This window comes from Chrysemys picta, chromosome 15, assembly GCF_011386835.1.
Source record: "Chrysemys picta bellii isolate R12L10 chromosome 15, ASM1138683v2, whole genome shotgun sequence".
NCBI classification, from domain to species: Eukaryota; Metazoa; Chordata; order Testudines; family Emydidae; genus Chrysemys; species Chrysemys picta.
In genome coordinates, this window is record NC_088805.1 from 1047223 (window position 1) to 1113628 (window position 66406).

At 50.8% G+C, this 66406-nt stretch overlaps 1 protein-coding gene across 8 annotated transcripts; it reads left to right on the forward strand.

Annotated features, from left to right (window-relative positions):
• Positions 1-7113: 7113 nt before the first annotated feature.
• On the forward strand, positions 7114-60337 carry CASTOR1 (cytosolic arginine sensor for mTORC1 subunit 1). 8 transcript variants are annotated; one of them, XM_042856053.2, is made up of 10 exons: positions 7318-7734; positions 8569-8588; positions 9705-9775; positions 51588-51781; positions 52231-52363; positions 53727-53850; positions 54696-54809; positions 55121-55203; positions 55796-55890; positions 56761-59147. In XM_042856053.2, exons 1-10 carry the CDS (start codon positions 7333-7335, stop codon positions 56824-56826), a joined length of 1302 nt encoding a protein of 433 aa, XP_042711987.2. In that variant the 5' UTR covers positions 7318-7332; the 3' UTR covers positions 56827-59147. The 8 variants fall into 8 exon arrangements, with proteins under 8 accessions (XP_065424491.1, XP_065424489.1, XP_042711987.2 ...); XM_042856056.2 differs by having other exon boundaries at positions 7617-7734; positions 51542-51781; XM_065568419.1 differs by lacking the exons at positions 7318-7734; positions 8569-8588 and adding an exon at positions 7114-7245.
• Positions 60338-66406: the final 6069 nt, after the last annotated feature.

The following is a 66406-nucleotide window of genomic DNA, read 5'->3' on the forward strand; positions in this document are numbered from 1 at the left end:
TAGCTGACCTATCAGTCCTCATCCTCAAAGAAAATCTGCACAGTACTTTCAAAAGACAAGCCTGGGTGCTTAAATTCATAACTTTGCTAGACACTAAAAATCAGGGACTAAGTAGACAGACTGGATTTATGGCTTATTACAACAATCTGTAACCCACTAACAACCCCTGCAGCTACCTCCCCCTCCTCTTCCCCCCTCTATGACTGGAGGGGTGTTAACAGGCCACTTCACTTGAATGGTCCCTTGAAATACACATTAACTACTTACGCTAAACAATCGGTTTCACCTTGTATTTAGCTGTGTAGGTTTCCTGAGTACCTTTCCCAGGCCCAGCCCTAAAGAAGAGCTGTGTGGAACAGGGATCTCAAACACGCAACCTGGGAGCCGCATGCGGCCCGCGGGGTTGTTTTCTGCGGCCCGCGAGCTCCTCGTGCCCCCCCCGAGCATTTACCTAGAGCGGCTCCAGCCCAACGCGCACCGGGGGAAGGGCAGGCTCCCTGCCTGCCCTGCCCCCTGCTGCTCCAGGAAGCAGCCAGAACGTGGGGAAGGAGGGGCACAGGGCTCTGTGTGTTGCTCTTGCTTCAGGCAGCGCCCCCAGCAGCTCCCATTGGCTGCAGTTCCCCATTCCCGGCCAATGGGAGTTGCTGGGGGTGGTGCCTGAAGCAACAGCAACACACAGACCCCTGTGCCCCTCCTCCCCCAGGTTCTGGCCACTTCCCGGAGTGGTGTGGGGACAGGCAGGCAGGCGGCCTGCCCTGCCCCCGGTGCGTGTCGGGCTGGAGCCCGCCCCCTGAGCCCCTCCTGCAGCCCAACCCCCAACCCCACACTTCTCCTGCACCCCACACCCCAACTCCCTGCCCTAAGCCCCACACCCCACACCCCTCCTGCCCTCCCTGGGGGCAGGAAGGGGGCAGAGTTGGGGTGGGGATTTCAGGGAAGGGGTTGAAATGGGGGCAGGGCCTCATGGAAGGGGTGGAGTGGGGGCGGGGCCAAGGGTGGCAGGGAGAGGTGTCAGTAATGCGGCCCTCGGCCAATGTACTAGTCCTCATGTGGCCCTCATGGTCATTTGAGTTTGAGACCCCTGGTGTGGAAGGTGGAAAGCTTGTCTCTCTCACCAACAGAAGTTGGTTCAATAAAAGATATTACCTCCCACACCTTATCTCTCTATTATTTGGATTGTAAATTCTTTGAAGCCAGAACCAACCTCCTCTGTAGAGTCTATAAAGCACCTAAGGCCCAATTCAGCAAAGAAATTAAACACTTGAAGTATGTAAATAGTCCCATTGAAATTCACTGAGACTAAAGTTGAAGCACATGCCTATGTGCTTTGCTGGATCAGAGCCCTAGTACATGTGTGGATGGTATAAAATAATAATAATCCCTATTATTTCCATGATACATTTTCCAGATCTCAATCCACATATTCTGAGGCTCTGATTACTTACAGACCCCCAAATTCAAATGTGACTGGTGAGGAGCTTCACCCAGGGCCGGTGCAACCATTTAGGCAAACTAGGCGGTCGCCTAGGGCGCCTAGTGGTTGGGGGCACCTAAAAGCCCGCTCAGGCGAGGAGGTGGAGTGGAGGTGAGCTGGGGCGGGCTCCCCAGGCAGGGTTAGCTGCCGCGGCGGGGGTCTCCCCAGGTGGGGTTAGCTGCTGCGGCAGGGGTCTCCCCGGGCGGGGTTAGCTGCCGCAGGGGGGGGGTAGCTGCTGGGGGGGGGGCGCAAGGTGGAAGTTTCGCCTAGGGCTTCTGTGGGGTGGGGGGGAGTTTCCCCAGGCGGGGTTAGCTGCTGTGGAGGTGGGCTCCCCGGGCAGGGTTAGCTTCCGTGGGGGGCGTCTCCCCGGGCGGGGTTAGCTGCCGTGGACGGGGGGTAGCTGCTGCGGGGTTGGGGGCTCCCTGGGCGGGGGGGGGGCGGGGTTAGCTGCCGTGGGGGGGCGGGGTTAGCTGGAGGGGGGGCACAAGGTGGAAGTTTCGCCTAGGGCGCGAAACTTCCTTGCACAAGCCCTGGCTTCACCTTTCTCTAGGCCAGGCAGTGAATTGAGTCTAATTTCCAGCTGGCTTGTCAGGCATGTTCTACATACAACAACTTATAATATTCGTTCGGGGATCAGCACAGACTCAGCAAAAAGACCAAACTCCATTGTCACTGTCCCTTGATTTCCAGCGAACTCGAGCTATGAAACACAGGGAAGTTTTCACTGGCCTGTCACTGAGCTGAAAGCATTCCATCAATAGTAACCTTCAAGGCATTTAGCAGGCATATTAAGTAGGAAGATAAAATCATGAATAGCGAGATTCTGCAAGGATGTTGCACAACTGGCACGGAAACAATGCTTATTAAAGCCCAGCATATCTCTGAACTCACATATTGCAGACCAAGCGCACATTTACTGGGTAATAAATCACACACACAAAGGGAGCTGGGAACAGAATTACAGTGCATAGCTGCAAAAATGTAGGCCTCTGCCACTTGAGCTAAAGGACAGCTCAGCCACTTGGCCCTCTTTGCAACAGCCACTAGCTAGCAACATCTCATACAAAGGGAATTGTTTGTCATGACACCAAGGTGAGATTGCGACTAATGTTCCATTATAAACCCTATTTTGACACATCCCCATCTTTTAACTGAAGAAGCTATTGGTCTGAATGTGTCTCTGACTGATGTGAGTGCATATTATAAAATGTAGGTGTGACGGGTTGGATCACAGAAACCCCTTTGGGTCTGCCACCTGATGTGCCGAGACTACCTCTGAGCCCGTTTTCCCTGCCAGCTTTGGGGTTCAGTGCCCTGCTTGTTTGAGCCAGACCCACTAGCCTGCTATAAACCCAGACCCAGGTCAGAACAACATCCCCCAAAAGCTGCAGGCTTAACTGAAAACAGCTTAAGAAGTGTCCTGATGCCCAGCTCCCAGTGGGATCCAAACCCCAAATCAATCCGTTTTACTCTGTATAAAGCTTATACAGGGTAAACTCATAAATTGTCCGCCCTCTATAACCCTGATAGAGAGATATGCAAGCTGTTTGCCCCCCCCCCCGGTATTAATACATACTCTGGGTTAATTAATAAGTAAAAAGTGATTTTATTAAATACAAAAAGTAGGATTTAAGTGGTTCCAAGTAATTACGGACAGAACAAAGTGAATTACCAAGCAAAATAAAATAAAACACGCAAGTCTAAACCTAATACAGTAAGAAAGTGATTACAGATAAAACCTCACCCTCAGATGTTTCAATAAGCTTCTATCACAGACTGGATGTCTTCCTAATCTGGGCACAATCTTTTCCCCTGGTACAGCCCTTGTTTCAGCTTAGGTGGTAGCTTGGGGATTTCTCATGATTGCCGCCCCCTTTGTTCTGTTCCACCCCCTTATATAGCTTTGGCACAAGGCGGGAATCTTTTGTCTCCCTGGGTCCCCACCCCTCCTTCTAAATGGAAAAGCACCAGGTTTAAGATGAATTTCAGTACCAGGTGACATGGTTACAAGTCCTGTGAGACCCCAAGCTTTCATTCCTCCCAGCCTGACTCACAGGAAGGCCTGCAAGCAAACAGAGCCACCCACAGTCAATTGTCCTGGTTGATGGGATCCATCAAGATTCCAAACCACCATTAATGGCCCACACTTTGCATAACTACAATAGGTCCTCAGAGTTATATTTCATATTCCTAGTTTCAGATACAAGAGTGGTACATTTATACAAATAGGATTACCACACTCAGTAGATTATAAACTTTGTAATGATACCTTACAAGAGACCTTTTGCATGAAGCAAATTCCAGTTATATTATATTCACACTCATTAGCATATTTTCATAAAATCATATAGAGTGCAACATCACAGTAGGATCATAAGGATTTATATGGCAAGGACTCAAACAATCTATTAATTTCACAGTGGAAAAAAACAGATCCTCATGATTTTTTTGGCCCCTGGTAGCCAAAAAGTGGTTTACTGTAGAAGTTTGAAAATTCTTCAACTCAGTGTTGTGAATGTTTGAATTTTTCCTCCATTGCTTTCAACAGTTTGTGAAATATTTGATATATTTTTAGAGTTAAGCAACAGTTTTATGTCGGGGCTGCTGTAATATGATATATCTGTTATCATCTCAAGCTCCATTTATTTCATTGGCAGCAGTCTGGGCATTCTTTTAGAGATCTGGGGGTTTTAAAACTGGAACATGACAGAGTACTAGGAGCTTAGTGCTAACCCAGCTATCCCCTGCCCTGGAATGGACTTAATTGGCAGATGGGTTCTCAGTGGCTTATTAGGCATGGGGTTGATGAGCTAATGAGAGCAATCAACTCATCAGCTGGGAACAGTTAAAGGACAGAAAGGAAGTGCAAGGGAAAAGCTGCAGAGGAAACAGGATCCCAGGATGGGGCAATCTTTTCTTCCTCCTCCCTGGAGAGTGGGCTAAGGCAGGGAAAGTTTACTTCCAATTGTATGTTGCTGTATAAGGCTGAACTGGTGGAAGGCACTCAATAAATACAATGGTGCTACTTGCAAATATGTGGATGTCTAGGTTGTTTGAGGTGGTCCAAAGGGTGGAGAAGACTGCCAAGTCACAGGAACAGAGACTCATTTCTTATGGTGTATGTGTATGCCGGTAACAGCCAGAAATTCCAGCTGAGATCAGTTGTGCTAGGCCTTTTACATACATAAGGGGAGAGGCAGTCTCTGCCCTGAAAAGCTTACACTCTAGCTAGATAAGATGGATAAAAAATGGGAGAAGGGAGTGTGATGGTCCTCATTTTACAGATGGAGTACATAGAGTCTTCCTAGGATCACAAAGGAATTCTAGGGCAGTAGCAAGAACTGAGCCCAGATCTGAGCCACTGCCCAGTGCCTTAACTGCCAGGCCACCTCACAAGAGGAAGGACACATGCCCATGAGGGAGCTTAAAATGATGCATGGTCTGTTAGCTGTAAAAGAAGGCCTTGGACTGCTCTCTTTGAAAGCAAGGGCAAACCCATTGGCTTTATGAAAAAAATTGAGGTTTTGGAATTTGGAATACCCATCAGAATGAAATGGAGACTTTTCAACATAGGAACGGCCTATGGGTCAGACCAATGGTTCATCTAGTCCAGTATCCTGTCTTCAGACAATGGCCAGCTGCTTCAGAGGGAATGAACAGAAAGAGGCAGCTATCGAGTGATCCATCCCATCGTCCAATCCTAGCTTCTGGTAGTCAGAGATTTAGGGACACCTAGAGCATAGGATGGTGTCCCTGACCATCTTGATAATAGCCACTGATGGATAAAGCCTCCACGAACGCAACAAATTCTTTTCTGAACCCAGTTATACTTTTGTCCTTCACAGCATGCCCACACATTTTTTGTAAAAACAACCAACCAACCCCACGAGTGACTATTCAATTATTTAGTGGAACAGTTCCAACAGGAGAGTTGGACTCCACCCATAGTGGTTAGGACACTCACCTGGAATGTAGGACACCCAAATTCTAGTGACTATCCTGAGCAGGCGCAAGGACTGGAACTTGGTTTTTCCCACATTGTAGGTAAGTGGCCTAACCACTGGGCTATTGACTATTCTAACACAGGGAAGCCCTCTACCCTGATACATTTCCACACACAAAGTATTTTTGACAAAATTGTATTTTCCAGCAAAGTCTGATTGAAAAATTTCCCATCAGTTCTATCCTGTAATGAGCTCCATGGCATCAGTCCCATTATCGCCCAGCTGCTTCTGTTTATCATTTGTTAATTAACTTGTATTTCTGTCAATGATGAACTAAAACCTGGATTAACTGGAATTATAACTTTGGTGGGTAGCAGTCATCTAAGATAAATTGCACAATGGTTTTTGCTATGACCTTCTGCCAATAGTTGCTTGTAGCTTTCCACACAATTGTCTTTTGGGTTGAAATTTTCCATGCTTGGGCTCCACGCTAACGTGATGATTGGGTGGGGTTTTATTAGTTTTTTTTTTTTTAATTTATAATTTTGAGCCAGTTGCATTGAGTGGTTTCTGAGGAAGATGAGCTGTCACTCAGCAGTAAACCCAGTTGAGGCCTGTTGGAATAGATACAGAGATTTTTTTCTTGGTTTTCCTTCAAACCCCATTGCCTCCTCCCAAAAATACCTAAGAAATTAAATACAAATAAAACCTTCATTCGTTCAATGTTCCAGCCGCACAGCTGAAATCTAAAGAGATCAGATTCCTGCAACAAGGTCAACTGATGATAGGATCCCTGCACATTTCAGAAGCAGGCCTGGGCTCCACATACCTGCCAACAGTACTAGTTTGACTGAGCCAATCTCAGTGCCTTGGTGTCCTGGCCAATTTCCCAGGACAGTTGACAGCTTGGGAAACCTATTAGTTGTGTTGCATGTCCTGCAAATGAGATACACTGAAGGCCACAATATAGGACAAGGCCCCAATCCTACAATGAGCACTGTGCGGGTGGGCTACACTTACAGTGGTTCTCAACCAGGGGTATGTAAATCCCTGGGGGTACACAGATGTCTTCCAGAGGGTACATCAACTCATCTAAATATTTGCCTAATTTTACAACAGGCTACATAAAAAGCACTAGCGAAGTCAGTACAAACTAAAATTTCATACAGACAATGACTTATTTATACTGCTCTATAGACTATACACTGGAATGTAAGAACAGTCTTTATGTTCCAATTGATTTATTTTATAATGATATGGTTAAATGAGAAAGTAACAATTTTTCAGTAATAGTGTGCTGGGACACTTTTGTATTTTATGTCTGATCAGACTCCTGAAAGGGGTACAATAGTCTGGAAAGGTTGAGAACCACTGGGCATCTGTGTGGAGACCATTGGAGCAGGAGTCTGCCCATGGTGCAGGCATAATAGACTCACTGCACATTTAAACAGGAAAACAAGACTGGTCTCCAGTGCCTAGGAGTCACATGGCTGAGTTAAAGTCACTGCGGCAGCAGGCATTTTTAGCTGCAACCTAAAAGTACAGCCTGCTTGTTAGTTATATCTCACCAGATCAGAGACAGCCTCTGTAGTGTACTGATGTAAAGGACAGGAATGAGGATGGGGCAGTCAGGTGGAGGTGGTTCTGGGATCCTGTTGATTTGGGTCTGGTTCTGGGCTGGAATTAGGAAGTCACCTGGTTTGGTAGTGGGCCTTGTGAGTTCAGTTCTGGGCTGGGCTAGGAATAGGTGTTGGCTTTAGTTTGGGAGCAGCTGGGGGATATGGTTCTTCTGGGGTCCCTGTAGGCTCAGCTCTGGGCTGGAATCAGGTGAGGGCTCGGCCTTGGCTCGGGTTCAGGAGCTGAATCTAATGTTGCGGTCCCTGTGGTTGTGGGCCCGGTTCTTGGCTGAGGCTAATGGGTTGGAGCCAGTTCCCAATTCCCGGGCTCACCCACAGATCCACTGGAGCCGGAGCCGGGCCGGCTCAGAGTCCGGGCCTGGGAGAGGCGCGGCTTAGCGCCGGGTGCCCGCGCCGTGCGCCCGTCCGCCCACCCGAGGCCGGGCTAGGGGAGGATCCGGGTCGCGGGCTCCTCCCCGCGGGGCGGGGCGGGCTGGGGCCGCGGCCCGTTTATAGCCGTGCTCCGGCCCGGTCGCGCGGACAGCGGACCCTGCCTCTTCCCGTGGTTGCTCCGGAGCGGCTCCGCCATGGATCTGCAGATCCTGGAGCATCGCGTGCGGGTGCTGAGCCTCGCCCGCCGCGGCCTCTGGCTCTACACGCACCCGCTCCTCAAGCTGCTGCTCCTGCCCCGCCGCAGCAGGTACCGGGCGGAGGGAGCCTGCCTTGCACTGGCGTGTTGGGGGCTGGAGGGTCAGAGGGCCCCGGCTTGGCACGGGGAGGGGGACCAGTGGGCCTTGGTTTCCTGGGGGCAGTGGGCCGGCCGGGAGCAGATCAGGTGAGTATGGCTGTGGGGCAGCTGATGGAAGCGCTAGTGCCCCAGGTTCAGTCTCTCACTTCCTTTCCAAACTGCAGAGTCCCTGGGGATGTGTATGGGCCTATGGGCTGCCCTTTGTATGTGAGGAGGGGTGATGGAAGGCGGGAGCTGTGAAAGCCCTTGGTCTGTGAAACATGTGGGGTCAGGGAGAGAAGGAGATACTGGAGTCAGGGGAGGGGATGAGAGTGAGGGGGGTTAGGAGGACTGGTTAATTTGGGGTGGGAAGCTGTGTGCCCCCAGTGAGTCAGGGTAGTAGATAATGGATATGGGGGGAGATGGATACCCTGAATCCTCTCTGGGGATCCTGCTCCCTCTTTCTGCTTGTGGTAGGCGCTAATGGGAGTGAACTGTAATTGAAGGATCCCAGGTGGATGAGCTTTAGCTAGATGTTGGGGTCATGATTGAGGGGGGTGGGTGGGTGGGCATGGATAATAGGTTGGATTGGGGCAAATTATGGGAGACTGGTTGCTTTGCTTGCAGGGTGAGGTGGGATGCAGCGCGTAGCAGGCTGTATGTGTGGAGATGGCTTGCTGGAGTACATGTTGCTTTGGTAGGCAGCTTCTATGATAAGATGAAACTGGGCCAGGGTGAAGGGAGTCCTGTCTTCCTTTAATATGGAGACCATGACATTCAGACATTTTCTTTCTCCCACTTTCCCAGGGTAGGCACACGTTAGAAGTGTGAGTATGAAAAGCTTTTTTTGGGTCACATAATACAAGATGCTTTCACAACTATGCACACTCCTGTGCTAGATGCTCTTTGCACATTCTTGTTCATGGGCTGGTGCTCTGGAACTTTAGCCTAACGAGTACTGATGTAAAATAGAACTTTAACCTGTGCAAAAATGCATAGTATATTTGGAAGCTGATAGGCTGTGCGCGCCAGACATGCTTACCTGAGACTTTCACACACACTCATGGATAAGTCTGCTTTGTGCTCACTCCAAGTTGGGTCTTGCTCACTCCTAACACAAGTGAATGTTGGCACTGGGCAGCTGTTTGTTGCCATGCTTGTTGCTTCTCTGGCTTGCATCACATTTCCTTGTGATTCAGCAGCTGGGGGATTTCCCCTGTCCTGATATGCCTACAAAACCCAGGTCCATCTGTTGGGTGTCTGTGAATGAAATTGCCCCAGGCTCAGAGAGCCCTAGCTCCCTTCATGAGAACACTTAACTCTGTTGCTGCATTCTTCTCTCCACTGAGAAGTGTGCTTCTGAATTCAGGTGTGCTCTTTAAAACCATCCGTCTCACCCTGAATCCACTGAAACATCCCAGCTGCCCTTGGATGTGGTGCTGTCTGTGGGCATCACTCTATGCCAGAGAATAGTCATGTTAGCTAGTCTCATGTTTGATGTTGATTCTTGCTAGAACAGTGCTAATGCTTTCAAGTCCTACTGTAGATAATAATGAGGAGGGGTTTATTAAAACATGCTATAGCCTGGGTCTCCCTCCTCAAAGACTGGATGCATCTTTAAAAATCAAAGCCAGTAATCTTGCAGTACTAAACATGATTGGATGGAAGGAAACGGGTCCTGTCTCAGCACTGTTGTGAAACATGAGTGTTTCTAATCCTGTTGGGCCACTGCTGTGTTTCAGAACAGTGCTTAAATGTGGCTGTGTAGTGTAGATGGTTCCTTCCAGTTTGCAGAGGGGAAATGGTGGGTGACGCAAGCATACAGGTCCATGGAAAAGTACCTTAACTATCCTTACCTGAGAGGAATTGCTCTACCTGTGGCAAGTGAACCAGTACTGGAAAATGTTTCAGTGTGCGCATTACATTCAATTATGTGTTGGTAGGTGCAAGTTCTTCAGCTTGACCGAGACTCCCGAGGACTACACCATTATGCTGGATGAAGAAGGCTTTAAAGGTACTGTGTGACAACTCTCTCATGCTGAGGCTGCAATTCCTGGAGACACAATGCTTTCCCCAGTTCTGGCATTAGCATGCTTCCTTTTTCATTGCCATTCAAATGCTGTTCAGACCCATTGTTTCTCTTTGCTGCTTTGAAAACCCTACGTCAGAGGGCAACTGCAGGACATAGGGTAGATTTTTCTGTAGAGCCCCATTGCTGTTACTGGCTTTAGGCTTAATACAGGTCTATCAGTATAATGTGTGCCTCGATCCATGTTATGAATGCTCATGTAGATGTGCATTGGGTGCCCTGTAGCTTTCTGTACATGTTAATACTAGATGAGTACTTGTTATCATGTTGCTTGCTAGATGCACTTTGGTATTTAAAGAGGAAATGCAAATATCAACCAGCTTCAGTGTAATGAGCTTGAATGCCCCTCATAACCTGGATATGTGAGGGTGAGGCTTTTCCACATCTGGTGGGGTTCTCAAAACCAGCCATACTTCTACTTCTGGAGTTGTGGCTCCTGCTCAATGCCTTCCTAGCCTGTGATGTGCTGCTGCTGTCACGTTCACCATAGAACCTTGCCAGCTGGCCTATAGAGGCCAGGGAAGTGTTGGTGGTGTGGTCTTGCCAAGTGTACTTCTAGAGACAAGAAGGTGTGACAACTTAATGCTTTATAGATGGTGCAGTATACAGCAGGAGTGCCAGAAAGGGGGGGACAAGGGGCCATGGCCCCACCGCTTTTGAAAGTGGATGGGCCTGCCCTGTCCACTTTTTGCCATGGGCCCAGCCTCCTGCCCCAACTTTTCCCCCTGAGGCCCCACCCCGCAGTCAGGCTGGAAGCTGAAGCCTGGCTTGCATAAGAGCAGTCCAGGCAGCTGTGGGGAGCCATGGACTCTCCACTTGCCTGCGGTGGGGGTCATGAGAGCAGCCCTTAGCCTGTGTCCCCACTCCCCAGGCGTGCCTCCTCCGGCCAGGGCAGGTGGAGGGTCCATGGCTCCCGGGTGGAGGGCCATGGCCTGCCTGTGGTGTTTTGGCCCCCGAGTCCCTGCCCCCCCGGCCATGCCAGAGCCGGGTTGGAGTAAGAGCCATGTAGGCAGCTGTGGGTGGACACTCACACTCACACTCACACTCTCTCTGGTCGGGGGACCCCTGGGAATGGGGACATGGCCAGGGTCTGCTCCCAGGCCCTCCCACTCCAGGTAGGTGGAGGGGCCAGTGCTTCCTGGCCCAGCTCTGGCTTCCGGCTTGCCTGGGGGACAGGGCGTGGGGGTGGGGGGGAGAGCAGGGCCATGGTGGGAACAGAGCTTCGTTGCTCCTCCACTGTTAGGAAGAATCCATCGCCCTGGCATACAGTAGAACTCAAGTGAAAATAAACTCTGGTTGCTTGAGTTGTTGCTGCTACCACAGCTGCTTGTAGACCTTTGCTAAGACTTACTATTCCAAATTACTACAATGTAATGAAGCAATATCAGTAATATAGATAAACTAAGGCTGGAAGAGGATACATATATTGTTTCTTTAAAACTGTAGCAGTAAGCCAGGCAGGCAGTGTTCCCTCTAATTTTTCCCACCCATGTGCAGAATAAATTATGTGCACCATCACCTCTATTTTGCTGCACATAACAAAATTTCATGTGGTGGGGAGTGGGGCCGAGGGGTTTGGCGTGTGAGAGGGGGGGCTTGGCTGGGGCAGAGGATTGGGGTGTGGGTGGGTGAGGGCTCCAGTTGGGGGTGTGGGCTCTGAGGTGGGGCTGGGGATGAGGGGTTTGGGGTGCAAGCTGCCCCAGGGGCTATGATGGGGAGAGAGGATCCCCCACCTCTCTCCCTGCAGCAGCACCTGGGCGGGGGGGGGAGGGAGGAGGAGAGGCGTCTCTCCCCAGGCCACGGCAGATCAGTGTCAGGGCTGGGTTGGGGCCTGGGGAGGGGCACCCCCTCACTCACCATGGCAAGTCCAGGGCAGGTCCCTATCCAGGCTTAATAGGCAGCTGCGTAGCCATGCCGTTTAGAGGGAATTTAGCAGGCAGGAGGTGAGTTCAGGGAGTCTTCAATGAAGCAGAAAGATGATAGATTTAGTAAGTAAATGTTGGTGGTTCTGTACCTTTGTTGCCAGACAGGCTGCATAAAATAAATGTCCAAGATGCAGTTCGGTCATTTGGTTTAATCATAGACTATCAGGGTTGGAAGAGACTCAGGTGGTCATCTAGTCCAATCCCCTGCTCAAAGCAGGACCAATCCCCAACTAAATCATCCCAGCCAGGGCTTTGTCAAGCCAGGCCTTAAAAACCTCTAAGGAAGGAGATTCTGCCACCTCCTTAAGTAACCCATTCCAGTGCTTCACCACCCTCCTGGTGAAATAGTTTTTCCTAATATTCAGTCTAGACCTCCCCCACTGTAATCAATTCACCATTCAGTACAGGGTTGTCCATACTCTAACCCAGTGATTTCCAAACTGCAGGTTGCGATCAAGTACTGGGTTGGGGACTGTAAGACACTGGGTCATGGCAGCTCTGGTCAGCACCGTCGACGGCACCGTTAAAAGTCCCATTGGCAGTGCTGCCCAGCAGAGGCAGGCTAGTCTCTATCTGTTCTGACACTGCGCTGCACCCCAGAAGCGGCCAGCAGCAGGTCCGGCTCCTAGGTGGGGGGGCCACGGGGCTCTGTGCACTGCCCCCGTCCCAAGCACTGTCTCTGCACTGCCATTGGCCAGTTCCCCTAGGAGCCGGACCTGCTGCTGGCCGCTTCCGGGGCATAGTGCGGCCTGTGTTGCCAGGACAGGCAGGAAGCCTGCCTTAGCACCCCCGCTGACTGGGAGCTGCCCAAGATAAGCCCCATACCCAACCCCACATACCAATCCCCTGCCTCAGCCCTGAGCCCCACCAAACCCAGAGCCCCTTCCTCCACCCAAATCCCTCATCCCTGGCCCCACTCCAGAACCTGCACCCCCAGCCCAGAGCCATGACCCCCCCCCTCCTGCACCCCAACCCACTGTCCCATTCCTGAGCCCCTCAAACCTGGAGCCCCCTCCTGCAGGCCATACCCCTCATCCCTGGTCCCACCCCTATATCCCAACCAGGGCTGGTGCAACCGCTAGGCAGACTAGGCAGCCACCTAGGGCGCCAAGTGGTTGGGGGCACCAAAAAGCGGTGAGATATATATCTATATATCTATATATATATATACATAGAGAGAGAGAGAGAGAGACCGACCGACCCCGCTTCCCGGCTCCAGAGGGGTTGCCTGTGGCGCGATCAGTCCCTCCCACTGGGGGAGCATCCGGCGGTGGAGCAGGGAAGGGGAGGGTCTAGCGCTAGCAGCTGCGCCTTCTTCCCTGCGCCATAGGCCCAGTTGGGCTCCCCGCCACCCCTGGGGCTCTCAGCGGCAGCAGCAGGATTGGGCGCAGGGGTCTGGCTGCCTGTACCGCCGCTGAGAGCCCCAGGGGCGGCGGAGAGCCCGGCTCGGCCTGCGGTGTGGGGAAGAAGGCGCAGCTCCGCTCTGCTCTTCGGGAGGAGAAGCTGGGTGTCGACGACTCCTGCAAGGTACCTAGCCGGGCCGCAGGGAGCTGTACGGGCCCACGGAGCGCCGGGGAGTGGGCAGGTCCAGTCCCTGGCCTGGGGAATGGTGTATGTGGGAGCAACCCAGGCACCTGTCCCCCAGCCAGCGCCACCCCCTCCAACACCCAGCTACCTTCTCCCCTGTGCACCCCACGCCCCAACAACCCATCGTCTCCTGCCACTTTTGCCTCTGGGCAACCTCCACCCAGCAATCCCCCCCTTCTCAGCCACCATGGTCACCTTCACCCCTGCATCAACCTCGGAACCCCCCCCCCCCCCACTCCACTGCCATCTTCCTTCTGCCCACTTCTCCCTTGTGCAAACCCTTCCGTGCCACCTTCACCCCCCTGCAACAACCCAGGGCACAGACACACCCCTGTCTGCCAGCCCCTTGCAGCAACCCCCTCCTGTCCACTTCTCCCTTGTGCCGTTCCCTCCCTGCCACTGCACCCCCTGCAACAAGCCCCTTTAGCCTCTGTGCAATCTCTTCCCTGCCACTACACTCCCGCCCCCTCCACCCCCTGCAACAATCCCATGCACCCCCCCTCTCTGCCACCTTCACCCCCTGGAAGAGCCCCCATATGACCCCCCTCTTTGCAGCCCCCCCCATACTCCCTGCACTTTGTGAACATCCGGGCCCCTGGGGGGAACTTGGCCATAGGAAGGTGGGGGCTGGACATTGGCGGGGGCGCGCAAGGTGGAAGCCTCGCCTAGGGCGGAAAATATCCTTGCACTGGCCCTGATCCCAACCCTCTGTCCCAGCCCTGAGCCCCTCCCACACCCCTCATCCCCAGCTCTGTTGGGTCACGGGCATCAACAATTTTCTTCAACTGGGTCGCCAGAAAAAGTTTGAAAACCACTGCTGTAACCTGATGAGGATGCTCTGCAGCACTGAGCCCCTCACTGGCACTCTGTCTGCGACATACCGGTTCTGTGCTGGTGAAACTAGGACCAGAAAGAGATGCTTTCATTCCTTTTCAGTTAGCATATTATACTAGCAAGCACAAATCCAAGTCCCTTCAGTTTATTTTTGTAGGGTTCCCTTGTCTCCCACACCAAAAAATGGTGGAGGTGGTAGGGAGTTCATTCCTATATATAGATTTCTGCCTCTCACTCAGTGCTTGTTAGAGGAGTTGGAAGGGACCTTATCGCTGGAACTGTGTGTGCTGTATATCTGCACAACTCATGCCAGCTATATGCATGATGCAGCCTAAAGCTAACCCAGGCTAACATAGCCCTCTCCTGCACATGGTGTGCATGTATGCTTGGAGAACGAGGCCTCTGATTTGTGCTTCCCAATCTGGGTGTGTTTTCCAATTTCCCACTCCTGTGTCTTCCTGTTGCAGGACAGCACAGGCTGGCAGAGAATAAAATGAATGTCTTATCTTGTTGGATCTGGCTCAGGAGGTGTCACGGACCTGGAAGCTGAACTCAAGTTCCCTGCTTCCCCCAGCTGCAGCATGGCACTAGATTGGGTCTGGTGGATCTATCCGTGGGCACTGGTCTTTCTATTTTAGCTGAGGATCTGGTGGTCACTTAGCTTCTAATCCATTACAAGCTGCCCTGCCGTGCTCAGGCCAATTTGGAATCTCTGCCTTCAGGGCAGGGGGTGGAAAGTAATTCAATGCAATCGTTTTAGGCTGTGAACACAAAGAGCTTCACAGCTAGGTCCCTATTGTGAGTTGTACTGTAACAACCAGTCACTTAAAAGCTGTTTTTAATGCATTGTTCATTGATGCATATTTATACATAGGACACGCTAACACTGGGGAGGGCAGGAAATGTAGAACAATAGATCTGAGAGCAGCATTCTGGACCCCGCTGAATTGTTCCCTCTTCATCTTGAGCTGTAACTTCAACAGAGAAAAAGCGCCTTGGTGGCAGGGCCGGCTTTAGGAAGTGCGGGGCCCAATTCAAACACTTTCGGCGGGGCCCTGGCAGGGATGACTTAAACTTTTTAAAAAGCCTTTCATTTCTTAGCAACTGGTTCCCTATAAAAAGTTCTGATTTAAGGGATGTGCCACAGTATGTATTTTTTGTACCAATAGGGTTACCATATGTCCAAAAAGAACCAAAAAGCCTGACATGTCTGGGAAAATACGGATGTATTTTAACCCTACCTAAAGCTTTTTTAAAAAAAGATGGGCCTGAACTAGAAATGAACGCCATTTCACATGTGTGGATCCCCACCACTCCCTGGGGGTGTGCTAGGGTGACCAGATGTCCTGATTTTATAGGGACAGTCCCAATTTTGGGGTCTTTTTCTTATATAGGATCCTATTACCCCCACCCCCATCCCGATTTTTCACACTTGCTGTCTGGTCACCCTAGGTGTGCACATGTGTGGGTTCCAGCTGCTCCCTGCCCCCCTCATTGAAGCAGGTGTGCAGGGTTACTGCCCTGGGAACTGCAGGGCACCACTGGACATGGGGCTGGCTGGTGGCAGGGTAGGGGCTGACTGGAGGTAGGGGCTGGCTGCAGGCAGGGCAAGGGGTGCAGGGCTGGCTGGAGATGGGCTGGCTGCGGGCAGGGCAGGGGGTGTGGGGCTGGAGGCAGGGCGGGGCTGGCTGGAGACAGGGTGACCAGATCACCCAGGTCAAATATGGGGACGCGGGGGGCGGGGCAGAGCAAAAAAAATAATAAAATAACCGGCGGCAGAGCAAAAAAACAGGCCTCCCCATTCCTCCTCTCTCCGCAAGTGCTGGAGAGAGGCCCTGGAGATGCAGGGGGAGCGCAGGGCTGGGGTGAGTGAGAGTCCGGCCTGGCCCCGAGCGCAGGCAGGACTCAGTTGGGTGGTACCTGGAGGGAGAGTAGAGGGGTGGCCCACAGGGCCAGGCGGCAGCTGTTCTCCCCACCTGGGCAGCGGGACTCAGGAGCAGCCGCTGCTGCAGCTCCCACTGCCACGGCCAGAGGAAGCGGCCATGGCGCTTGGCGGCTGCGGCTCTGGCGCCCAGGCCCGAACCCCCCAAGCCCAGGCCTGTTGCGGGGACCCAGCAGCGCACACGCTGTGCGCACCCAGCCCCTGGCCAGTCGTATCTGGGCTGGCTGCCCAGCTGGTGCAATCCTGTGGGCGGCCCCAGAGTGGGGGCAGCAGGCCCCAGCTCCCACGTCCCACTCGGGTCCTGCAGGGGAACGAACGGGGCTGGGCTGCTGATGCCTCCGCCCCAGGTACGCTCTTGCCGGTACGCCGTACCAGGGCTTGGGCGCAGGGCCCTCTTAGGGGCAGGGCCTGATTCAGGGGATTTGGTTGAATTGGCCTAAAGCCAGCCTGGCTTGGTGGGGTGATGTAAAGCTAGCACATGCTGACACAGTGAAGAGTGTCAGCAAGAAGCAGAATGCCTATTAAAGGTCAAATGCTGTGCTAGTAGTGTGATACTCTGAAACCTGTGCTCGTAGTGTGAAGGCTGCACAGCTTAAAATCCACCAATAAATGTACAGTTAAAGCTGTCACAGCACTTGGCCCTGTTGATGATTCTGTGAATTTTGTGATATATTTAACCTAGGCCCTGTCTTCATCAAAGAAATTCACACCATTGGAGAACTATGCTGATGTCATCACAGCAGTGGCAATACTCAGTGGAGCTCCTGTGGTGGAGTTTACATGGGTGATGTGCTGGTGTGAAGCACTGAAGTGATTGTGTGACTGGCATACGTTCTCCTGTTGACATAGCTACCACCTCTTGGGGAGATGTATTAACTATGCTGACAGGAAAAGCTCGCCTGTTGGCATAGTAGTGTCTTCACATACCGTGTTACAGCGGCGCAGCTGCACTGCTGAAACTACCGCTGTGGCACTGTACATGAAGACATGTCCGAAGCGTTAATCAGCACCCACAGCCCCACTTCTTATCCAGGATGTCAATTACCCTGCTTATTACCTGGCTCAGGAAAGATTGCATCAAAGATCACTCTGCAATCACACCATCCTACACAGCTAGCATTAAATACGAGGTAATATTATTGCAGAGAAACTATGGTGAGCTTTTAAATGCCAGATGTTGTTACAAAACACATGCCAGTAATTTGTGTATGTAATGAAAGAGGCTAACCAGGAAATCATAACTGAAGAACTGCCTGTCTGCTTTGCCTGGGAACACAGCTGGCTTTTAGCTTGTCTCATGCCATGTATCACGATGCATTCACCTGCTTTCCTTCTCTGGCGCCTTTCAGGATTACCCAGGGTGTCTGGGGTGAATCCCTACTACAGCGGGAGGGAGCCCTGTCTGTGCCCGTGAGAGGAACTCTTCCCTAGCCATTAGCTGCTTGCAACACAGGGCTCTCTGCTCTGGGCTCTTTGAGCCCCGCCCTTTCCCTCTGCAGGCTGGCAATTAGCACACTGTACCTTGTTACTCGAGTGCCTAGTCCCTTCTGGATGCCTGCAGTGTACACTGATCTGCTGCCTTTGTGGAGGCAATGCACCCCAGTTCACTGATTTCACCTCATTCTACGCTCTCCTTAGCATAAGGCACTTAAACTTCACTTTGGTTTTACTATAGACCTGTATATTTAACAGATTCAAATATAAGGGTTCGTGGTTGTCCTTAAGCCTCCTTCTGGGCATGGGGTCATGCCATACCCAGAAGTACTGAATGTCTGGTGTTCCAGAAAGGTGAGAGTGGCCACCCTAATCCTGCATGGTCCGAATGATGAATGTAGGGCAGGCTTAATGGAGGTCTGTGCTCACCTGAGGCAGGGCAGGTCTCAGGGCTAAGTTTCACTTTAACCGTTGTTAAACCAAATCTCCTGTGTGGTACAGAATTCCAATTATTTTCCAATCGCACATCACAGTAACCAAGGCAATCAGCTAGCTGTTGGCTTTCAGCAGAAACCCCCCCCCCCCCCCCAGTGAAATACTGAGGTAGTCACACACAGGGCAACGGGCCTAGGTGTGCCTGGGCATGTCTGTGTTACACGCTCGCCTTGCTCTGTACCATGGATACCAGCCCTCTCCATTGAGATGTCACGCCAAACAGCTGTTTAAACAAGGGACTTATAGGGTTTGACGTGGTTGTCCTTAAGCCTCCTTTGAAGTTGGGTGACTATCTCCCTCAAGGGTTCTCTGTACATGAGGGATTGAGGAGGATGTTGAACATCAGTCTGGGGTTTGCTACAGTGCATCCTATACCAGTGTTGAGTAAAGACCTGTGACAGTTGTGACCATCTCACAACCCATTAGGATTAGGGTTGAATGCTGTGCAATGTTTTTTCTAAACTTGAATCCAATGATTGAGTCTCATTCTCTTTAATAGCTTGTTTTCCCCCATCACTTAAGCTTTGCCATGATTTTAGCAGACTGTCTTTGCTGGAGCTAGAAATCACTGTGGGATAGCTGTCCCATTTAAGAATCAAGTTTCCAGTGGCAGAAAATTCACATCCGATCTGCTGCTTACTGCCATGTTAGAAATGGATGTGGGGGTGGGAGAGCATGATGTTTGGCATTGTGACTTTTAGGGTCTAGTATTGCTCAGCCTGGCATGGCTACAGTGCTCTGGGACAGTACAAAGGTCTTCAAAACCAATAAGTGTTTTTTAAGCAGTGGTCTGGAATCAGTGATCACAGTGCAGATTCCTGATGTTTTTGCCCAAACACTTCCTTGCTTGGGTTTGGTCTATCACAGTGGTTCTCAGACCACTTGAAAATTGCAGAGGGTCTTGGCGGATGACTTAATGATCTTTCCAAATGTTGTTTGCACCGTTAGCTAACTATTGTAAAGCACTTTGGATAAAAGCACTATAGTTTAAAAAAACAACAACCCTTAATAATAATTATTATTAACTATTATTATTATAAACTTTTTTGTTCTACAAATAAAAGTGCACAACCCATATTTTAATATCCGTAGTCTTGCCTTTCTAATGCAATGGATGTGCCTCTCTCTCTCCTGCCACAGCATCCCCCGAGCTGGGGTTGGGAAGGAGGGCCATCTCTCCCCAGCATCCGCAGCCCCGGAGTTGGGGAAAAGTTGTCTTTCTCTGGCCGCCGCAGCGCTGCACATCCCAAATTCCCCTCCACCCCCTCTTCTCACTCCACTGCCCCCTCCCACCTCCCCTTCTCCCTCCCCCCCACACCCCCCAAGGCCACCACCTCACCTTACATGTGCATCTTCTCCAGGGTCCAGGCATCTAATTAGTGGAGCCATGCCAGCGCAGCTCCTCTAATTAGGTGGGTGGCCCTTCATTCTCTTGTGTGCAGCCGCCCAGATGCGCACCTTAGAGGGAACTATCCGTGGACCACAGTTTGAGAATCTCTGGTCTATCACTAACAGTTATTGTCTTGGAGAAACCCCAAGAAGGTCTGGACTGAATTTGATCCACCAAGGCTTTTTATATTGTACTCCTTTAGGTTAGCTGTAGTCAGACAAGCAATCTCTGATCCGTTAGGAGAGCTCAGCTTTGATGTTTCTTTTGCTGCTTAAGGAGCCCTGCATCAAGAGGTAACTAAATTGTTTTCTACCTTCCCATCACCACTTAAGTTGCCATGTCTATTCACTGTCTAACTGCATTGCTGAGATCCATCACACTGCTCCCCTTCCCCTGGTCTGATGCAATATCTTGAGTTCTTAGGCGTGATGTTTCTATTCTCAGCTCAGTTACAATTAGAGCTTCACTGCTAACCCTGATGCTGCTCTTGATGCAAAGTTACAGCTTGACCCCTCCATCACTGAAGGTCTTTATCCCACACTCCTTCTGCATGGTTTGGCCAGACCAGCTCACTTGGTCAAGCTGGAGAACATCTCACCCTTACGAAGCCTGCAGCCATTGCTGACCTTGGCAGTCCCAGCCCCTGGCTGACCCTGCTAGTCACTGCTCTCCCAGATGGTGTGGCTCAGCAGTTCTGTTCCCCCTAGTGAAGGCTTGTAGTTGGCCTTTGGCTCTGACGGAGGAGCTCTGTTAACCGTGGGCAGGTGAGAGCCAGGCTGCAGCAGAATAATTTTCTTGGTCAGGTTCCCATCTCCGTGGGAGCTGCATTTTCAGTCTTTACAGGGAAACCTGTTGTCACTCAAGCCTCCAGGTGTCAGGGAGGAGAGTGTTTTGTAACGTGGGGCCTACATCTGGAATGCTGCTTTGGAAGCAGGGGAACTGTCATAAGGTACCTACCAAAGTAATTTGCAGCTACTTGGCTTTGGCAGCCCTCAGCCTCTCAAGAGAAGCAGATTTTGCAATTAGATTGCTTTTCCTCATGTCAAATGATACAGAGACCAGTTAGCTGGGTCCCCAATGCATTGAAGAAGCTGGGGCCCCAGATGCACAACAGATATTCCCAGAACCTAGCTGGGAGAGAATCACAACCAAGATCTTTGCTCCTTGAGAAGGGGCAGAGGGGGCAGGAAAGAGGCTTAAGCTAAACCAAAAGCCATTCTGATACCAGAATAAGGTCTATATGGGGCACTGTACCCATGTGACACATCCATAGGTGGTGAGTTTTATATGGGCTCATGGTGTTCGGGCTCCAGCAATATTCAGGGCCCGGAGGCCCAGCTCCACCAATGTTCGGGGCCGGGTCTCTCCCCCAGCCCTGCCTGCTGCCCCTGCGCACCTCCCCTGAGTGTCCCCTGGCCCCCATTTGCTGCCCCCATGCACCTCCCCAGGCTCCTGGAGAGAAGTGTCCCTGTCTCCCCTGCAGCTCCATGCTGCCTCCTTGCATCAACTGCAGCCGCAGGGTCCCCCCATCCACTACTGCCAGGGCAGACTGACTCTGAGCCTGCCCTTCCCCTTAGGCCCTTTCATTTTTCAATGGGACCCTTCACCAGCACAGGGGGGGGAGGCCTGCCGGCAGTCATAGCTCCTGCCCCACACTGGACAAGGGGCAGCAGCAGGGGAGGAGGCAGCCCCCCCCCTCCAGCACCCACTGCAGGGGAGGCGAGGGGGCTTCTGGTACCTGAGAGGGGCCCTAGGAGAATGTGCAGTGGAAGTGGTGCGAGGCAAGTGTGGTGCAGTGGGGATGTTGGGGGGGCTCCCCCGGGAGCTTGCTGCTGCACTCCTCTCTGGCTCTTGCCCTAGGGCAGCCTGTCTGCACCCCAAACTCCTTATCCCCAACCCTCTGCCCTAGCCCTGAGCCCCCTCCCACACCCCAAACCCCTCATCACCAGCCCCACCCCAGAGCCATCACATTTTTTACATTTTTAAAAATATACAGTAATAACTACAACATTAAGTGAGGAATGTTCCTGAAAAATGCTACTTTAAGTGAAATGATGTTAAGCGAATCCAATTTCCACATAAGAATTAATGTAAATAGGGGGGTTAGGTTCCAGGGAATTTTTTTTGCCAGACAAGATACTCACACTCTCTCTATATCTCTACACACACACACGCAGTATAAGTTTTAAACAATTTAATACTGTACACAGCAATGATGATTGTGAAGCTTGGTTGAGGTGGTGAAGTCAGGGGGTGGAAGAGGGTGGGATATTTCCCAGGGAATGCCTTACTGCTAAATGATGAACTAGCACTCGGCTGACCCCTCAAGGGTTAACACATTGGTTCCAAGCCCCCACCAGCTAGCTCCAATGGGCTGCTCTTTCTGCAAGCAGTGGAAAAAGCAGGCGGCTGCCAAACAACACTATAAGGGAGCATTGGGCAACTTTAAACAAGCATGTTCTCTAATAATTGGTCAGCAACAGTAAACAACATTAACTGGGATAACTTTAAGTGAGGAGTTACTGTATATTGGCTTACAAGGGGTGTGGGGGGGCACTTGGACCTGTTCTGGGCACCACTGAAACTTATACAAACCTGCTGCCCCCGGACACATCTTCCTGTGTATTCCCCCTAGATTTATAACAAAGCAGTGCTTTTTCCCAGAGCCTGGATAAACAAGCTGGAGTTAGCGAGAGAGCCTGGGGCATAGCTCCAGTTGGTTGAGGTTGCAATTGTTCTTTGCTTTGAGATGCATTTTATTAGCAGAGCCCCTGATGTGGGTTCCGCAGAGTTAGCCTCTTCTTTTGATGTGTAATTGGATCTCAGGTGCCCAAGGCCCCAACTGTTTAGGCTTATTTATATGATCATTACTCAGAAAGCAGCATATTAGAGCTAATGACCTGTTTCAGTGTAACTGGGGCTTTAGACTGTAATTACAAATGCCAATATGAGCTTTCACTCTGGCCTTTTCCTACACTGGGATTTTCAGACCTGGTGAAGCTGCACCAGTGTAAGGGCATGTCTTCACTAGCAACGTTAAAGCGCTGGCTGTGGCAGCGCATTAACATGGCTGTGTAGTCATGGCATAGCGTTGGGAGAGCTCTATTTAAAAAAAACCCACCTCCACGCGGGGAATAGCTCCCAGCGCTGGGAGCGCTGTCAACACTGGCACTTCACAGCGCTGAAACTTGCAGCGCTCAGGGGAGAAAGTTGCAGCGCTGTAAAGTGCTAGTCTAGACAAGCCCTAAATGCGGTGCCCCAGTATAAGCCATGACTTGTACCTGGTGCAGCTTATCCTAATGCTGTGGGTCTGTGCTAAGGGACCGCTACACTGATGGCTAAAATCCTAATGCAGACAAGTCTTCTGGCTGAATTAAGAAACCATTTCCTCTGTGGGGGAGTGTTGTCTAGTAGTGAGAGCACAGGACTAGGAGGGGTGGGTGCTAGCTTCTACTCCCAGTGCTGCCAGCAACTTCCTGTGGCCTTGAGCAAGTCACTTAATGATTCTTTCTTTCCCCATGTGCCCTTCCAATCAGAAGGGTTGAGATTAAATTGCTTTGAATTCTGGGAAAGGACCTCACACTTCAATGTTCGTCAAGGAGTTCATAGCTTGTAAATACAGAGGGCTCTGGCTTTGGTCCTGGTTTGAGAATTATCCATCTCACTGGCTCTGAATTGCCCATTAGCTCCTGAGGTACCTGGGGACAGGTGCACTAGAGGCCCTTCAGTTTTTGGCTCCTGTCCTGCTCATGCTGATTTTTGGAGCAGTAAGGCCTTCCCTGCACTAGGGAATGGCTCTGATCCAGCACCTGGTGCAGTGCAAAGCAGATGTGCAGGCAAGGGCAAGTCAGGGTGTAGTAACACCGATTGCTGGATCGCGGCTGTTACTATTGTAATTCTGGCCCGAAATACTGACAGACGTAAACGCGGTCAGTCCCTTTGCTTTCATGGGAAAGAGGATTTCTCCCCTTTCTCTTGCAGAGGGGGAGGAGTGCACAGCTTGAGGAAGGGCCAACTACAGACAGTGCCTTGACAACCATCTGTCCTGCCTCAGCACTCAGCTGCCTGTCTGAACCCACTCCAGCTGGCTGCCTCTGGCTGTTCTGCTTTGCCTGTCCAAGTCCAGAAGCTTTCTGTGCTCTCCTCATGATGAGAACTGCTAGTGGGTGTTAACCTGAGCTTATGCCTTTACAACAGGGCTCTGCTGCAGTAATGGGGAGAGACTTGACAACTGACACCAGGGAAAAAACCACAATATGCATAAGGCCATGCAAATAACAGGTCTTCTGGATTCTGATGTCAGAGCTAGGCATGCTGGGGATTGCAGCAGGCTGAATGGAAGCTAGATGTGAGATAAAACAAATGTGATACGGGATTTGAAAAGCCATATCCAAACCCACTCCTTCGGCCTAAGATCTGACCAAAACCTTGTCATCTGGCTCCTGGCATAACTTCACCCAACCCAAACCGATCCCTGCTGTGGCCTGGAACTGGGCCTCATCCCAATGTGGATCGGTGCACACCTTCCTTGGCTTGTCTCAAGCTGGGTCCCCCAATACCATCTGAGTCAGTGAACCATCTCTCCCTATTGATATTGACTGCAGCCCCACCTCTCCAGCCTGCCTCTGCCTATGTGGCATTTGCCCTTCAGGTACTGCATAAACATACAGCACTGAATACAAGCTAAGCAGGAAATTCTTTTGGCGCCGTGGAGACTGTTCCTGTGTTAGCGCTCTTGTGCAGGGAGAGGTATGCACCAGCAAAGGGACAGGGCTCTGTCCTGGAACTAGCAAGCTCTGTCACCAGTTACACTGCAGTGTGGAAACAGTAAGTCCCTATCCAAGGCAGCTGTTGCCTACATTGGTTTCTTGAGAGGTGTCCTGGCCTGCTTGCATAGTGCCTGCAGCTGGTGAGGCTTGGCACAACAAATGGCTGCGTAAGTGGGATGTTACTAGCTGCTGTGGGGAAGGTTCGTATGTTGCCCAGGCAGCAGCTGCAGTTGGGTCTCTGTACTTGTTGCAGCAGCCTCATGGCTTCTGCCACACCCCCAACTCTTGGCTGGCTCCCAGGCTCTTGCTTTCATCTCCCACACTTCAGCTGAGCTGCCTTGGACCAGGCTCTGCACAGCCGGACTGCAGGGCCTGGCTTCCTGGTGGAAATGCTGTAGCTGGGCAGGAAGCGCACTGACAGGAACGCCAGCCCCAGGAGCAGCCTGAGGCAGGAAAGGTGGCAGAGTGTGGGGAGCAGTCTTGGCACCTCTTGCTAATGGATGGCGGGGTCCATCCTGCTGGAGGGGCCAAGGGGCAGGTGTCTCTAGAGCCTAGATGCCATGGAGCTGGCTGGGGTTAAAACTGCTGTAGCTAGTGCTGTGCAGCGTTTGCTTTTGTTGGCTCATGGGCCTGGGAGCCCTGCTTGCTCTGAGGGGAGAGCGCTGAGCTGCCTGGTTCTCGCTCCTAAGTGCTGATGGCTCCTGTCCTGGCCCTTCTCAAGGGACACGTGACTGGCTGCTTAGCACAGGCCTGTTCGCACAGTACCATGGCTGTGGGGCAGTGTCGAACAGCCTGTGTAGATGCAGACCAGTCCCTGGCCTGGTTCGGAGGGCTGTGCAGACTGACCCAGTAATGAAGGGGATGTCGATGGGGCAATGATAAACCCTTGGCAGTGGGTCTCCGAGCATGGGTCAGGTGGCTCAGGCTGGGCTGTGGGCTAAACCTAGCAGGGTAGATGTTCAGGCTCATGCTGGAGCCTGGGCTCTATGACCTTCCCCCTCACAGGGTCTCAGAATCTGGGCTCCAGCCCAAGTCCAGACATCTACACTGCAGTTTCGTAGCTCTGTGAGCCTGGGCCAGCTGCAGACATGCTGCGGATCTCTTATTACAATGTAGAAGTACCCAAAGGAATCCTTGATCTGGACTAGTCTTTGTTTGTGAATGGGTGAGGCTTTCGGGCTGTGGTGCAAATGCAGAGTCTCCTAGCACTGCCTTGGCCTTGCTGTCTCCTACGAAGCAGGCTGCCAGGCTACTCCATGGGTGGAGCTCTGAGGCTGGCAGTGCTAGCTGGCAGGAGCTGTTACCCTTCTCCTAGCTCCTTTCCTCCACTGATCCTGGCAGCCTTGTGCACACTCCTGCCTTCTCCTTTGATCAGCTGCCATTCTTTTCCAGACACACCCTGCTAGGAGGAGATGAGCCCTATCATAGAAGATTAGGGTTGGAAGAGACATCAGGAAGTCATGCCGTCCAATCCCCTGCTCAAGGCAGGACCAACACCAACTAAATCATCCCAGCCAGGGCTTTGTCAAGCCTGACCTTAAAAACCTCCTAAGGAAGGAGATTTTACCACCTCGCTAGGTAACCCATTCCAGTGCTTCACCACCCTCCTAGTGAAAAAGTTTTTCCTAATATCCAACCTAAACCTCCCACACTGCAACTTGAGACCATTACTTCTTGTTCTGCTACCACTGAGAACAGTCTAGATCCATCCTCTTTGGAGCCCCCTTTCAAGTAGTTGAAAGCAGCTATCAAATCCCTCCCCCCCCCCACTCTTCTCTTCTGCAGACTAAATAATCCCAGTTCCCTCAGCCTCTCCTTGTAAATCATGTGCCCCAGCCCCCTAATCATTTTCGTTGCCCTCCGCTGGACTCCCTCCAATTTGTCCACATCCCTTCTGTAGTGGGGGGACCAAAACTGGACACAATACTCCAGATGTGGCCTGACCAGTGCCAAATAGAGGGGAATAATTACTTCCCTCGATCTGCTGGCAATGCTCCTGCCAATACAGCCAATATGCTGTTGGCCTTCCTGGCAACAAAGGCACACTGCTGACTCGTATCCAGCTTCCCGTCCACTGTAATTCCCAGGTCCTGCAGAACTGCTGCTTAGCCAGTCGGTCCCCAGCCTGTAGAGGTGCATGGGATTCTTCCATCCTAAGTGCAGGACTCTGCACTTGTCCTTGTTGAACCTCATCAGATTTCTTTTGGTCCAATCCTCCAATTTGTCTAGGTCACTCTGGACCTTAGCCCTACTCTCCAGCGTATCTACCTCTCCCCCCAGCTTAGTCGTCCTCTGCAAACTTGCTGAGGGTGCAATTCATCCCATCATCCAGATCATTAATAAAGATGTTGAATAAAACCGGCCCCAGGACCGACCCCTCGGGCACTCTGCTTGATACCAGCTACCAACTAGACATGGAGCGATTGATCGCTGGCAAGAATACTGTGGGAGATTATATCAAAAGCTTTCCTAAAGTCAAGATATATCACATCCACTGCTTTCCCAATGTCCACAGAGCCAGTTATTTCATCATAGAAGGCAATCAGGTTGGTCAGGCATGACTTGCCCTTGGTGAATCCATGTTGACTGTTCCTGATCACCTTCCTCTCCTCCAAGTGCTTCAATATGGATTCCTTGAGGACCTGTGTGACAGGTTGGATCACAGAAACCCTCTTGGGAGCTGCCACCTGATGTGCCAAGACTACTTCTACCCCTGCTTCCCCTGCCAGCTCAGGAGTTTGTGCCTTTAGTCCGGTGAAGCCATACCAAAGGTGAATGTCAGTTAGAATTCTGAACCTCCTATTAAAGAGGTAAGGCCTTAGTTGTTTGATGGCCCACACAATGGCATAGCACTCCTTCTTTATGACCGAGTAATTCTGTTCGGCAAGGGACAGCTTTTTGCTTAGGAAAGCAATGGTATGCTTCTTGCTGTTTTCCCCTGTCTGCATCAGCACAGCACTCAACCCTGTGTCTGATGCATCAGTAGACCATTCAAAAGGCTTTTCAAAGTCGGCTGGCCAGCACAGGCTCTGCAGACAGGAGTGCTTTTATCTTGTTGAAGCCTTTCTGGCACACCTCTGACCAAATTATCTTATTAGGTTGATGCTTTTTACATAGGTCTGTGATTGGGGATACAATGTCACTGAATTCCCCCACCCCCCCACAAACCTCCTGTAATTTTCCAAGCCTATGAAGGATTGGACTTGCCTTTTAGCCTGGGGTATAGGCCATTTTACGATGGCTTCCACCTTAAGAGGGTCGGGGATATTTTATCCCCCCCACCCCCACCCAGTGTCCCAGATAGGGGCAGCCAAAGTTCCTTATCTTGCACGTAGAGGGTTTCAGTTAGCCCAGCGTCTTTGAGCTTTGATAGCACAACCCCCAGGTGCTCCTTGTGGTCACCCCAGGTGTTGCTGAATACAGCAATGCCATCTATGTATGCCCTCACATAATTCTGCAGACCATTTAACACTCTGTTGACCAGTCTTTGGAAGGTTGCACCAGCATTTACCAGACCAAAAGGTAACCTGGTAAACTTGTAGAGCCCTATGTCAGTGATAAAGCTGATTTTTTGTTGTGCCTCCCCACTCCAAAGGGAATCTGCCAGTAACCTTTGGTCAGATCAAAGGGGCTTGGCTCAGCACATCCAGCATGTCATCAATTCTTGGCATGGGGTACGTATCTGTTATAGTGACAGCATTGAGTTTCCTGTAGTTCACACAAAATCTAATGGTGCCATCCCTTTTGGGTACCAAGACCAAAGGGGAAGCTCATGCACTGTCAGATTCCTTAATCGCCCCCAAGTCCAACATGCTTTGTAGCTCAGCCCGAATTTGCTCCTTCACCTTGCCGGTGGCCCTGTAAGAGGGGGAAGAAGGGGGCTGAGCCCCTTTCGTGAGGATTCTATGGGACAGCAAGTGTGTCCTCCCTGGTTTGTTGGAAAATACCTTGCCGTATTTCTGCAGTGCCTAAAACACTTCCTCCCTTTTGACTGGTGTCAGCTCACTACAGATTTCCAGGGTTGACCCATAGAATCATAGAATCATAGAATATCAGAGTTGGAAGGGACCTCAAGAGGTCATCTAGTCCAACCCCCTGCTCAAAGCAGGACCAATTCCCAGCTAAATCATCCCAGCCAGGGCTTTGTCAAGCCGGGCCTTAAAAACCTCCAAGGAAGGAGACTCCACCACCTCCCTAGGTAACGCATTCCAGTGTTTCACCACCCTCCTAGTGAAATAGTTTTTCCTGATATCCAACCTGGACCTCCCCCACCGCAACTTGAGACCATTGCTCCTTGTTCTGTCATCTGCCACCACTGAGAAGAGCCGAGCTCCATCCTCTTTGGAACCCCCCTTCAGGTAGTTGAAGGCTGCTATCAAATCCCCCCTCATTCTTCTCTTCTGGAGACTAAACAATCCCAGTTCTCTCAGCCTCTCCTCATAAGTCATGTGCTCCAGACCCCTAATCATTTTTGTTGCCCTCCGCTGGACTCTTTCCAATTTTTCCACATCCTTCTTGTAGTGTGGGGCCCAAAACTGGACACAGTATTCCAGATGAGGCCTCACCAATGTCGAATAAAGGGGAACGATCACGTTCCTCGATCTGCTGGCAATGCCCCTACTTATACAGCCCAAAATGCCGTTAGCCTTCTTGGCAACAAGAGCACACTGTTGACTCATATCCAGCTTCTCATCCACTGTGACCCCTAGGTCCTTTTCAGCAGAACTGCTACCTAGCCATTCGGTCCCTACTCTGTAGCAGTGCATGGGATTCTTCCGTCCTAAGTGCAGGACTCTGCACTTGTCCTTGTTGAACCTCATCAGGTTTTTTTCTGCCCAATCCTCTAATTTGTCTAGGTCCCTCTGTATCCGATCCCTACCCTCTAGTGTATCTACCACGCCTCCTAGTTTAGTGTCATCTGCAAACTTGCTGAGAGTGCAGTCCACACCATCCTCCAGATCATTAATAAAGATATTAAACAAAACCGGCCCCAGGACCGACCCTTGGGGCACTCCACTTGAAACCGGCTGCCAACTAGACATGGAGCCATTGATCACTACCCGTTGAGCCCGACGATCTAGCCAGCTTTCTAACCACCTTACAGTCCATTCATCCAGCCCATACTTCTTTAACTTGGTGGCAAGAATACTGTGGGAGACAGTATCAAAAGCTTTGCTAAAGTCAAGAAATAACACATCCACTGCTTTCCCCTCATCCACAGAGCCAGTTATCTCATCATAGAAGGCAATTAGGTTAGTCAGGCACGACTTCCCCTTCGTGAATCCATGCTGACTGTTCCTGATCACTTTCCTCTCCTCTAAATGTTTCATAATTGATTCCTTGAGGACCTGCTCCATGATTTTTCCAGGGACTGAGGTGAGGCTGACTGGCCTGTAGTTCCCCGGATCCTCCTCCTTCCCTTTTTTAAAGATGGGCACTACATTAGCCTTTTTCCAGTCATCTGGGACCTCCCCCGATCGCCATGAGTTTTCAAAAATAATGGCTAATGGCTCTGCAATCTCACCCGCCAACTCCTTTAGCACCCTCGGATGCAGCGCATCCGGCCCCATGGACTTGTGCACGTCCAGTTTTTCTAAATAGTCCCGAACCACTTCTTTCTCCACAGAGGGCTGGTCACCTTCTCCCCATGCTGTACTGCCCAGTGCAGCAATCTGGGAGCTGACCTTGTGCGTGAAGACAGAGGCAAAAAAATCATTGAGTACATTAGCTTTTTCCACATCCTCGGTCACTAGGTTGCCTCCCTCATTCAGTAAGGGGCCCACACTTTCCTTGATTTTCTTCTTGTTGCTAACATACCTGAAGAAACCCTTCTTGTTACTCTTAACATCTCTTGCTAACTGCAACTCCAAGTGTGATTTGGCCTTCCTGATTTCACTCCTGCACGCCTGAGCAATATTTTTATACTCCTCCCTGGTCATTTGTCCAATCTTCCACTTCTTATAAGCCTCTTTTTTGCGTTTAAGATCAGCAAGGATTTCACTGTTTAGCCAAGCTGGTCGCCTGCCATATTTACTATTCTTTCTACACATCGGGATGGTTTGTTCCTGCAACCTCAATAAGGATTCTTTAAAATACAGCCAGCTCTCCTGGACCCCTTTGCCCTTCATGTTATTCTCCCAGGGGATCCTGCCCATCTGTTCCCTGAGGGAGTCAAAGTCTGCTTTTCTGAAGTCCAGGGTCCATATTCTGCTGCTCTCCTTTCTTCCTTGTGTCAGGATCCTGAACTCGACCATCTCATGGTCACTGCCTCCCAGGTTCCCATCCACTTTTGCTTCCCCTACTAGTTCTTCCCTGTTTGTGAGCAGCAGGTCAAGAAAAGCTTTGCCCCTAGTTGGTTCCTCCAGCACTTGCACCAGGAAATTGTCCCCTACGCTTTCCAAAAATTTCCTGGATTTCCTGTGCACCGCTGTATTGCTCTCCCAGCAGATATCAGGGTGATTAAAGTCTCCCATGAGAACCAGGGCCTGCGATCTAGCAACTTCTGCTAGTTGCCAGAAGAAAGCCTCGTCCACCTCATCCCCCTGGTCTGGTGGTCTATAGCAGACTCCAACCACGACATCACCCTTGTTGCTCACACTTCTCAACTTTATCCAGAGACTCTCAGGTTTTTCTGCAGTATCATACCGGAGCTCTGAGCAGTCATACTCCTCTCTTACATACAACGCAACTCCCCCACCTTTTCTGCCCTGCCTGTCCTTCCTGAACAGTTTATATCCATCAATGACAGTACTCCAGTCATGTGAGTTATCCCACCAAGTCTCTGTTATTCCAATCACATCATAGTTCCCTGACTGTGCCAGGACTTCCAGTTCTCCCTGCTTGTTTCCCAAGCTTCTTGCATTTGTGTATAGGCACTTAAGATAACTCAATGATCGTCCCTCTTTCTCAGCATGAGACAGGAGTCCTCCCCTCTTGCGCTCTCCTGCTTGTGCTTCCTCCCAGGATCCCATTTCCCCACTTACCTCAGGGCTTTGGTCTCCTTCCCCCGGTGAACCTAGTTTAAAGCCCTCCTCACTAGGTTAGCCAGCCTGCTGGCGAAGATGCTCTTCCCTCTCTTCGTTAGGTGGAGCCCGTCTCTGCCTAGCACTCCTTCTTCTTGGAACACCATCCCATGGTCGAAGAATCCAAAGCCTTCTCTCCGACACCACCTGCGTAGCCATTCGTTGACTTCCACGATTCGACGGTCTCTACCCCGGCCTTTTCCTTGCACAGGGAGGATGGACGAGAACACCACTTGCGCCTCAAACTCCTTTATCCTTCTTCCCAGAGCCACGTAGTCTGCAGTGATCCGCTCAAGGTCATTCTTGGCAGTATCATTGGTGCCCACGTGGAGAAGCAGGAAGGGGTAGCGATCCGAGGGCTTGATGAGTCTCGGCAGTCTCTCCGTCACATCGTGTATCCTAGCTCCTGGCAAGCAGCAGACCTCTCGGTTTTCCCGGTCAGGGCGGCAGATAGATGACTCAGTCCCCCTGAGGAGGGAGTCCCCGACCACCACCACCCTCCTCCTCCTCTTGGGAGTGGTGGTCGTGGAACCCCCATCCCTAGGACAGTGCATCTTTTGCCTTCCAATCGGTGAAGTCTCCTTCTGCTCCCTTCCCTCAGATGGGCCATCTAGACCCATCTTGGCATTCAGCCATCAGATCAGTGAGTGGTTGTGCCTCAGTTTCCCCTTCGGCACAACAGCTCATGTTTACTCGTCCACTCTACTGTGATAGGCCTTGAGTCTGTTTACATGTACCAGTTGGGGCACAGCATCATCCAGGGGCTTTTTAACTTTATAAGTGTCCTCACTCGCCACTTCCACTTCGAAGGGCCCCTCCCAGGAGTTTTGCATCTTGAACTTTTTGGCAGGGCTGAGTACCATGACCAAATCCCCGATGTCAAAAGTGCGTTTACAAGTATTTTTATCATACCATGCCTTGTGCTTGGCCTGACTGCTCTGGAGGTTGTTTTGGACAATTTCCATCATGTCTTTCAACTCCCTCCTGAACCTCTGGACGTACTCAGTCACGGGTTCCTCCCTTACCGTATTGCACCCTTCCCAGATATCCCTGATGAGATCGAGAGGTACCCTCACTTTTCTCCCATACAGAAGGTCAAATGGAGAAAAGCCCGTGGACTCTTGGGGTACCTCCCTGTAGGCATACAGCAGGAATGGCAATAGCTCATCCCAACTCTGGCCCCTTTTCTTGACCTACATCCCCAGCATGGATTTTAGGGTCCCATTGAACCTTTCCACCAGCCCACTGGTCTGGAGTTGGTAAGGGGCCATCTTAAGCTGTTTGACTCCACACACCTTCCATAGCTCATTGAACAACTGCGACATAAAATTTGCCTCCCGATCAGACAAAATCTCCTTAGGGAAGCCCACTCTGCTGAATATGGTGAGCAGGGCTCTTGCCACTGTTTCAGCTTCTGTTAGCGCAATTGCCTCAGGATACCAAGTGGCAAAGTCTACTACCACTAAGATATATTTGTTCCCTCTCTGCGTGGGGCGTGGCATACGGCCCACTATGTCCATTGCCACTCTTTGGAACGCCTCCTGCAGGGGACGCAGCAGAGCCTTCTGGGGACACCCCCCCCCGGTTTCTTCCTCTCCTGACACGCTGCACAAGTCCTACAATAATCCCTCACATCATTCTGTATCCCTGGCCAGTAGAAATTCCTCCTCAGCCTGTCATATGTCCTCTGTACCCCCAAGTGACCAGCCAAGGGACTGTCATGCACTAATTCCTCCCAGTGTTGGCTGGGTATAACCAACTGCTTATAGAGTTGATTGGGACCTGGTTTTTCCCTACAGGGGCCTCCCTATACAGTTTCCCATCCTCCTCAAAAAACTTCTCCCCCCTCCCTTCCTGGAGCTTCCTCCGAGATATACTTTCAAGGGAGGGGTCCGCCCTTTGTCTAGCTGCAAATTCCCGACAGACAACCCTTGAGAGAGCATCCCAGGGCACTGACTGCATCTCCCCTGCCCCCTCCCCTTGGAGCCTGTTGTCTTCAGCAGGGCAAAGGCTTGGTTCTGCCTTCCCCTACTTGGAAGCATCCTGCCTCCCTGCACTGTGATGTCAATGGGACCCTCCCCCACCTCCCCTGTGGGCTCCAAGGTCCCCACCCTATTCTTGGGGACTCCCTCCGAGTCACCCACCCCTATGTTCCCTGGGGCAGGATGTGTTAGTTGTTCAGCTGCATCAGACCTACCGTCATCAGCTGGAACAGCCTCCCCTTCTAGGAGCCCCTCACAGCTTTTCTTCATGCTGCGAGTTACAACACTAACAACCCTAATTTTGCTGAAAAAATCATTTCCCAGCAACATGTCTGCAGGGATCTCTTCAAGCATTCCCACCAGTAAATCACTTTCCGTATCTTCCCACTGCACATGAACCTTAGCCAGGGGCACAGGGAACCTCTGCGGCCCCAACCCCTTAATGTGGGTCATCTGCCCCATCAGAACACTAGCATTTGGAACCACACTCAGTCGAACCAGAGAGAACTGAGCCACTGTATCCCTCCACCCCAGACACTCCATACCATCAATCTTGATAACTTGATGTGTTCCCTGTCCGCTTCACTAGGCCCCATGTCCACCAAGCTGGTGTGATAAGAGGTAGGAGTGCCCTCTGGGGCCTCAGGGCTGAGGGTAACTGAGCTAACCTGGGACAAGGGTGGTTTACTCTCCGTTAATTTGGGACAGCTGCTTCTCAGGTGCCTTGGGGAATTGCAGTGAAAGCACCTTCTGGGATCCCCTACTTGTGCAGGAAACTTGGGACAAGTAACAGGGGAATGGGGAGGTGAATGCCCAGCCTCCTTTTTCCCAGGGGTAAAGCGGTAATTCTGTTTTTCCCCCAACCCTGTACCCCTCTGCCAGTGGCTTGTTTGATTGCAGCTTGTGCTTGCTCATAAGAGTCTGCATACCCAGCTAATTCACCCACTGCATTTACCTTTTTGTCCCACAAATACTGTCTTACATCATCACTGCACATATTCAGGAATTGTTCCTGAGTAACCAGATCACACATCCCTTCAAAGCTTGTAATGCCTTCCTCCCCCTTCCCCTCCCCCCCGCACCCTATCATATCTACCAAATCTCTCATTTCATTGGCATAAGCCACATTACTCAATCCAGATCCCCTCTTAAGATTCCTGAATTTAACCCTGGGTTTCAGGTGCAACCTGAAACTGTTTCAAAACTAGTTCCTTAAATTTATCATAGTTTGAAGCATCATCAGTAGGCATCTTATTGAATATGTCCAGAGCTCTGCCAGTCAATTTTGCTATCAATGTGGTCATCTTCTGATCTTCAGGGATGGCATGGAGGGTGCACAGTCTCTCAAAGGTGATGAAATATTTGGCAATATCTCTGAACTCGTCATACTGTGGACATAGTCACCCCCATTTGTGGATTTTTGGGGAAGTGGAGCCAGCAGGTGGAGGGTTTTGTCTCTTCAACTCCATAACAGCCAGTTCACGTTTCTGGGCCTCCATAGCCTTCTTGTGGGCAGTTTCCTCTGTCTCCATCCTGGCTTTTTCTGCCTCCATAGCTCTCCTGTGGGCAGCCTCCTCCCTCTCCATCAGTCTTCTATGTTCATTTTCTTTCTCTTTTGCTTCCAGTCTAGCCAGCTCTAGTTTGTTAGCTGCTTCACTGGTAGTCATTTTCCTGCTTTCTTCTGTGGAGCCGCACCCCCTCTGCAGTTCACTGAAACTGGGATGCACTCAGCTCAGGGGATTCTTAGCTAACAGACTTTCACAGTGCCCACTGTTCAGCCTTTCTGGGCAATTTGCACCCTGTGCAGTTTTAGCTTCTTCTGGTCCTATTTATTTTGCTTCCTTTTCTGTCCCTACTTCCCTTACCTGAAATAAGCAAACAGAAAATAACAAACCAGTAACCACTTTGTTCTCCAGCCATCACACTTAAAATCACTACCAGTGTCTCAAAGCAATCAGCTGTGCACAGATCCTGCCAACTATACCATTGTGACGGGTTGGATCACAGAAACCCTCTTGGGAGCTGCCACCTGATGTGCCAAGACTACTTCTACCCCTGCTTTCCCTGCCAGCTCAGGACTCCAGCCCCCTGTCTTGCTGAGCCAGACACTCCCGTCTGCTCCAACAAAGACCCAGGGTCTGAATTACGTACTTCAAAGCTGCAGGTTTACCTGAAAGCAGCTTACAGAAGTGTTCCTGTCTTTAACACTCAGATGCTCAACTCCCAATGAGGTCTAAACTCAAATAAATCCATTTTACCCTGTATAAAGCTTGTACAGGGTAAAACTCATAAATTGTTCGCCCTCTATGACACAGAGAGAGAGATGCACAGCTGTTTGCTCCCCCAGGTATTAATACGTACCCTGAGTTAACTAATAAGTAAAAAGTGATTTTATTGAATACAGAAAGTAGGATTTAAGTGGTTCCAAGTAGTAACAGACAGAACAAAGTAATTCACCAAGCAAAATAAAATAAAATGTGCAAATCTATGTCTAATCAAACTGAATATAGATAAGATCATCACCAGTTCCAGAATGCTCCCTTTTACAGGCTAATCTCCTTTTAGCCTGGGTCCAGCAATCACTCTCACCCCTTGCAGTCACTGCCCTTTGTTCCAGGTTCTTCCAAGTATCCTGGGGGATGGAGATGCACTCTCTCTAGCCAGCTGAAGACCAAATGGAGGGGTCTCCCAGGGGTTTAAATAGACTCTCTTGTGGGTGGAGACCCCCCCCCTCCTCACTCCTATGCAAAGTCCAGCTCCAAGATGGAGTTCTGGAGTCACCTGGGCAAGTCGCATGTCCATGCATGACTCAGTCTTTACAGGCAGAAGCCATTATCCACATGGTATTTTGTATGTCTCCAGGAAGACTTCTTATGTGGATTGGAGCATTCCAAGATGCATTGTTCCCCAAGTGCTTCCTGATTGGGTACTTAACCTTGCGAATTCCTTCCTAAAGAAGCTGACCAAATGCCTCACAAAACTTACTTAGAAATCAAGCAAGTATACAGACAATATTCTTAACCTAAAGTACAAAATGATATGTGTACAACTAGGATGAATAGATATAGTAGACCATAACCTTTACCGAGATATGTTACATGGCACAGGCAGCACAAAACATATTCCAGTTATGTCATATTCCCATAAAGCATTATGGGGTACAGCGTCACAACCTGCTTCATGATTTTGCTGGGGACTGAAGTGGGGCTGACTGGTCTGTAGTTCCCCGGGTTCTCTTTCTTCTCTTTTTTTAAATATGGGCACTATATTTGCCTTTTTCCAATCGTCGACTCTAGGACCTCCCCGGATCGCCACGAATTTTCAAAGATAATAGCCAATGGCTCTGCAATCACATCAGCCAACTCCCTCAGCACCCTTGGATGCATTAGATCAGGATTCATGGACTTGTGCATGTCTTTCACCACTGAGGGCTGTTCACCTCCTCCCCATACTGTGCTGCCCCACGCAGCAGCCTGGGAGCTGACTTTGTCTGTGAAGACCGAGGCAAAAAAAGCATTGCGTACTTCAGCTTTTTCCACATCTGTCACTGTGTTGCCTCTGCCAATTGAGTAAGGGTCCCACACTTTCCCTGACCACCTTCTTGTTGCTAACATACCTGTAGAAATCCTTCTTGTTACCCTTCACATCCCTTGCTAGCTGCAACTCCAATTATGCCTTGGCCTTGCTGATTACACCCCTGCATGCCAGGGGCGGCTCTAGCTTTTTTGCCGCCCCAAGCACAGCAGGCAGGCATGCCTGCGGGAGGTCCCCAGTCCAGCGGATTCAGCGTACCCGCCGCTAAATTGCCGCTGAAGCCGCGGGACCGGTGGACCTCCCGCAGACATGCTGCCGAAGGCTGCCTGACTGCCGCCCTCGCAGGGACCGGCAGGGCGCCACCCGCGGCTTGCCGCCCCAGGCACGTGCTTGGAGCGCTGGTGCCTGGAGCCGCCGCTGCTGCATGCTCGAGCAATTTTGTCAAGACCACTCTGTTTATTAGCACAGCGCTCTGCTATCACATTCAGATAATGTGAGCCCCATACAAGACCCAAACAATCTTATTTATACAGGTAAAAGGGCACAAACTAAACAAAGGGACAAAGTAAAATAGTAAAAAATACCTGAGGCACAATATGCATATCCTGCTTCCCTACTAACTCTTATCTATCTAAGGCCAATGCTTCACCAATCGCCCTTAAGTACAGAACTTATTCTACCTTAATGTTTGCCTTCCTGGCACCTGGATTGCAACATTTCTCACTTCTGCTTAAAGGCACGTACTGCATTCTTTAATTCATTCTATTTCTTTAATATAATTTATTTCACTTTCACAATCCCTCCTTTTGGTCAAGCTTACGCAAAGACCAATAATTACTGGGTTTCACATATTAACCGTTCTTTGTTCATCAGTGATATTTAACATTATTATATTAGCACTCTGTTTTGGGGCAGTCACCTGGGTGGCATACCTTACACAATTCTGGATACAGCAGGAGATTATCTGAAAACATACAAAAATCATTAGGCTTTCAAACAGGATAGTCACTGTTCCCTGAAACCAGTTTTCTATGCCAGAAAAATTGAACAGATTACTTAGCCACTTTCATAAAAATTTGGCTCTTTATGGGGAAGATATGTGATTTGTTCTAAGTGACTAGTGCGTTCTATTACCTCATTGGTGTCGTCGGGTATAAACACACAACATTTTTTTTCAATGAGAGCACGGGTCCCTCCTTTGGCTGTCAGCACTATGTTCAATGCCTGGCGATTTTGGAGGGCCATCTGTCGAATCGCCCCTGTTTCTTTGGCCAGGGTTTTTAAACTCTCTCTGGTTTTATTTGCCATTATTTTAACTACTGCTTGTAACCTCATGAGCCTTTTTGCAAGGTGTATTACTCCCCCAAGTGGGATAAGGGAACAGCCAATGGCCTTTTCCCAGGTCAAGGGGCTTATGTTATTTACATACCATTGGGCATCTGGTAAGTCCCTTCTTCTTTGCCTGAAATTACGGAGGCGTTCTTGTGGAAAGGACCCTAGCACTCGGAATTGTGGGAGGAGTCGGGCGGGATAACAGATACCTGATCAGTTAGCTGGTAACACAGTATAAGCTTTGGTCCCACAAACCCAATGATGGACTATTAAGGCTGGGAAGGGTCGGTTGCTCCCATTTGTCACATAGGTGCCTATAAAGGAGGAGTAATATCTTCCAAAGGGCACGGGGTAATTCTCCTTTCGAGGAGTGGTGTTATTTGCACGGCAGTGAAAGATTATTGTTTTTACTAAGATTACTGTAGGTGGAACATGAGACTGATTTTTCTGTTTGATCCCAAGTTGAGAAAAAATTCATATTTCCATACCCAGCCCACCACTCTTCAGTTTTGTTTGAATAATTCCATACACCATTGGCCACAATATGCTGAAGGCAACGGCTTTTTCCCAGATCCAGTCTTGTCCCATTACACACCCAACACCAATGACCTTTTCCTGCCACCACACTTATCCATTTAGATACATTTATTCCCACTGCTTTCAAAGTGTTGTTATTGTTCCATGTTTTGTCAAACGGGCAATGTCCTCCAGTGAGGTCTGGGGAATTGTGGGATTGCCAGGACAGGAATACTAGCTTGAGTGGGCTGGGATGTGGCTACAGACCCAGCAATTAGAAATATTAAGGGTCTGAGCAATCCACACTTGCTGCTGGATAAAACAATTGTCATTGTGGACTTCCCAGACCTTAAGACACCAGAACAGGCGCCACCAGAGGCGCATGTTGGAGGCAAGGCCCTTCTGGTTCTGACAACCTCAACTGAGGGAACCATAGTTACAGATTTACATCCAGCAGGTGCTAGGCTCACTACTGCTCCTTCTCGGGCCTTGCTTTAGGTTGTCGTCTGCTTCTGGCAACCCTTACGAGGACGTAGATTGTAAGGTATTGCAGGCTGTTTCTCTACGTCTTCTTCCGGATTCAAAATTGACTCTGCGCGGTTCTGAGGTGGTGATCAGTTCTCCGGGGAGGGTGTCTTCTTACACTGCGAAGCATGTATCCATGCTGCAATGCCAGATAGTTTAACAGCTGTCTGGGTAGTAAGCAGTACCTGATGAGGACCCTTCCACCGGGGTTCCAAGGCGTGTTTTCGATGATGGTGCCGTACGTAGACCCAGTCACCTGGCTCAAGGTCATGGCAAGCGTCACAGGTGGGTTCCGTCGGCCAGGCGGCTCAAACCTGTGAATGGAAGTGACTTACGGCTTGCATTAGTCCCTTGCAATATTGAAGGAGCGTACTGTGAGTCAAGTTCAAGTCTGGGACTGGAGTAATGGTAGCCATAGCTCGCATAGGGCGTCCCATAACAATTTCAAAGGGACTCAATTTATGCCTTTGGCATGGAGTGGATCGCATTTCCATAAGGGCCAGTGGTAGGGCTGCTGGCCAGCTTAACCCTGTAGAGTCACAAATTTTAGCAAGCTTATTCTTAAGTACACCATTTCGCCTTTCCACAGCACCTGCGCTCTGTGGGTGGTAGGGACAGTGCAGCAGGTGTGTGATATGTAACACATGATCCAGGTGTTGAACAAGTTGTCCGGTAAAATGTGTACCCCGATCACTGGACAGAGTGGCAGGAATTCCCTTGGCAGGCATAATGATTTAACAAACATTTAGCAACAGACAGTGAGTCAGCCTTGCGACAAGGAAAGGCTTAAATCCAACCAGAAAATAAACATACCATAACCAAAATAAATTCCTATCGTTGACACTTAGGCATTTGTACAAAATCAAGTTGCCAATGCAAGAATGGTGCTTGGGGCAGGCCCCGGAACCCCTGAGCCACTTTTACAGGTTTACCAATATTGTGGCTTTGGCAAGTGGTACAGGCGGCACAGTGGTGGGCTGCAAAAGAGCTGAAATGGGGCGCCCACCATCCTGCCTTAGTTAGAGCAGAGACCATCCCCTCCTTTCCGACATGTGAAACACCGTGTAGCAGGTCGGCCAGCGATGGGTAGAGTGAAAAGGGGGCCACGAAGGCACCAGTAGGCGAACGCCAAAGGGAATCAGGATGTAGAGAGCAACCCTGGGCAACCTAGGAGTCTCTTTCGGCTTCTGGGGCAGTCTTGGAGCAGGGTGAGGTTAGTGAGGGACGGTGGTGGTATAGAAACAGAAAGGGAACCTAGAAACGCATCTGGGGAAGGTTCTATGGCAGCAGCATGTTTAGCAGAGGCGTCAGCAAATGCGTTACCCTTAGCAACATCAGTATCCACCATCGAGTGGCCAGGGCACTTAACAATAGCTAGGGCAGACGGAAGTAAAACTGCATACAGGAGAGCAGCGATGTAGGGGCCATTCTTAATAGGGGTACCGGCGGAGGTAAGGAAACCCCTAGCTTGCCAGAGGGTGCCAAAGTCATGTACAACCCCAAAAGCATAGCAGGAGTCAGTGTAAATAGTGTAAATAGTGGCAGAGCGTCCCTCTGCCAAAAAGCAGGCACGGGTGAGGGCGACTAATTCGGCGACTTGCGCTGAGGTTGCAGAAGGTAAAGGCGCAGCTTCTAGGGTCTCAGAGGTTTAACTGAGAACAACGCTTCACGGTAATATACCAAGCTGACAGCAGTAAAAGTTTATTGGTAAGGTGAGCGGAGGAGAGGTGGCCTGTTACATTGTAACAGCAGGGTTTCTACAGAGTGAGGGACCATGAGGGTAAGGGGAGAGCGAAGGACAAGGGATTCGGACATTTTGACTAGGCGCACTGCGGCAGCCACAGCACGCAGGCAGGGGGGTAAGCCTTGGGCCACAGGGTCCAAAGTGGCAGAGAAATAAGCCACTGGACGGTTCTTGTCTCCGTGCACCTGAATGAGAACTCTAAGTGCACACCCAGATTGTTCGTGGCAGAAAAGGTTAAAAGGCTTAGAGTAGTCAGGCAGCCCTAATGCGGGGGCAGAAGCCAAACCTTGTTTGAGGGAAACAAAGGCAGAGTCTGCTTCAGAGGGCCATGGCATGGGGTCAGGCACAGAGTCGAGTGAGTTCCTGGAGGGGTTTTGCAAGGGAGGCATATTGGGGAAATCATTGCCTGCGAAATCCAGCCATGCCCAAAATCTTTCGGACCTGGCGTGGGGAGTGGGGTCGGGGAAAGCTAAGGATAGCCTGGATGCGGGCGGGAGAAAGTGTACGGGAACCCTGGGAGAGGAGAAAACCAAGGTATGTGACAGAGGCTTGACAGAGCTGCAGTTTAGAGCGAGAAGCCTTGTGACATTTGGTTGCTAGGGCAGTAAGGAGCACTAAAGAATCAGTTTCTGAGGCAGACAACAAAGGGGAACAGAGGAGTAGATTATCTACACATTGGACTAGAGTGGACCCGGACGGGAAAACAAGGTCAGCTAGGTCTCAGGCTAGTGCCTGGGAAAAGTAAGACAGGCTTTCCGTATATTCCTGAGGGAGTGTAGTCCATGTGTATTGTTGTTCCTTGTAAGAAAAGGCAAAGAGGTACTGGGAGTCAGGGTGAACCGGAACAGAAAAGGAAGCAGAACACAAATTAACAGTAAAATGAGTTGCATTTGGGATAGAAGCCAGAATCATTGCTGGGTTAGGGACAACAGGAAAAGCGGGTATGACAATACGATTAATGGCTCGAAGGTCCTGAACAAATCACCATGTTTTGCCATCAGCTTTTTGAACTGGGAGGATAGGGGTGTTACAGGGACTGGAGCAGGGAATAATAATGCCTTGCTCCCGCAGGGTAGTCATGACCGGAGCAATGCCAGCCTCTGCTTTGGGGTTTAAAGGGTATTAAGACAGGCAAGGCAGGGGTTTGGAGGAGTCAAAAGTAATGCAGACGGGGTTAGTATTTAAGCGGCCTACCTCAGAGGGATGGGTTGGCCACAGAGAGGATGGGACCTGTGAAATTAGGTGTTCAAGGGACGGGACCAATGGGCAACAAGGGACCAGGGTGGAAAGGGGGATTTCAGACAGCAGGGAGGCCACAGAATCACTCAGAGAGAACTGGGGAATTTGTAAATAGACCCCATCCAGGGAACAGTAGATGGTGCAGCCAAGTTTACATAACAGATCCCGACCCAAAAGGTTTACCGGAGTGGAATCAGAGAGAAGGAAGGCATGATCTGCAGATAGGGGACCAACCTGGACCAGTAGAGGTTCTGAAAGGGGATAAGGGGTTGGGATGCCTGAAATGCCCTCAGCGGACATGTTTTTTCCGGAGCGGGGAACCGCATGCAGGTCGGTACTACGAACTGCAGATAGCGAAGCTCCCGTATCGACAAGGAAAGGGAGAGACAAATCATTGATAGTTAACACACACTCACCTGTGGGAGTGAGAGGTAGTAAAGGAGCTAAAATTTCCTGAGGTTCCCTGGCGTCCCGTCATTGCTGTGGGACAAAGTAAAGCTGGGGACTGACTGGCTGTGCCGACAGGGGGTCTAACTGGTTATTTACAGAGCTATCAGGCCGGCTCGGACATTCGTTCTTCCAATATCCGGGCTGCTTACAGTAATTACAAACATCCCCATAACCCAAAAATCCAGTTCCACGGCCCCTCCCTCGACCCCATCCCCGGTATTTTCCCCGTCCCTGGTACTGTTTACCCTGCCCTGAATAATGCTCTATTTGCAGGGCCATTAACTGTTGGGCTGATTGATCCTCCCTTCCTTTTAAAGTACATCGGCAGTGCTCTGCCACTGTTTGCAATTTGTCCATGGTTTTGGTCTTCCACCCAACACTTATTTGTTTTAGCGTATTGCCAACAGCAGGTAGGAGGCCATTAACAAACGCATTAGCTAGGGCACCCTGTTCGTTTTTATCCAGTTGCTGTATACCAGAATGTTGCAGAAAAATGTCAGTTAACCGGGAGCGATAGTTGCCCGGGTTTTCTCCCTGTTGTTGCTTACAGCTGTTTATGGCCGTCCAGTTGCTTTTAAGAGTCCATACCCGAGGGATGGCTTCAAATAGATTTTTAGCTTGCTCCTTTAACTTTTTTCGGTATTCAGCATTAGGACCGGTGTCTGGTAAAGTAGAGTGACGGTTAGTGGTGAGCCAATTTGCTGCTGTGAGCCATTTTTCATGCTCACTAGGGGTAAGTAGTTTACACAGCTGCAGGAGGTCTGCCTCAGAGGGTTCATAGGTGTCACATACTAACAAAAATTCCTCTGCGAATTTGGTAGGATTTTCCCGGGGCTTTGGAAAGCCTTTTACAATTGAAAGAAGCTCTGTATGAGTCCAGGGTTTATAGCTCTAAGTGGGACCCCCATCTTGGTCCCTACTATGCAGGATTCGGAGGGGAGCCTGGATATTTTTAAGGCCCAAGTGCAAGCTTTTACGGGGCAGAGCAGGATCAGAGGAATATAAGATGAAATTTAATAGTGAAAAGTGTAAGGTGATGCATTTGGGGATGACTAATAACAATTTTAGTTACAAGATGGGGACGCATTGGTTAGAAGCAACGGAAGAGGAGAAGGACCTAGGGGTTCTTGTAGACCGCAGGATGACTATAAGTCGACAATGTGACGTGGTGGTGAAAAAAGCCAATGCTGTCTTGGGATGCATTAGGCGAGGTATATCTAGTAGGGATAAGGAGGTCCTGCTTCCGTTGTACAAGGCGCTGGTGAGACCTCATTTGGAGTACTGTGTGCAGTTCTGGTCTCCCATGTTTAAAAAAGATGAACTCAAACTGGAACGGGTGCAGAGAAGGGCCACTAGGATGATCAGAGGAATGGAAAAGCTGTCGTACGAAAGGAGACTAGAGGAGCTTGGGTTGTTTAGTCTGACAAAGCGAAGGCTGAGAGGGGATATGATTGCTATCTTTAAATATATTAGAGGGATTAATACAAGGGAGGGAGAAGAGTTATTCCAGCTTAGTACTAACGTGGATACCAGAACGAATGGATACAAACTGGCCGTGGGGAAGTTCAGACTTGAAATTAGACGAAGGTTTCTGACCGTCAGAGGGGTGAAATATTGGAACGGCCTACCGAGGGAAACGGTGGGGGCGACGGACCTGTCTGGTTTTAAGATAAAGTTAGATAAGTTTATGGAGGGAATGGTTTAATGGTAAAACATAGTAGTCAAGGAAAGCCAAGCAATGGTGGGTAAATAGTATAATGGCTAACGGGGTCGGGCTGGAGACTCTTGCCTATATGCTCGGGGTCTTACTGATCGCCACATTTGGGGTCGGGAAGGAATTTTCCTCCAGGGCAGATTGGCTGAGCCTCTGGAGGCTTTTCGCCTTCCTCCGCAGCATGGGGCAGGGATCTCTAGCAGGAGGGTCTCTGCCGATTGAAGTCACTAAAAACAGGATTGGGGACTTCAACAGCGGAGTCCAGGGAAGGGGTAGGGACGGTTTTATGGCCTGCAGCATGCAGGGGGTCAGACCAGATGATCATAATGGTCCCTTCTGACCTTAAAGTCTATGAGTCTATGAATGGGCCTGGGTGGTATCAGACTATCTGGACGGGTCTGAACTGGATATCTCTGGAAATTGTTCCTGAGTCAGGTAATCTGGTGACGGTCTATTGATCCGACGCAAGGCTGCCAAGCCAATTAATGCGTCTTCCTCATTATCGTCCCCAGAATCTAACAAGGAGTTTTCTTCATCTTTTTTCACAGAGAGGCAGGAGTATGAAGGGGTAAAGGGGAGCACTCGGTCTGGTGGTGGGAGAGGAGGTTTTCAATAAAGCTTTTAACTGATCATTTGAATCTTTGAGAGAGGTGAGTTTTGATTCTGTCCACCTACGATTTGCCTCTTCTCACCACTGCATGAAACAATCAACCTCCCCTCTGGCCAATTTAGTTTTAGATTGGCAGAGTTTGTCTTTTAAGACGTCCACTCGGTCCTTGTCCCATGATCCTAACAGTGGCCACTGAGTTTTGGGATCTCCCTGAGTTAGCCTAGACCATTTTTTCCAGAAATTTACAGGAGTCCGGACCCTTCCTAAAATACAGAAAATGAGCTGGTGTTCCTTTTAGGGAACTGTCCCAACTTAGACGTCTGGTTACCCATACAGGAGGACTTTATACACACACACACACACACACACACACACACACACACACACACACACACACACACACACATCACACAAGAAGGAAATTCGGGTCCATCAGAGCAATGCCCGGTGCAACACACAAAAGGAGCCCACAGGCTACTGCCTCAATTGCCCTTGCTTTCGCACCAAGGGTTTTACCCAAGGTGCGGCTGCGATTTGTGCAGATTTCACTCACTCAGACCGCGGGGACAGGAACCCCTTGGTCGGCCGATCCCCGGACGGAGACGGAACCCAGACTCAAACACTCCACAGGAGGACAGATAGACACAGAGACAGGACAGTCCTCAGTCCGGACAAAACAGAGAAATAATTACCTGACCAGATTCCTGATGTCAGATCCTGGGATCCCTAGCAGAACAGAGTGGGAACCAACAGGTTCGATGGCGTAAACCTCACTGTGGTTGTGCGCCCTTCCGTTCAGGAGGAGGACCACTCTGGCCACATACCCAGGTGCCGGCTACCACGGTTGTCCTACAAAAACAGGTTTCAGGGTAGCAGCCGTGTTAGTCTGTATCCTCAAAAAGAACAGGAGTACTTGTGGCACCTTAGAGACTAACAAATTTATTAGAGCATAAGCTTTCGTGGGCATCCGAAGAAGTGGGTTGTAGCCCACGAAAGCTTATGCTCTACAAAAACAGTCAGGAATCACACAGCCCCAGTGAAGACAGTTGTCATCTCGGTAGAACCTCCAAATTGTCAAAGTTAGAATCAGGACTCAGTTTTCTCAACACCTATTCTGTTTATTAGCACAGCACTCTAATACATTCAGATAATGTGAGCCCCATACAAGACCCAAAAATCTTATTTATACAGGTAAAAGAGCACGAACTAAACAAAGGGACAAAGAGTAAAATAGTAAAAAATACCTGAAGCACAATATGCGTATCCTGCTTCCCTACTAATGCTTATCGATCTAAGGCTAATGCTTCACCAATCACCCTTAAGTACAGAACTTATTCTACCTTAATGTTTGCCTTCCTGAGACCTGGATTGCAACATTTCTCACTTCTACTTAAAGGCACATACTGCATTCTTTAATTCATTCTATTTCTTTAATATAATTTATTTCACTTTCACAGTAAGCAGCAGGTCAAGAGGAGCAAGGCCCCTAGCTGATCCCTCCAGCACTTCTACCAGGAAGTTGTCCCCAACGCTCTTCAAAAACTTCCTGGATTGTATGTGCATTGCTGTATTGGTCTCCCAGCAGATGTCAGGGTGATTAAAGTCCACTATTAGAACCAGGGCCTGTGATCTGGAAACTTCAGTTAGTTGTTTGAAGAAAGCCTTGTCTACCTCATCCTTCTGATACAGTGGTCTATAGCACATGCCCACCAGAACATCACTCTTTCCTTTATGGTGCCCCTACATAAAAAGGGTATTAACCTTTCATTTGGCCTGCAAAGCTTCTGGGATGACCAGGCTGGAGAGACAGGTGCTGTTCTGTGCCTCCCAGCATCCATGATCACATTGGATACCCCACTCATTGCAGCATGAACCATCTTGGACAAACCTTTATTTGTTGAGGCTTCAAACCAGTGAATGAGTCTTCCTGCCCCCTGGCTGTCCCACCATACAGGAAACCAGTTCATGGCACTTTCCCTTGCACTTACAGTGACTCAGGGACCGAAACATTGCAGAGTCATTCCAAGCAATGATCAGCAGAAAATTTGCCCTGCTGCTTGCTCTAGAGGAAGACTTAGAAACAATGACCAACTATTTCAACACTAATGAATGAGGCAGCAATGGACATCCTTGGGAACATCATAAGAAGACAAAACCGTGGGTCACAAATGAAATACTACAAATGTGACATTAAAAGAGAACTTAAGAGAGACAAGAACAGCACTGAGGGAGCAGATAAATACAGCGCAATTGACAGAAAGATCAAGAAAAGAATGAAGGTGACCAAGGAGAGAGAGAGATTGAAAAACAATGCTCTAAAATTGAAGAGTGTATCAATAATAAAAATAGCAAACCAGCCATCCGGATTGTTAAAGATCTGACAAAGGAAAGATGGACTAAAGCTAACGCAATTCAAGGCAAGGAAGGGAACGGTCTTACAGAAGAAAGGGACATCCTCAATAGGTGGACAAACTACTGCTCTGATCTATACAGCCATCAGACAAATGGAGATCCTAGAGTCTTAGACAGCCCAGATTCGACAGAGGATGATGATTTTCCAATACTATGTGAAGAAGTGGAGACAGCTGTGAAATCACTCAAGAATGGAAAGGCTACAGGTATTGACAACAGCCCAGCCAAATTGATGAAATTCAGAGGAGAAATAATAATAGATGTACCTACCAAGATCTGCAACAAGATTCAGTAGACCGGTGAGTGGCCCTCCATGTGGACAAAGTCACTAATCATCACCCTGCCAAAGAAAACCAAACTGCAATTGTGTCAAAATTAACGGCTCATGAGCTTAATTAGCCATCCCAGCAAAGTGATGTTGAAGGTCATATTGAATAGATTGAAGCCGCAAGCGGAGAATATCATCACTGAAGAACAGGCTGGCTTTTGTGCTGGAAGAAGTACCACAGAACAGATTTTTCAACCTTCGTGTTCTACATGAGAAGTACTTACAACGCCAGCAGGACATCTACCATGTCTTTGTTGACGGGCAGAAACATGCTGGCTTCCTTTTTGGGAGGGATAGCTCAGTGGTTTGAGCCTTAGCTTGCTAAAGCCAGGGTTGTGAGTTCAATCCTTGAGGGGGCCATTTAGGGATTTGGGGATTGGTCCTGCTTTGAGCAGGGGGTTGGACTAGAGGATCTCCTGAGGTCCCTTCCAACCCTGATATTTTATGACTTCAAGAAGGTGTTTTGATAGAGTATGGCACGAAGCTCTCTAGGCAACCATGAAGAAGTACAATGTTGGTAATAAGCTTATTCTTACCATTAAACAACTGTATGCCAAGGCCAGCAGTGCAGTTCTCATCAGTGGCACAATAGGAGAGCGGTTTCGCATCACTGTTGAGTCCGGCAAGGCTGCCTTATTTCGCCCACACTGTTCAACGTCTACTTGGAGCGCATAATTACTGATGCCCTAGAAGATCTCACATGCACAATCAGCATGGGGAGGGTGGCGGCAAACCATCTCAAATCTTCAGTTCACTGATGACATTGATGGCCTGGCAGGCAGCGAAGATCAACTTGCCAACCTTGTGAAACAATTGGATGAAACCTCTCCAAAATATGGCATGGAAATCAGTGCAGAGAAAACCAAGCTGATGACAAACAAATGCGATGGGATAAGCTCACATATCCCTGTCAGTGGACGAGAGCTGGAGACAGTGAAACAGTTCAAGTATCTGGGGGCAATCATCACTGATGAAGGATTCAAGGCTGAAATTCGGGCAAGAACTGTGCAAACAGCAGCAGTGGCAAAGCTAAAGCCAATTTGGAGGAATAAGAACATCTCCCTGGAATCCAGACTGAAACTGCTGCACACATTGGTCATCTCCATTTTTCTGTATGTGTGCGAGACATAGACCCTTACAGCAGCACTTGAACAGAAAATACAGATCGTAGAGATGAGATTTCCGTAAAATCCTGGGCATCTCCTACTTTGACCATGTGACTAATGAAGAGGTCCACAACATCATCACCCAATGCGCTGGGTCATATGAAGACCTCCTGACCATGGAAAAGTGCAAGCTGAAGTGGTATGGCCATGTAACAAGATCTGGCCTATCCAAGATCATCCTCCAAGGGACAGTACAGGGGAAGAGAAAAAGAGGTAGACAGAAGAAGAGATGGATTGACAACATGAGTGGACAGGAATGGACTTCGCAGAGACTCCAGCACTGACACACAGTCATCAGGGGTGGAAACAATTGGCTGATTGCTCATCAGTGATGGTTCCCCAATGACCAATGCGATTATGGGAGTGGTGGTGGTGAAAGCAGTGACTCTGAGCTTCTTGGCTGTGAGCAGAGCTCTCCTTCCTCCCCAGGACTGCATGTTGAGCTAGGCTTGGCTTGGCTTGGATTCTCTTAGATCTAGGCTGAATAAACTAGGCTGTACAGTGCAGTTCTGCAAACGCTGAGGTTAGGTGGTGGCATGGGCAGCTCGGCCCGTTGGCCTAGGCACAGGACTTAGAGTTGAAAGACTAGATAGCTTTTCACAATTGTGCTGCTGACACATTGGACTTCTCTTTACTAGAGAGATCTAATGCTGTAGGAACTGTGGTCTCCATAGCATGCTTGTAAGGGACCATGTCCTCCAACTGGAGGACATGCATGCTAAGAACTAGTTCATTCTGCGGTATGTTCAGCCTGTATCCGTCTGGTGCCAGTATGGATGCAGACAAGCTTTTTGATTACGAAATTAGAACAATACAGAATTAACATGGCCCACATTGAGACCTATCAGCTAGTTTTTAACCCATTCAATGTAAATGTGGACTTTTCTTCAAGTGGGTGTGTTTCCAGTGGGGGGGGGGGGCACAGGAATCAGTTCTTGGCTTGGGCTACTTAACACTTTAACAGTGACCTGGTAGAAAACAATCACTGCTGAAAGTGTGCTGATGACCCAAAGATTGGGGAGTGGTAAATAAGGAGGAGGACAGGTCACTGATACAGAGGTCTGGATCACTCGGGAAGCTGGGCACAAGTAGTGTTTTAATACAACCAAATGTAAAGTCATACGCCTAGAAACAAAGAATGTAGGCCGTACTTACAGGATGGGGGGGGGGGGGACTCTTATCCTGAGAAGCAGTGACTCTGAAAGACTTGGGAGTCATGGGGGCCAGTCAGCTGAACACGAGCTCCCTTTGTCATGCTGTGGCAAAAAGCACTAATACAATCCTTGGATGCATAAACAGGAGAACACAGAGTAAGAGCAGGGTGGTTATTTTACTTCTGCATTTGGCACTGATGCAATTGCTGCCAGGATCTTCTTCCAGTGTCCACAGTTCAAGACAGATAGTGATAAATTGCAGGGGGTTAAGAGATGAGCCAGGAGAATGATTGAAGGATTGGAAAACCTGCCTTATAGTGGTAGACTCAAGGAGCTCGATCTGTTTTAACAAAGACAATTAAGGGGTAACTTGATCAGTCTAAGTACCTATATGGGGAACACACTTGACAACAGGGGGCTTGTCAGCCTAACAAAGGTATAATGAGCCACTGGCTGGAGACTGAAGCTGGACATGTTGGCTAGACATAAGGTACAAATTTTTGAGGGCAATTAACCAGTGGCACAACTTCCCAAAGGTTGTGGTGGATTCTCAGCACTGGCAGTTCTTTCAGTCGGATGTTTGAGAGATGCTATGATTCAAACAGGAACTGTTCAGGGAAAAATCTCTGGCCAGTGTTAGACAGGCAGTCAGACTGGATCGCAATGCTCCCTTCCGGCCCTGCGATCTAGGAAGCTGCAATAGTTCGCTGGGTCCCAGGTGGCCTTTCAAAACCTTCCAGAACCACCATTTCTGGGAGCGCTGCCAGGAGCTGTGGGGTGGCTAGCCAGAGAGCACTGTAACTGGAATTGTGTAGGACAGCTAGTTCAATGGTTCTCAACCAGGGATGCACATACTCCTAGGGGTACACAGAGGTCTTCCAGGGGGTACATCAACTCAACAGGCTACGTAAAAAGCACTAACGAAGTCAGTACAAATTAAATTTCATACAAAACTTGTTTATACTGCTCTATATAATATACACTGAAATGCAAGTACAATATTCTGTTCCGTTTGATTTATTTTATAATTATATGGTAAAAATGAGGGAGGAAGCAAATTTTCAATCATAGTGTGCCGTGACACTTTTATATTTTTAGATCTGATTTTGTAAGCAAGTTGTTTTTAAGCGAGGTGAAACTTGGGGGTAGGCAAGACGAATCAGACTCCTAAAAGAGGCAGTCGTTTGGGAAGGTTGAGAACCACTGACTTAGTGGTTGTGGAATGTCAAAGTGCAAGCTCTTTCTGTTCTCTCTGTACATCACCTCGCACAATGGGGTCCTGGTCCGTGACTGGGCTCTTATGTGCTACTGCAATACAAATAATTTAATAAAGTTTCTTAAATAGTCAGCGTAGCTAATGGGAATGCATTGAATGTACTGAAACAGTTCTATGCAACTGGCTTATTTCCCTCTGGCTGCGTGATGTTGAGCAGCTCAGTGAGAGCTTGTGCCTCAGTTTCCCAATTTGTATACTGGCTGATAACCTCTAACTGCTTGGTAAAGCACTCTGAGCTGTGGCTGGGAAGAAATAGGTGCTAGGTGACCTAGTCATTAGGTGGCCTGATATGTCCGTTTCTAATGCTGCAGTCTGAATCCCTGCTTGGAGTCTCACCTCAGCCTCTTGGCATTTCAGAGTTGCCCCCGTCAGAGTTCATGCAGGTGGTGGATTCCACCTGGCTGGTGCTCAACGTCTTGTCCAACGGCAGGTCCTCCACCAGCTCCCAGGCCATAGGAGTGACGAAGATTGCCAAGTCCGTCATTGCGCCACTGGCTGAGCACAACGTCTCGGTGCTGATGCTGTCTACCTACCAAACGGACTTCATCCTGGTGAGCCCCCCCCCTTATCCCCAGGCGGGAGTGTGGGTGGAGGACTCGAATTAGCCCTAAGGGGAGAGGTGGGAGAGCAACTACACAAGGAGTGTGACGGAGTAACCTTCATTAGGTGAATGGTGCAGGCTCTCCTATGGCAACAGTCTGATGAACGTATCCACCTCCAACACTGGGATGTGATTCAGAGGGTACTGGGTGCCATTCTAAGAACAGCAGAGGTCAGGCTACCCTCGCCATAGCAATATGAGACCCCCTAGAAGGGTTGTGCGTGAGATTTTTCCCTGCATGCTGTTCAGTTGAATGGGCAGTGAGCTAGGTGAGATGTGGGGTTAGAAGCTCACCTCTTCCTTCCTTGGGGGGGGTAGAGAAGAATGGCAAGGAGACAGCAGGCTTTCAGGGGGAGGTTAAGCTGAAGGGTGAGGTTTGAGGCCTGTTGCTCTCCCCAGGTGCGGGAGAAGGACCTGCCTGTGGTGATCCACACACTGGCCGGCGAGTTTGATATCTACAAGGAGGTGAAGGGAGAGTCCATTCCTGTTAACTGTGATGACATGAGCAACGGCTTCTTGAAACCCAAGCAAGGTGAGTCCAGGACCACCCCCCTGGGCTCTCACCCTGTCTGCCCTCTGCAGAATGGAGGAGGGGTTTGAATTAACAACTTCACTGTCCCCTGCAACAGAAAACTGCCTATTGTGTGCTGACCCTGCCAGCGTGAACAGTTCTGTTCTCTGGCTCCGGCCACTCCAGCTCAGATCAGTTACTGAATGGGTCAGACTGTGGTAAACCAGGGGGGTCCCCAGACACGCCTCGTGGGTATGAACCATTTGCAGTTCAACTTAACTGGCACCACTCAGCTTTGGCCCAGTGGCCCAGCCCCTCTGCTGTGATGGACAGGCCAAAACTCTGAGTGGCATTGTGACCCAGTGTGCCAGGTCACCTTGCCACTTGGCTTGGGGTCCTCTCAAACAGAGGGCCTAGCGCAAACTGCTTTCCTTCCCGCTCCCCACCCTCCACCTTGGGCAGTCCTGCTTCTGCCAGTGGTATGCACCAGGCATTACATGAATATGGCTGCGGGTGCCACTCTGGTAGACACCAGAAATGCTTGGGGATTCAGGGAGAGACTGGAGTCCAGCTAGGGGACAATCAGAAATGTGCTCTCACATGTATTAAGGTTCCATTTATAAATGGTTTATAGAGAGAATACAGGTTTTTAATAAATGGTGATTTTAGTCCAATCTGTCATGCCTTCTGCTGGTTTGCCTGTAACAATGTATAGCACATAATACTGCTATCTGTAACATCTGATCTATTAACCCATTCTAATCCACTTATAAATGGAGCGTTAATAGACCATGTGACCAAAGGTACATTTTTACTGATGGCCTAGAGTAGCAGTAGCGTAGTTCTGCCACTGGAGGGCATTAGTACCTCAAGTTTGAGTTCCTCCATTGAGCACCTGCTCTGCGCACAGAAGCGGCTGTCTGTGCAGGTGGCTTGAGCTGGCCTGGCCTGGCCTGACCCCTTGCACTGCCTACAGCATATGCTGCTCTGCTGATTTGTTTCTATTTGCTCCTTATCAATGTAGCTGTAGGAATTGAGCCCTGTTGATTTTTTCCTCTTCTACATCCAGATGTCAGTCTCTGTGCAGTACCTCCTGAAGGTGGCGCTGCTGTGCATCATTGCTCACATCTGTAGTGTCTAGTCTCCCCAGGGTAAGCTGGTCTGTCTGGCCAGGTACTGATCACACAGCTCCACCCTCCTGGAGGCTGACATGCTAGTCCCACAACTGGTTTGAGTTCATGAGAGCTGCTTAGTGCTGCCAGCTCAGACTCCCGCTATGCTGCTGCGCCATCAGCTTCATGACATGGCATTCATCGCCATGCATAAGAAGGGTGCTTCGTGCTCTGGCAGTCCGGGCTGTATGAGTGATTGTGTTTCCTCCCAGCTGCAAGCCCTACCGTGCACCCTGTGCAGAGTCCCCAGAACAGGTTCTGCATCCTGACCGTGGCTCCTGACACCCTGCCGGCCATTGCGACCATGCTCATAGATGTCCTGTTCTATTCACACAGGTAGGCAGCTGCGCGGGGCAGTGGGAGGAGACTGTGTTAGCCCCACCCCTTAGCATAGGCATTCTCAGTACTAAACTGCACTGCAGTGCAGGTGTGAGTACAGCTAGAAGTGGGGGGGGCAGCCTCTCACCTCAACACAGGCCCTGAAGAGACAGGTGGAGGGCTGGAGTGTGGCCAAAAACCTCCAGGTCCCTGAAAAATTTATGAACGACTAAAGAACCTTCAGGCACCCAAGGGCTCTGATGGGCAGGGGACCAAGGCCTTTGCAGGGGGTGCCCACAATGCCCTATGGGGGCATTAGGGGATACAGTGGTGATGTCAAGCCTGCCAGCACCTGGTTTGGATGGCACTTGGGACATTGCATGCAGCACTGGGGTTTAAAGAACCTTGCCAAAGGCAGAGATGGAGAAAGGCTCTTCCCACAGGACCGCATCCCCCAGCAGAGGGTGGGCTGGAGTTCAGCCTTAGCTCAGCTGGGCTGTTGGTGGGGGAGGGAAAGGGGGGGACCTTCCTGACCAGCAGGAGGTGGATCAGACAACAAGTGCTCAAGGTGAGGGGAGATGGCTTTGTAGATAGAGCAGCTGGGTCTGACCTGGCTTGTTTCAGGGGCTGGCCCAGAAGATCTGTTACTCACAGCACTGGGCTAGACATGGCATCACCAGCCAGCTGGTATTAGAGATGCCAACAAGGCACTTCACTGACTCCGAGTGAAGGCACCTCTTGGGGGGCTGCACCTCTGTAACTCTCCAGGAGCCAGCCATGAAATGGCTGCTGTGTTCTGCTGTGTGCTCCTGGGGCCCAGCCTGCCTCTGGGGCTAACCCCTCTGTCCCCTGTGTGTTTGCAGCCCTCCAAAGGAAGCTGCCCCAGGCAGTCAGGATCTCGACTCCATCAGGTTCTTCGCTTTCTCATTGATCGAGGGCTATATCTCTATCGTCATGGATGCAGAGACCCAGAAGAAGTACGTACCATTCATCCACCAGAAGATGGACCCAGTGTCCTTCACCCCATCTAAAGCTGCCCACATGCTCTGAAGATTTGGCCTTGGGATTGGGAGGCTGGTGTTCTGGAGGTGTCACGTTCCCTTTGGCTCCTGCCTGCTCCCGTTCTCCCCCTGCTGTGATGTTTGTGGGAGAGGTGTGGCGTTTCTCCTCCGAGCAGGGCCTCCTCTAGGAGCAGCTTCATGGGAGTCTGCCCTGGCTCATGCCAGCTAGTGGGGGAATGAGGAGCGATCTTAGGGCGGGAGTGACGTACTCCATTAAACACTTCTAGGTTCCCCAGTGACCTGCTGCTGACCAGCTCCTCTGGGGAGCTCTGGCGGATGGTGAGAATTGGCGGGCAGCCACTGGGCTTCGGTAAGTGGAACAGGATGTAAGCTCTCCTGCCCAGCGGATCAGCTGCCTTAGCGCAGCATTGAGCCCTCCCAGGCTGAGATGTTCAGTGCACTCCGGGGGGCGGGGCAGGCTGTTGTCCCCAGGGGATAGGTGTGCCCAGAGTGACCTGCCCAAAGTCACAGAAGCCAGTGGCAGAGCAGTCTTGAAGCCTGGGCTCCCCTGTTCCAGGTCAGTGCTGTAACCAGGGGACCATTCCTCCCATCACTAGCTGGGCCCCAGAGAGCAACAAAGCATGCTGGTACTGTGGCTGCTCAATGGGGAGGAGTGCAATGGCTGTGGGCTGCCTGGCCAGGAGCCAAGAGGCACTCATTTCATGGTGTCGTCATATCAAAGTTCATAGAAGATTAGGGTTGGAAGAGCCCTCAAGAGGTCATCTAGTTCAGCCCCCTGCTCAAACCCCATTTTAGGCATGGGTTTGCCAGCTCGGTCTTAAACAGCCCAGGGCTAGAGAGCCCCTTGTCTAGGGGGCAGGGGCACATGGGTGATAGGCCGAGGTTGTCCCTAGAGGCACTGGGCTGGTACCCACGCTGGCCCTTCTGTTCCCCTTCCTCAGATGAGTGTGGGATAGTGGCTCAGATCGCTGAGCCTCTGGCCGATGCAGACATATCTGCGTATTACATCAGCACCTTTAACTTCGACCATGCCCTGGTAAGTCGTCTCCCCTGCCCAGATCCCAGCATGCTGGAAATGAACCAGGCAAACAGATGCTGCTAATTGACCAGCTTTTCAGCCCCTTAACTGAGGAGTTCTGTCCCAGCCCCGGGGGGCGGGGGGAGCAGAGCTCCCTGCTGGGAACAGACATTCCAAGGGGATGAGGCCACCTGACTGCCTTGCTGTCTGAATAGGCCTCTTCCCATTGGCCTGCGGCTCAGTCTCCTAGCCCCGCATGGCTCCCTGGATGGTGGCATTTCAGCCTGGCTGCTCTGACACCAGCGCAGGGTTCAATGCTCCATTGTGTGGGGCCTGCTTGGGGTGGGAGGCACAGGAATGCATCTCATCCGAAGAATGAACCTCCCTGGCTCTGGCTCCGGCTCCCACTCCCTGGCATTAGTGCCAAGCCAGGGCTGCAGCATGAGAAATGCTGGTACCAGGAATGTGTAGGGAAGTGGGAGGGACCCCAGGTGGGTCCAGGAGGACGTCTGTTGCTGAACTGTTGGCTGTCAGTGCCTGCCCCACAAAGGCTGGGGGAAAAGGGGTGCTGTGAGGATTGTGGGAGCCCTGCCCAGCTGCCACCTTGCCCCGAGGCTATGAAGCACCATTTCCATGTTGTGTGGAGAAGGCAGGGGATAACTAGCTTGGTCCTGATCTTGCTTTCCTTGCCAAGGGGAGGATAAATAGAGCTGGGGAGTTGGCTCTGATCCCACCTTGCAGTGGGAGTTGGCGATCCCTGTGGAGCTGCATGGGAACAGACTTCTGGGGTTCACCCAGTCCTCCCTCCAGTACAGTTGACAAGGGAGTGACTGGCCATGCAGTTCTGTCTCTGGTAACATAGCTCTGGCTTCCTCTCTCTGCTGCTAGGTCCCAGAGGAAGGCATTGACAGCATCATCGAGCTGCTCCAGAAGCGCCAGGAGAGCGGTAGATAGCTGGCATGGCAGCTCCCGTGCGCTCTGACACCTGTCCGGAAAGGCGACGGGGAGCTCAACACTGAGAGCAGGGCAGAGAACACTCCAGTCTCCTGTTTCTGATGGCTGGCTCCACATCAGCCTCTTGTTTGTCTTCAAGTTTCTGGGTGTGGCTTGCCTGGGGCGTGGCACGGCTCCAGCTGTGGCGCGAGCCCTGGGCTCCAGCTGGAGAGTCCTTGCGTTCTCCATGGGAGCGCCGGCTCTGACAGGCTCCCGGAGCGTCCCACTGGGGAACTGAGTGTTACCTGCCCCAGGGCTCCTTGTATCCTCAGACCCACCCCTCAGGGAGCAGAGTCCACCATGAACTGCTGTTGGGCAGACGTTGCCCATCCCTGGATAGTAACTCTCCCGGCTTGCAGTCAAGCCTGTCACATTGGTTTTTTCCTTTGACTGTCTTTGTAGCCAACTACCTAGTTGCACAGAGCCTCCAGTATTTAGTATTTCATTTGTGATGCCAGGTTTAGGCAGCAGTGGGGCTCTCTCCCTAGAGGCTGGCTGCTGGGCATCTCTGTGTATGTGGTAAGGGATAGGGAGTTTCTTCCCTTGACGTGTCAGGGGCAGTGGCTGGCTGCATGAGAAGAGGTGCTTGGCATTGGGTTGTCTAGCGGCTGAGTTGCCAAGGAAGAGGGTTGCTATGGTACAATCATTCCTGACACATGGTTAAGGGTGTGGGAGAAATGAGTTGCTTGGGATTGTGTGGTCTTGTAGCAGTGTTAACAGCCCTGCCAGGTGCTCAAGACAGGCGCTCAGCCTCTTGGACAGTCCTGGCTTAGTACAGTATTAAGAATTGCAGGTAACCTAAAGCATGTAAGAATGGCTCCTATTTGTAGCATGGCCCTCCCAAGGAAGGAGGAGCAGAGAGCGTGCTGGGAAATGTCGTCGTGTGACCCAACCCCCTCTGTGGCTGCCTAGCTGCACTCGGATACGATACTTTTATTGCTTTTATAAGCCCCCTCTCCTTAGGGCAGGGGAGCAGGGATTGATTGGCCCAGACGCCCATCTGATGGGCGGGATGGTGTCTGTGCCAGAATGGGGTGTGCTAGTCAGTTGAGTTTTTAGGATTTCCAGGGTACATGCAACTCCAGGTGGGGAAGGGAGGATGGTGGGAAATATACAAATCTCCTGGTTGTGAAGCTGAGAATTTCCCCAGATTGGCACAAGACAGTTGTGGAAGAAAAGCATGTCTGCGTTGTGTGGTGGAAGTGCCTGCATTGCAGCTGGAGTGCGCATTGGGATAGCTGGAGCTACCCTTGTGATGGATGCTGAGAGATCCAGGAGCCTGGTGTGTTTTTTTTTTTTTTCACATTCCCCTCAGATTGGAGTAGGAAAGCCACAACATTACCTACGGTTACAAGAGGAATCCAGGGAGGTGGAATTCCCTCTGTGTCTCCTGCACCCCTGTTTTCTGGGGCATTGTCATGGCAGTGGCTTTCAAGGGACCCCCTGCCGCCCCAGCCTCTGCCAAGACCTGCTGCTTCCCAGAGACGGGGGGTGGTCCTCCCAAAAGTGGTGAGGTTGTCCCTCCTGGGCGGCCAGGAAAGCTGCCTCTAGGTGAATGAGTAGCTTGTTACCATATAGATATCTTCCTTGTTTCTGCAAGGGAGTGGCTGTTAATCTCCAGTTCATCGCAAGGGCACTCTTCCCCTCAAAACGCATTCCCCTTTGAAGCACAGCTGTGCCTCTTACATGAGGGAACAGCTGCCAGCAGTGACTGGAAGAGATTCTCCCAGAGCCTGTTCTTGGATTTCAACCTACCGCTCAACTCTCTTCTGTGAGCCTTCAAGACAGAGCAAGCTGGGTTGGCAGCAGTAGCACTTCTCAGCCAGGATGAACACTCCCACCACGCTTAGCTTAGGAAAACCCCTGAGAAACTGCCATGGTCCACTGCCCAGTGTCCAAGCCAGGCCTGGGCTGCTGGAAGCACTCTCTAGATGGGGCATCCTGTATGCCACAGTGAAGAGTTTAGGGGTGGACTAGGCGTGATCAGGGAGGCCATGTGCAGGTTCTCAGAACAGCAGGGTGATGTGATGTAGGATCACCTTCTGGGAAAGGGCAACTGTCCTCCGCTGGCGACTCTTGTTCATCTGTTTAGTGTGCATAGGAAAGACCTCTGGCTGCTAGCCCAGTGGCTGACTGGTTCATCCTCAAGTGACTTTATCCCTGTTGAGTTTCTTGCCGATGCAGCAAAGCGCACACCAGTTTGTGCAGCAAAACCAGATTAAGGAAATCTTCTAGTTTTGCATAGTTTTTTTTAATGTCAATAAATCTCCCATTTTGAAGAACGTTTGGTGGCTGCTGCTGTGTATCTGCCAGGTGTTGGAGGGGAATAGCCCCTCTCATGCGCCGAGTGTCCAGCTTTGCAGTGTCAGAGCATAAACTTCAGGGGACACCGGCTTCCCTGAGGAGTGAGGCCCTGAACAAGGATGAAAGGGCACTTCACTGGTATTGCCTAGAGACAGATTTTTGGTCTCTGTAGTAAAGTTCTAACCCCTCCACTTCATTGCCAAAGGGAATGGGAACCTAGCTGTGGTGTTTCCAGCTGTAACTGAGTGGGAAGAAGGGGAAAGTAGGTAGCAGGGGTTTAGGGAAATGGTCTTTGGGCCAGCATCATTATGGATTCTCAACACATCAAGGAGGCAAGCTGGCCTTGGGGGCGGGGGGAGAGGCACACTGCAGCAACAGTTGCTCAGGAATTAAACAATCATCTGGGTGGGGGAGCCAAATACCGATAAGCCAGCTCTTCCTTTCCTAGGAAAGGAGAAGGGCAGCTGTCTAACTGGTAATCTCTCTCTATCTCTCAGCAAATCTGCTACAGCAAGCAACAAACGACAGGCCTGTAGTTCTTAAGAAGATCGTATTACCCAATTCCCTTGTTAGTAGGTTTCACTTCTACTGCAACTGCCCTGAGTTGCTCCTAAAGTGCTACTGGGTGCTGCAGTCTAGGGCCAGGCTAATTCGAAAGCCCTTGTGTTATGGTAGCACAGCCATTTGGGAAATTGGAAAAGCCCCAGCATCTCCTGGTGCAGGTGGTACAGAATAAGCAGTAGGACATTAAAACAGAACCAGAACATACTGGTTCTGGTGTCCTTACCAGGAGGGGAAGTCACTCTTCCTTTTAACTCCAAAATAGCTGCTGGGTCCTGCCAGGAATTCATAGTGGAGCAGAGACAACTGCAGCCCCAGTGGAACATGCTGACTGGGATGGCAATGGGTTCCTGGAATGGAGGTGTGTTCCTGTAGTGAGTGTGACAAGCACAGGGCCTAGCATATTTTTTGAACCATCTTCAGGCAGAGAACAGCAGTTCCATTCTGCAAAGGACTTTGGAACTTGGTGTCTAAATTGGAGCAAACCTGGAAATCTTAATTCTCCAAAGGAAAATTTAAAAATCATTTTGGGTCAATTGTACCATTTTCTTTCGGTTTTGACTGTTATAACATCACAAACTCTGTATCTAAATCTCTTTTTACTGAACTTCAAAATGGAAGTGTCTTTGTTCTGAAAATGTCCTAATGGGGCATTTGACATGGCTGGAACTTTTTGGTTTTCTTAAGTGAAATTTTGGCAAAACTGACTTGATTTCATGCAGCATTTTGACTTGTGCCTGAACTGCCTATTCTGCTGGACTAAGGCTCTGTCGAAGCTTCTCCCAACAGCTCTGCTGGATGCATTTGGTATAGTGGAGCTGAAAGACCATGAGCAGGTGCTAAGCTGCCTATGGCTTCTGGCTGATGTTGGGGGAAACAGGGGAAAGCCATCAGAGCTCAGCGGCTCTGGGCAGGGGAGATGCCAGCAAGAGGAGGATGCTGGGGAGGACAGATGAGGTGCCCTGATTCTGCCATGCGGAGCTGTTGGTAGATGTCTGAATGATCAGCGCCAGGAGGGATGGGTTGGGAGGGTAGGTCAGGTAACGTTCCATGAAAAGTCTTCCTGCAAACCAGCGTGGGGAGCTAATCCCCATCCTTCTAAAGAGCCCTGCTCCTTCTGCAGCCCATGACACTGACTGACCTAGAGCACTTTCCTCCAGCCAGGGCTGGATTAACTCTCCTGTGGGCTGGGGGCTATTCGATTTTGTGGGGCCCCTGTATACGAGTCTTTCCTGGCAGGGAGTTTGGTGCAGGAGGGCAATTCTGCTCTGGGGTGGGGGCTGGAGTCCAGGAGGGGGTGCAGGGTCCTGGAGGGAGTCTGGGTGTGGGAGGAGGCTCAAGGCTGGGGCAGGAGGTTGCGGTGCAGGCTCTGGGCGGGGGCTGGGGTGCGAGGTGTAGGCTCTGGCCAGGAGGTGCATACCACAGGTGGCTCCCAGGGGGCAGCACAGCAGGGCTTAGGCAGCCGTCCGCTTCCGGGAGTGGTGTGGGGCCACGGCATGGAGGCAGCCTGTCTCAGCGCCCCGCTGCGCTGTGGGACTTAGTGGCCCGGAGTTGGAGATCGCTGCCTCTGATTTATTTTTGTGGATCCCCCCTCGAGCCGGGGCCTGCTGCAACCCCTAAAGCCCCTGCCTTAATCCAGCCCTGCTTTCAGCACTCTGCTTGTGGTGTGGGAGCAAGGATCAGATGTTTCTTAGGGCTTCCTCCCTGGCAAGCTATGGAGTGAATTGACAGCGCCCAGTCCCCTCCCGTGTGGACACTACTAGAGCGCAGGGAAAGTCCCAGCTGGCGCTTTGACATACTAAGTCCGAGGGCGATAAGCCAAGCTGCATTCTGAGACTCTTGCTTAACAGCATCCAGCGGGGATGTTATTGCACACAGGGCCAGTGCAACCTATTAGGTGACCTAGGCGGTCGCCTAGGGCACTAGCATTTGGGGGGCGGCATTTTCTTCTGCGGCGGCCTGATCTTCGGCCACCCCAGTCGTCGTCGGCATTTAGGCGGAGGGAGCTGGGGGGCGCGGGGAGGGCCGCCTGCAGCAAGTAAGGGGGGGGGTGGCACGCAGGGGAACTTCCCGCCCCTGCTCACCTCTGCTCTGCCTCCTCCCCTGAGCACGCTGCCCCGCTCTGCTTCTCTCCCTACCAGGCTTGCGGCGCCAAACAACTGATTGGTGCCGCAAGCCTGGGAGGCAGGAGAAGTGGAGGAGGACGGCTGCTCAAGGGGAGCTGCCCTGGGGGGCGCCTCAGGGCTCGGGGAGGGCGCAAGGTAGAAGTTTCGTCTAGGGCACGAAACATCCTTGCACCGGCCCTGATTGCACAGCAAGCTGGTGTGCTGTGGATTCACACTGCAGTGCTGTGTAGACAAGCCTGTGATCTCCAAGGCCTGGAGGGCCCACTGAAGCCTGGGCCGGCAGCATTTATATAGCAGGCAGCCCCCCTGTTCTGTCAGGCAGTGGTGGAGGAGCTGCAGACTGCTGGGCAGTGAACTTCAGCTGAGCGAGGGACACCAGCTTACTTACAAACTGAAGTGCCAGTTACTTGCAGGCCTGTATCTCGCCTGTGGGGCTGCAGGCACTAGCAGCCTGAGGCCTTCAGTGTGGTTCCCAGGGGCTGTTGGATAGGGTTACCATATTTAACAAATAAAAAAAGGGGACCCTCCATGGGGCCCTGGCCCCGCCCATTTCCCAACCCCAGCTCCGCCCCAACCCCGCCCTAACTCCGCCCCCTCCTCCCTCCCACTCCCAGCCATGCGAAAAGGGCTGCCCGAGCGCTACCGGCTTCACGGTTTGCCGGGCAGCCCCCAGACCCTGCGCCCCCATCCCGCGCTTCCCCATCACAGCTGGAGCCCGGGAGGGGAAGCACCCAGCCGGGGGCGCAGGGTCTGGAGGCTGCCCGGCAAACCGTGAAGCCGGTAGCGCTTGGGCTTCGGGAAGCCCCTATGCCTCCGGACCCTGCGCCGCCGGAGCCCGAGAGGGGAAGTGCCCGGCCGGCGGCTGGGGTCCGGAGGCAAGGGGGCTGCCTGAAGCTCATAGCGCTCGGGCAGCTCGGCTTTTAAACGGAGCTGAAGAGTCCGGGGAGGAGCAGAGCAGCCGCGGGAGGGGAAGTGCCCGGCCGGCATTTTCCCGGACATGTTCGGCTTTTTGGCAATTCCTCCCGGACGGGGGTTTGATTGCCGAAAAGCCGGACATGTCCGGGAAAGAACGGACGTATGGTAACCCTACGGTTGGAGGCTTGTGCCTGTAGCTGAGGCCTTGTGACAGTCATAACAATGAGTGCTGCTGCAGGCTCCCCCTGGTGTGGGTTTTGGTGGCTGACCAATGTGTGAATTAGGACTTGGAGCCTGGGTGGGGAGAGGCAAGTGAGGCATAGAGGTGAAGGTCACATGGAAGAGTGTAGGAGCCCTCGGCATCCAGACTCCCAGCCCTGTGTCCTAAGCCAAGAGTGGGCCCCGTTGAGACGAGGGTCATGGAAGGTAGATACTTGTTCTACGGAGCAGGGGCTAGATGTGAGCAAGTGCTACCTCACCGCAGCCTTCTCTCCAGTGTCCACTTGGAAGCTTTTCTCCCCACTCCATCCCATGTTGTTATTGCCTCTCTCTTGGCTGTGTTTCTCCCCTCCCCCCCTTTTGGCTGGCTAGGTGGATGGGCAGCATCAGTAGTTAGGGAAGGGGGCAGCTGCTGGCTTCCCCTTGAGGCTGGGGGCAGTGAGGATGCTGGGGGGTTGGGGGAGCTGGTGCATATGTATAACCTGTGATCTTTAGGGGAAATCCCTTGTGGTTTTATAAACTGAAATTCCCCCCCCTCCCCCTGCACAATCCTTCTGTTTTGAGGCACAGCTTGTTCTTTGCCCAAAGGGAATGTTGGATTCTGCCAAGCAGAGCTCTGGGTTCCTGGCATGTAGGGGCAAGCTTGTTTCACACCCATGGCACCTGGCTGTGAGCAGGTCAAAGCCAACTACTGCTGGTTCTGGAGAATGGAGCTAGCTTGCAGAATGGGAGCAAGGAGGCAAAGTCCTCTTGCCGTTGAGTTTTTTCTCGTTTGCTGGGAATGTTTCCCATGATCATAAACAACAGCTGGAGGGCTCATGTCCCTGTGTACTAATGAACCACACCCTGTGATCTGATGGGTCCCCTACACTGAGTTGAGTGAGATTGGGGAAGCAGTGGTGATGGGAGGTGCCCCATGCTTTACCATGAGGCCTGTCTATCCCCGCGGTCAGGCGTCTCTCACCTCGGTTACAACCTGCTGCTTCCCCCTCAGCAGCGAGTGCTGACACTCTGCACCGGAGGGAGGACCTGTTAACCACAGACTTGGCAGCCTGCTTCAGGGAAGGTGTGGGGAGCCCTGACGCCATTTCCCCAGCCACAAAGGATTTTCACTCTTGCGGGGGATGGAAAGTATGCTCTGTGTTAGCCAGCTTCCCTGGAGGGGCAGGGCCATTTCCCAGGGCATGGTGAACTCTGGCATGCCGGGCTGGCTAGGCAGCATTAAACAGCTGCAGCTGTCTTCACAGCAGTGCCACGCTAGCAAATCGGGCCAGGAGAGTGCTGAGCCAAGGGCTGCGTTGAGCCTGTGGATGGATAGCCAAGGGGTTCTAGTCTCACCCCTGCTTCAGTTTCCCCTTTGTCTTCTATATTCTGGGCTTGTCTACTCAAGGGCTTTAAATTGCACTAATTCAAATGACTTGTGTACACATGATGTGATTCTTCCAAGGGGCCTAACTGGCCAGGTAATACATGTTCTGTGATCCAGTTTGAAAGTGCATGAAATTCATTGGGGATTGAGGTTAGACTGTAAACTCTCAGGTCAAAGATTCTCTTACTCTGTTTAGTGCCCAATACAAGGAGGTTCTCTAGGTGCTGCTGCAATCAACATAATACAGTGATGAGTTGAAAAGGAACAAACTAGCCCCACGCTCTCAGCCTACTGCAGGGAGGAGAGCTGGCAGCCAGAAGGTGTGGTGGCCATTCCTGTCTGTGGGATGTGTCCGTCCCCATCTTACAAAGAGCTGTGAGGAGTACAGGGGAGAGGCACTCACTCCATCTGCAAGGAGGCTCTGTCCCCTTGGCCCTTGCCATGACAATTTCTTCAGCTTCCATTCATAGAAGATTAGGGTTGGAAGAGGCCTCAGGAGGTTATCTAGTCCAACCCCCTGCTCAAAGCAGGACCAATCCCCAAATAAATCATCCCAGCCAGGGCTTTGTCAAGCTGGGCCTTAAAAACCTCTAAGGATGGAGATTCCACCATCTCCCTACGTAACCCATTCCAGTGCTTCACCACCCTCCTAGTGAAATAGTGTTTCCCAATATCCAATCTAGACCTCCCCCACTGCAACTTGAGATCATTGCTCCTTGTTCTGTCATCTGCCACCACTGAGAACAGCCGAGCTCCATCCTCTTTAGCACCCCCCTTCCCCCCTTCAGGTAGTTAGAATCATAGAAGTGTAGGACTGGAAGGGACCTTGAAAGTCATCGAGTCCAGTTCCCTGCCTTCACAGCAGGACCAAGTACCATCCCTTGAAGGCTGCTATCAAATCCCCCCTCACTCCTCTCTTCTGCAGACTAAATAACCCCTGTTCCCTCAGCCTCTTCTCGTAAGTCATGTGCCTCAGCCCCCTAATCAGTTTTTTTGCCCTCCGCTGGCCTCTCTCCAATTTGGCCACATCGCTTCTGTAGTAGGGAGACCAAAAGTGGACGCAATACTCCAGGTGTGGCCTCACCAGTGCCAAATAGAGGGGAATAATCACTTCCCTATGGCTTGTACCCTAACAGCTCTGCTACCCAGCCCAGGCCTTCCATGAGCCCTGTGGCTTTTGAACCTGGAGCAGAATTTTGCTGACTCTGGAATGCTGTAGATGATATGCTAATTTGCATACTACCCAGAATGCTCTCCCTATTCACACCTATTTATTGTGGGAACAGTTTGTGCTTGTGTAAGCCCAAATTCCTCGTCCACAGAGATGTGGATCTGGCTTCCCCTCCTTTTTAGCCCCCAAGCAATAACCCGTGGAGCCTGATGAGGTGATGCCAGCAGAGGGTATAAAAGCAAGTGAGGTTTAGAGTTACCTAGATCTTAAAGGAGCTAGGCTCAAAATGACATGAGGTTCCTTTTAATGGAGCTGGCCCTAAGGGTGGAGGAACCCTACATCAAGAGGCCCCGGTGGGGTTGGGAGAGGTGAGTGAAATAGTTTCAAGGAAATCCCAAATGCAGGAACTCTTGCTATGTTGCAGGTTTTCAGGCTGCTCCCCTTTTTTGCAAAATGTTCCTATTAAGGCAGCATGGAAGTGAAACTTTTGCTCGTTACAAATCAATCTAAGGTCCTTCTCTGGCTCTCATTCCTAGAGTGTCTGAGCACCTCAAAATCGTCAATGCCTTTATTTACAGCCCGGTGAGGTAAGGATGTGTCATTATTCTCATGTTAGAGATGGGAAACAGGTACTGATTTCAATGGGTGTTGGGAGTCTAAATACCTCTAAGCAGTTGGGCCAAAGTCACATAGAAAGTCTACGACAGAGCAGGAGCTTGAAGCCAGGCCTTCCAGGGCCTAGGCTACTGCCCGAACCACTGTGCTGTCCTTCCTGTCCAATGGGAGAGTTCCCAGTGAGGTGCAATTTTGCAAAATAATTTGGAAAATAAAACACCTCTATGTGGATCTGGTTCTCTGGCTAGCGCTCCCCCCTCC

Coding starts and splice junctions, on each gene's coding strand:
- CASTOR1 (XM_042856053.2), top strand. CDS start 7,333: ATGGGTTGGAGCCAGTTCCCAATTCCCGGGCTCACCCACAGATCCACT. Junction 9,776..51,587: donor GGATGAAGAAGGCTTTAAAG/GTACTGTGTGAC, acceptor TTGGCATTTCAG/AGTTGCCCCCGTCAGAGTTC. Junction 51,782..52,230: donor ACCAAACGGACTTCATCCTG/GTGAGCCCCCCC, acceptor TGCTCTCCCCAG/GTGCGGGAGAAGGACCTGCC.